Raw genomic sequence first — 67,297 nt, forward strand, 5'->3', positions numbered from 1 at the left:
ATTCTGAATTAGGTGATGAGAAGCAATTAAGAGAGAGTTAAAAAAAAAAAAAAAAGTACATTCAGCAGGGTGCAGTGGCTCACGCCTGTAATCCCAGCACTTTGGGAGGCTGAGGCAAGCGAATCACGAAGTCAGGAGTTCAAGATCAGCCTGGCCAATATGGTGAAACCTCATCCCTACTAAAAATACCAAAAGAAAAAATTAGCTGGGCGTGGTGGCGTACGCCTGTAATCCCAGCTACTCGGGAGGCTGAAGCAGAATCGCTTGAACCCAGGAGGCGGAGGTTGCAGTGAGCAGAGATCATGCCATTACACTCCAGTCCAGATGACAGAGTGAGACTCCATCTCAAAAAAAAAAAGGAAAAAAAAATTTAAAAAGGCACATTCACTGAGAAATTGCCCTGGAGAAATAGAGAGGAAAAAAATATTGCTTTGGCATGTTGTTTTAGTTGTGGCGGTTATGAAGAAAGAAACCATACAGTGAACCATGGCTGGAACATTGGTTCCATGGTGGTACATGGCTCTGTACACCTGACAGACAAGAAAAGCCTTGTATCATGGCTGCCAAGTCCCACTGATACTGACATCCTCACAGCCTCTGTGGGAGGAAAAATGGAACACCAGCCAGGTAGAGAAGACAGTGAGGTGTCATCATCAGTTGAGTAACTTCAAAGGGCATCCAGTTATCCTTGTTTGCATTTTCTACCTTTCATGCAAAATGTATGCCACACAAACAGATTGGTAACTTGCAGGTCCCATTTTGTGTGGCTGATTTTGCTCACTTTTGGAGACTTTGTTGCTGGGGCAGTCCTGGAGAAATAGCTGAGGGAGCAAACCAGCTGAACACTCATTATTTTCTTAAGCAGTAGATAGCTGCAAAAGCTCCCTTTCGTTTCTTAAACAGTTTCTTTCAGTCTCTTTACCTGTAGGTATGCTTGTTTACAAGGACTCCAGATGGCCTGGGGGCTTCAGAACCTTTCGCCAATTATCAGAGGAAGGTAAAGGCTGCTGGAAACCAGAGCAAACCAGAATCAGGGACTCCTTGTTATCTTTAGACCACTAATATGTCATTATAATACTAAAATTCCCACCCATAGAAGAAAATTGCTATTTTCTTTTTTCTTTTTTTTTTTTCTTTTTTTGAGACAGTCTCACTCTGTTGCCCAGGCTGGAGTGCAGTGGTGCAATCTTGGCTCACTGCAACCTCCACCTTCTGGGTTCAAGTGATTCTCCTGTCTCAGCCTCCCGAGTACCTGGGATTACAGGTGTGTGCCGCCACACCTGGCTAATCTTTGTAGAAAATTGTCATTTTCTAAACATGCATCCGGTGAAGAGACCTGTTTATGATTTGCACATCTAAAGTTCCTCCCTGCACAAACATACAAACCTCCCCGCCCCATATCTAACTCCTTAAAATTCTCCAGCTACCCCCAACTTGGGGAGGAGGAGGTGTCTCTGGAGCAAGTGGTCATTCCTTCTCCTTCTCTGGCCAAAGAATAAATCCCCCTTGGTTTCCCCCCGCCCGCCCCCCAATTTGTGTGTTCTTTCTTTGCAACTGATACAAAGTAGGGAAAGGAGTCAGTTTACCCATGACAGTTCTATCACATTTTAAATAGTTACACACCTTTGTAAATCTGTAAAGTTTGAGTACATTTTCCTGTCTCCTCTGACCTCCCCTGAATGAGCAGCCAATTGTTTAAAGATCCTATTTGGAGAAATTTCTTTCTCCCCTGATTTAAATGCTTTTATTACACACTAAGTTCCTACTCTCTTTTTTTTTTTTTCTTTTTTTCCATTATTGCATACAGAGTCTCACTCTGTGGCCCAGGCTGGAGTACAGTAACAATCTTGGCTCAATGCAGCCTTGACCTTCCGGGGTGAAGCGATTCTCCCACTTCAGCCTTTCGACAAGCCGGAACTACAGTTGTACACTCCCACAACTGGCTAATTTTTTTATTTTTTGTAGAGACACGGTTTTGCCATGTTGCCCAGGCTGGTCCCGAACTTCTGGGCTCAAGCAATCATCCTACCTTGGCCTCCCAAAGTGCTGAGACTACAGGTGTGAGCCACCGCACCCGGCCTGCACCTATCTTTGTGTTTAATACTTGACTCCACTCTGTTCCAATAATGTATCTGTCAGTTCCCTTACTAGAGCTGCTTTAATTACACAGCTTTATCATCGCTCTTAATATCTCCTTGGCCACCGGCTTATTTGTGAAGTGTTCATCCTGTGGCCTCTGGGGACTCACTGTCTCCCGGCTTTCCTCTCCTCACTCTGCCTCAGCTTGGTCTCCTTGGTGTTGGTGTCCTTCAGGGATCTGTCTTCGGTCCCCCTCCATATCACTGTGCCCTCTCCCTGGGCAGATCCCTGGCTCCACTCTTGCCCCTTCCGCCCATTTTCCATGGTGCCGCCAGAGTGCTCTGACTGAGCTGCAAATGAGATCATGCCACACCCCGTTTATAAACCCACCTATTGTTCTCAGAGTAAATTCCAGACAGACTCCTTAACACCAGCACATAAGGCTGGGCGAGATTCAGGTGCAAGTAGTTTGTTTCTGAGGTGAGCCAGGAAGAGGAGTGGGGAAGTGAGACCCGGAAGGGAAGGCAGCCAACAGAGGAAGCATTGAAGAGCAGCTCAGCAGGCTGGACACAGTGGCTCACGACTGTAATCCCGGCACTTTGGGAGGCTGAGGCGGGTGGATCACCTGAGGTCGGCAGTTCTAGACCAGCCTGGGCAACATAGTGAAACCCCAGCTCTACTAAAAATACAAAAATTAGCCGGGAGTGGTGGCACTTGCCTGTAGTCCCTGCTACTCGGGAGGCTGAGGCAAGAGAAGCACTTGAACCCAGGAGGCAGAGGTTGCAGTGAGCCATGATTGCACCACTGCACTCCAGCCTGGGCCACAGAGCAAGTCTCTATCTCAAAAAAATAAATAAAATTAATAAATTAATTAAAGAGCCGGTCACGGCTGAGGGCTCAGTCCCCCTCAGGCCCTCTGGAGACGGCCTAGACGTGTATCAGAGTTGTCCCACCTTGGGAAGGAATTGGGGTATTTAACCAGCAGTCCCTCAGCCTTGGAGCCTCTATTCTCTGAGAGTCACATTCTCTCTCTCTCTCTCCTCCCTCTCTCTCTCCCCACCACTCTCCTCTCTCTCTCTCCCAATCACCTTCCTTTTTTTCCTCCCTCCCTTCTCCCCTCATGGACGCTGACCCTTGACGCCATATTTGATTATAGCCCCACCCACAGCTATAGCTGATTGGACCAGGGATAAACAATTAGGCCAATCAGAGTCATTTCTCTTGAGTCCTTGAGTTCTGGAACTGGCTGGGCAGGGGGTCTGGGCTTGCATTTGAACTGCGGAACTTAACTTGGAGAGCATTGCGGAACCACGTGCCCTGGGAGAAACAGAGGAAGTCGGTGTTTAGAGACTCGCAATGGGCACACAGAGAGACAAAGAGAGGCGGGCTTCAGACAAACTGAAAGAGCAACCTCGGCACAGGACGGTTTAGTTTCTGATTCTATTAATAGGTTCTCATAAGGTTGGGCACATTTCCTGCACTGGCAGTCTGTCAGATAAGTGTTTCCTCAAAAAAAAAAAAAAAAAAAAAAAAAAGGCCTCCCTTTCCTGCTGAAGAATGTCACTTGATTTTCTGTAAATTGTAAACACACCCACACACTCACACAACTAAGAAATCCACCATTCAATCCCCAATTTTTTTTTTTTTTTTTTTTTGGTAACTTTACATTGTTTCCATCACGAGGTCAGAACATTTCATTGCTGCTGTGAGACTCTCCAGAGTTCTCATTAAAGAGTTCAAGACAGTGGCCGTTCCGTTAGCCTCGATCTCTGAGTGATTACAAAGAGCAGAGCCTTCTGGGAGACCCATGATGGACATAGAGTGTGAGTGAGAATTAATTCATCACTGCTATAAGCCATGAGATACTGAGAGTGCTTTGTTATTGCAGCATAACCTGTCCTATCGTAATAGAATCATAAAAAGTGCTGAGAAACAATTTGCTGGACATGGGACCCAGGAAAGTCATGGAAACCAAGGGGAAAAAACTAGTCCAAGATGCAGAAAGTGGCCAGTGATGTTGAATGCATCCAAGAGATCAAGTAAAATAAGGAATAAAATATATCCACCGAGTCTGGCAACTGAGAAGTCTTTGGTAACCTCGTTGAGAACAGAATCCGTGGAGTGGTGGAGGTGGCAGTGGTGAAATAGCGGACAAGGGCTGAAGGAGTGGAGAGGGGAGAGCATGAGGGACCAGTGCAAGAGTGCAGCAGAAAGGCAAGAAAACAGGCCGGGTGTAGTGGCTCACGCCTGTAATCCCAACACTTTGGTAGGCTAAGGCAGGCAGATCACTTGTGACCAGGAGTTCGAGACCAACCTAGCCAACATGGTGAAACCCCATCTCTACTAAAAACACAAAAATTAGCCGAGTGTGGCGGTGCATGGCTGTAATTGCAGATACTCAGGAGGCTGAGGCACAAGAATCGCTTGAACCCAGGAGGCAGGGGTTGCAGTGACCCAAAATCTTGCCACTGCACTACAACCTGAGCAACAGAGGGAGACTCCATCTCAAAAAAAAAAAAAAAAAAAAGAAGAAGAAAAGAAAAAAAGAAAAAAGAAGAAAGACAAGAAAATAGATGTCTTTGAGTGGTAGCAAGAGCAACGCTGAAGTGATTTGCCTATTCTGGACATTTCCTATAAATGGAGTCATAAAAGATGTATCCTTTTGTGTCTGGCTTCTTTCACTTAGCGTAATGTTTTCAAGGTTCATCCATATTGGAGCATGGGTCAGTGTTTCATTCCTTTTCATGACTGAATAATATTCGCTTGTATGGACTTTTGTCCTGTTGTGTATCCATCCATCAGTGGATGGACATTTGACTTGTCTGCCTGTTCACTGCTATATCTACTATTCCCGGTGCTCTTGGGAATAAGTGAATGAATGAGTGAATGAATAGCATAAACAGAACTGTCCAAGGTCACAGAGCTGGTAAAATGTGAAGCCAGGATTGGAAGCCAGGCCATTAGTCCCCTAGAGCCTACGTTCTAAGCATCAGGCTTTACCTGCGAATCCCCTCTTTTTACAGATGAAGATGGCTGTATCACTCAGATTCCCGGCGGGAAAGCAATGGCATACTCAGGTGGGGTAACTAATGATGGAACCATCTACAAAGGTGTGGACAGAGTTAAGAAAAAGCAATAGGGGATAGTGAGCTGCCTGGGGCTGGCAAGAGTGGGGAGCCCTTACCACTCTCAGGACTAAAGGAGGGAGTGGTGCCCAGAAGCCCTGCCTATATGCAACTGAGAAGGGCAGGGCCAGGGAGTCATGTCTATCCTCACTGCTCTCCAGTCTCCTGAACTGGAAGCCAGAGGGTGAGGGGAACCCTGATGCAGTTTGTATGGGTGGGAAAGTACAATTAGTTTAGACTGAAAAACTAAAAATCTACCCGGCCACTTAGCAGGCTGGAATAACAGAAATGGATCAAGCCAGCTGTAAAGACAACAGGGAACAATATTTCTCTGTAGCTGTCAAGTGATAATACAACCCAGCATCTTTGAGTGACTGCTGAAACATTGTCCTTTAAAATCAGAGACCTTCAGAAACTTTGCTGTTTGAAATTACAAGACCAAGACTGAAATATTCCAATTTTGCCTGGAGGATCTAAGTCATCTTGACACAGGGAAGCAGCCTCAATTTACAACTCAGGAGCAGAGCTTCAGATAAAGAGTTTCTGGACACATTTGACATTTATCTTAGCTATGTTGCTTCCTAGGAAGCAGGGCCCTGGGTCCTCTTTGCAATCCAGACTTGACGTTGACTGCTTTGTACAAACCTGTTGTGCTCGTAGTCTATCAAAACATGGCTTCATTTAGATTTTATCTAAACTCCACTTTCCTCGGAATCCTATAATAAATCGCTGTCTCCCTTTGTTTGCTGATGTGCTGTAGCTCTTCTGGTGGGTGGTGTCCCTCACTGAATAGGTCAATAAACCTAACTTTGTTGGACTGCCACTGTGTCCCTGGTGATCTTCAGCTGATTCAGGTCTAGGTCATGGGTTGACCTTCTGGGGTGCAGAGCAGGGTGGAGAGTAACTCAGAGGGTCAAGCACAAAAGATCTGGCAGAAAAATAACGCCCCTCCACCCCCACCACGCCTACCCCTGCAAATCTGATGTCCCTCACCAACTGCAGACCAGAGTATTATAAGGGGTGGCGGAAGAAGAGAGGGAGATCTTCATTTACTCAGAGCTCCTATACATCAGGGGCTGAATAAAGGGTTGTAGAAATGAATGAATCAATCTCTGAGTGGGGCTTCAGGCAATGGAAAGATCTCAGCCCTTTTCTGAGGCACAATGGAAGCTCCGGATCTTGTGACATTTGCATGGCTACCCCTTTCTTCCAACAGAAATGAAACCAAAAAAGTGAAAGGAAAGGGGGGAAAGAGAGAATTCTAAAAATGCCCATCCTCTGAACACCATCTTTGTGTAGGCATCTGGGGGAGGCCAGCTGGGGCGAGGTCATCTGCCAGCCAGGCCCGTAGGACTTGGCTCTTCTTGTTTATCGAAGCCGCATCTGGGGCAACTGCCAGGGCCCGCCCCAACTCTGCAGTCATTGGAGGAGCTTGAAGTTGAAGGCTCCTGCTAAAAATCAGTACGTTTCATTTTGCAGTTACTGGGAGGGGGCTTGCTGTGGCCCCATCAGGAAGAGTAGCGCTCTGGTCCAGCTCCGCGCAGGGACGGAGCCTGTCACCATGCCGGCCTGCTGCAGCTGCAGTGATGTTTTCCAGTATGAGACGACCAAAGTCACTCGGATCCAGAGCATGAATTATGGCACCATTAAGTGGTTCTTCCACGTGATCGTCTTTTCCTACGTTAGGTAAGTGGGATGTGAGGAGGATCCAGATCTCTGCAGTGGCCGACAGCACAGAAAGCCCCAGGGGGCAGCTTCAGGTGCACAGTCTGAATCTCATATGGTTTTCGAATCTGAGACGTGCTCTCAGCAAGCTGGGCGGGAGGGAGGAAGCAGCAGCAGCAGGCAAGAGGAATCGGTGCCAGGCTGCAGCAGAAGGAAGCCACGGGACGGGCAGGATTCCTGTCTGCTCTACTCCAGGCCTGCCAGGGCGAGCAGGGCAGGGCACGCCTGGGGAAGGTGGGAAAGCGCAGGGCAACACCCTGGATCCCCAGGGAGGAGGCGAGGATCTCAGGGCACACCTGGTGATCATGCTGGCATCTGAGTCACCGTGCTTGGGAGGAATAGCACCAGGCTTGAAAATGTATTATAACTTTAGGTCTTCACCAATGTCAGGAAGGCCCTGATTTTTGGTTTTTGTTTTTTCTAAAAGAAACTTACTGAGATATAATTTATACACCATACAATTTACCCATTTAAAGTGTACCATTTGATGATTTTCAGATTATTCACAGAGTTGTGCAACCATCCCCACAATCAATTTTCATCGACTCAAAAGGAATCCCACACTCCTTGGCCATAATTTCCAACACTGTTCCTCCTCCTTCCCACCCATCAGTTTACTTTCTGCCTGTATGGATTTGCCGATTCTGGACATTTCATATAAAGGGAATCACACAGCCTTTGTGCCTAGCTGTTTGCACTTCGCATGTTTTCAATGCTCATCTATGTTGTAGCTTGTGTTGATACTTCATTCAATTTTTTTTTAAGAGACGGGGTCTCACTATGTGGTCTAGGCTGGCCTCAAACTCCTGGACTCAAGTGATCTGCCTGCCTCGGCCTCCCAAAGTGTCAGGATTACAGGCGTGAGCCATTGCACCTGGCTGATACTTCATTCCTTTTTATGGCTGAGTAATATTCCATTGCATGGATAGACCACTTTTATCTATCCATTCATCCACTGATGGACATTGGGGTTGTGTCCTTTTTTGGCTATTATGAATAATGCCACGTGAACATTTGTGTACAAGGTTTTACACATATATTCTCCTTTCTCTTGATTATGTACCTAAGAATAAAATTGCTGGGTCATATGTTAACTATGCTTCACCTTTGGGGGAAATGTGGAGCTGAATTTCACAGCAGCTGCAGTTTTTTACATCCCCATCAGCAGAGTATGAGAGGTCCAGTTTCTCCACATCCTCACCAATGCTTGTTATCATCTGTCTTTTTGGGTTTTGTTGCTGTTGTTTTGTTTTTGTTTTTGAGATGAAGTCTTGCTCTGTTGCCCAGGCTGGAGTGCAGTGGCGCAATCTCAGCTCACTGCAACCTCCACCTCCCCGGTTCAAGTGATTCTCCCGCCTCACCCTCCCAAGTAGCTGGGATTACAGGTGTGCGTCACCACTCCTGGCTAATTTTTGTATTTTCAGTAGAGACGTGGTTTCGCCATGTTGGCCAGGCTGGTCTTGAACTCCTGACCTCAAGTGATCCGCCCACCTTGGCCTCCCAAAGTGCTAGGATTACAGGCGTGAGCCACCACGCCTGGCCAGTTGTCTGTCTTTTTTATTATAGCCATGCTAGTGGGTGTGAAGTGGTAGTTCACTGTGGTTGTGATTTGAATTTCCCTGATGGTGAGTGCCTCTTATTTCCTGTGCTGATTGATAATGATGATGGAGGCAACTTTTATCTATAGACAGTGGCAGTGTAGTTTACTAAGAGTTAGGGTAACTTTTTTCATAGTACTGGCTATGTCTTCTGGGCCAAGTCATTAATTTCTCTGAGCCTCAGTTTCTGCATCTGGTCGTAGGGTTGTGACAACCAAAAAAAAAAAAAAAGGCATGAGCAGCCCTTATCATGATGACTGACATAGGATAACAGCTGGTATCTATTTTTAAAAATAATCTTTCTGAGTCCGGGCGCGGTGGCTCACACCTGTAATCCCAACACTTTGGGAGGCTGAGGCGGATGGATCATGAAGTCAGGAGTTTGAGACCAGCCTGGCTAATATGGTGAAACCCCGTCTCTACTAAAAATACAAAAATTAGCGGGGCATGGTAGCGGGCGCCTGTAATCCCAGTTACTCGGGAAGCTGAGGCAGGAGAATCGCTTGAACCCGGAGGCGGAGGTTGAAGTGAGCCGAGGTCGAGCCACTGCACTCCAGTGTGGGTGACAGAGCAAGACTCCATCTCAAAGTAATAATAATAATAATAATAATCTTTTTGATTATATAATATATATGTATATAAAATACACGTATATATTTTTATATACATCCTCTGCTCTGACCCTCAAAGTAATCACGTCCAAGTTCAGCATTTGAGATCTGGAAATGTGGATTCAAAAATCCTTCACTTCTTTGAGCCTTGGTTTCATCATCTGTAAAATAGGGAGCATTGTTGATAGGAATATTAAATGAACTAATAAATGCAAAGCTGTTTGAGAAATATATGGCATTTAGCAATCCCTGATTAAGTGTTAGTTCTTACTATTAATAATGCTATTATTAGGATTATTATTATTTGATTCATATGTTTACTGTTCAACAAATATTGAATGGTAAACATATATGCTGGGTTGGGCACGGTGGCCCATGCCTGTAATTCCAGCACTTGGGGAGGCCAAGGCGGACAGGTCACTTGAGGTCAGGAGTTTGAGACCAGCCTGGCCAACGTGGTGGAAACCCCATCTGTATTAAAAATACAAAAATTAGCCAGGCATGGTGGTGGCCGCCTGTAATCCCAGCTACTTGGGAGACTGAGGCAGGATAATCGCTTGAACCCAGGAAGCGGAGGTTGCAATGAGCTGAGATTGCACCACTGCACTCTAACCTGAGCCACAGAGCAAGACTCTGTCTCAAAAAATATATATGTAATATATATATAAATAGTATTTTTAGTGGAAACATGGTTTTGCCATTTCTACTAATTATATATTTTTTAAATATATATTTATATATATATAGCTATATATTTATTTATATTTTTATATATAGTTATATATTTATTTATATATATTTATTATGTATATATTTATATATATCGATATGTGCTGAAATCTAAAATAAGACATATTACTTAAACCAGCTATCATATGACCAATGGTAAAGAGCATAATTAGTAAATGCCCCCTTCTGCATTAATACATAGATTGCATGTCACACTTTCATGTAGCAGGTGATGGGACTTCCTGACATTCTTGGGCTCAGCATACAGTCTTTTTATTTCTTTCTCTTTTAGAGACAGGGTCTCATTGTGTCGCCCTAGGCTGGAGGGCAGTGGCATGATCACAGCTCACCACAGCCTCAACTTCTCGGGCTCAAGTGACCTCCCGCCTCATCCTCCCAAGTAGCGGGAACCATAGGCACACGCCATGATGTCTAATTTTTTATCTGTTTTGTAGAGATGGGGGTCTCCGTATGTTGCTCAGGCTGGTCTCAAACTCCTGGCCTCAAGTGATCCTCCTGCTTTGGCCTCCCAAAGTGCTGGGATTATAGGCATGAGCCACTGTGTCGGGCCAGCAATTCCTTTTTCCTTTTTTTTTTGAGATGAGGTCTCACTCTGTCACCTAGGCTGTAGTGCAGTGGTATGATCTCAGCTCACTGCAACCTACGCCTCCCAGGCCCAAGCAATCCTCCCACCTCAGCCTCTCGAGTAGCTGGGACTACAGGTGTACACCACCATGCCCAGCTAATTTTTTGTATTTTTGGTAGAGAGAGTTTCACCATAGTTGTCCAGGCTGGTCTTGAACTCCTGAGCTCAAGCAATCCACCCGCCTTGGCCTCCTAAAGTGCTGGGATTACAGGTGTGAGCCACCATGCCCAGCCTTCAATTTCTTAAAAGTAGATTATTGTATAATAAGAAATTTTCTAAAAACAGATTACTATGAGAACACCTTGTAATGATAAATATTTTTCTTTCACATGGTGAAATCATAACTTACATGTATTTAACTCCCTCAGATTCAGTGATACATGTTCCATGGGGACATGGAGAGAGAGAACAATATAAATAATGCAATGATTCAGCAACCAGGTTCCCTGGAGTAGGTGTGAGACGGGATACTGGCATCTGGGGTTCCGTCCATCAATCTCTGTTCCCACATGCTTTTTAGCGAGCATCTTGCTGCTCTACTTATTAATCTGGGTACGTATTTTTCAGCCATGTGACCCCTAAAATAAGTCAACTCCTTCATCTTCACCTGGAGCGAAACTGTCAAAACAGCAACTTGTTCTAGGGCTGGAGGCAAAATTGGCTCCAGCGGACCCACTGGGAAGTGGGAGGCATTTGCTATGCTTTGTGGACAATTTAAGGGTTTAAAAGGCCATTTGGATGAGCCATGATTTTCATCTTAAGTGCCAACTTTAGAAGATAACCTTCACCGGCCAGGTGTGGTGGCTCACGCCTGTAATCCCAGCACTTTAGGAGGCCGAGGCGGGCAGATCACGAGGTCAGGAGATCGAGACCATCCTGGCTAACACGGTGAAACCCCGTCTCTACTAAAAATACAAAAAATTAGCCGGGCGAGGTGGTGGGCACCTGTAGTCCCAGCTACTCGGGAGGCTGAGGCAGGAGAATGGCGTGAACCCGGGAGGCGGAGCTTGCAGTGAGCCGAGATCGCGCCACTGCACTCCAGCCTGGGCGACTGAGTGAGACTCCATCTCAAAAAAAAAAAAAAAAAAAAAAAAAGAAGAAGATAAACTTCACATAAACTACTGTTTGTATTTTAAAATATAAAATGGAAGAAAAAACTATCGCCAGCTTTGCTTTTTCCCTCTTGGTTAATGGACTATCTATTAACATCTCACTAAATGGCCAAATGGAGTCTCACAGTACAGTTTGGGAAATGCTGCCTTAAGTTGCACTGTGAAGCCTTAACTTCATGTAACCATGACTTAGCCATCTGTGAAATGGGTAGACCCATGGGGCATAGGAATTGGGGAATGTAGTTTGCATCAAGTAGGACTGGTGTGGACCATAGGTGGAAATCCAGACAGGCTCGAGCAATGTTCAGGACACAGCAGCAAGTGACGTGTTCTGACCAGGTGTTCCTACTGGGGCTGGAAGGACTAAGAGCCAGGATAAGGAGACAGGGCCTCAGTTATTGAAAATAGGATACAAAGCAGGGACTGGTTATGGGGGAAATTAACCGAGAGGCTGTTCAGCTTCTCTTATTCTCACAACCAAGTTCAGATCTGGAGTCAAAGGCAGGGATGCAGCTACAAGAGGAGTTTGTGTTGGAGGTCTGTGTAGATAGCATGCTAAGCAGGTCTGTGTCGGCCAGGATCGTTTGGGCAGTAAGTGACAGAAACCCAACTTATGTTAACCACAAAGCCTCAAAGGGGAATTTATTGGATCATGTAACTGGGCAGTTGAAGAGATGGTGCTATCCTCGAACATGAATGAAGATAAGAGTTCAAACTATGTCATCAGGGCGGAAAACTATGTCATCAGGGAGGATCCCTCTCCCTACATCCTGGCTCCATTTGCTTCTATTTGGCTTCCTTCTTGAACAGCTCTCTATGTAGCAAGATATCCTCACATTCTCTTCTTTTAACAACCTTAGAGGAGTAAACAAGTCTTTCTTGATAGCTCTGCTAGGAAAGTCCCAGGAAAGACTCTGATTGATCAGATGTGAGTTACACATCCATCCCTGAATCAATCACTGTGGCCATGGCCAAGGTGTCATCCGATTGGCCGGCCTGGGTCACGTGCTGGCTCCCGTGGCAGGAAGTAGGTAGAAGACAAGGGAGCCGTGTGAGCCCTACCTGAACCACATCCAGTGGATTTTCCTTAGGAAGGAAGATTCTGTTACCAGACAAAATGGGAAAAGGAAGTGGGGAGGGTAGGCAGACAAAAATCAGTGATCCATTACAAGGTCTTTCCAAAAACCAGAAATTAGGGATTTCTGAAATCTACTTCTGTAGTCCTGGCTTGTCTCAGCCCTGCAGCTGGGCTGTGGAGACTCTATCTGGGCAATTGCTGAGCTCCTATTCTTACGTCGGCCCCTTCCTCAGTCCCACCAGGAGCCCTGCTCCTCATCTCGGACGTGCTGCTTGGCCTACAGAGGCTGCCAGCTCACCTTGGTACTTTACTACTATTTGGTTTCTTTGACCACCAAGCTGTTGCTTAAACCAAGCCGCCTATGATGGCACCACCTTGGAGAATTCTTTTTTATTTTTATTTTTTATTTTTTGAGACAGGTTATCACTGTTTACTGAGACTGGAATGCAGTGGTATGATCTTGGCTCACTGCAGCCTCGACCTCCCGGGCTCAGGTGATTTTCCCACCTCAGTCTCCCCAGTAGCTGGGACTATGGGTGCATGCCACTACACCCAGCTAATTTTGTATTTTTAGTAGAGATGGGGTTTCAACATGTGGGCCAGGCTGATCTCGAACTCCTGACCTCAGGTGATCTGCCCATCTCGGCCTCTCAAAGTGCTGAAATTACAGGCATGAGCTACCGCACCCGGCTGGAGAATTCTTTCGATTTTATTCTGAGTGTGTTGAGAAGCCATGGGAAGACTTCAAGCAAAGGAATAAACGATGGTTGCATTCTCTTTGGAGGATTTCCCTCTTCCCTGGAGACCAGTCCTCACAGAAGCTTTTCCAATGGCCACAGAAGACTAAGGAAGATTGAGAGAGGCACAGAAAACAATTCCACTCAGAGCTGCTGCTTCTCCACTGCCCAGTCAGCCTCCACTGGCGCCAACAGTGAGCCTGTGCTGTCATTCCTGGTCCTAGGCTGGCTGTCGCCATGGAGATGGTGCTGCTATGCTAGTTTGTGGCTGTTAAAATGGAGCTCCTGGCTGAACACCTGTTTCCCAGCGAGTGGCCACAAACCTGTGAGTCTGGGCCTCCTCCAGCTGAGTCGAAGTGAGCCCAGCACAGAGGCCAGGGAGGCACCAGACGCCAGGAGGAGCAAATCCAAATCCATCCCAAGCATGGCTCCTCTGACCATCTTTTTTTTTTTTTTTTTTTTTTTGAGACAAGAGTCTCCCTCTGTCACCCAGACTGGAGTGCAGTGGCACAATCTTGGCTCTTTGCAACCCCCACCTCCTGAGTTCAAGCAATTCTCCTGCCTCAGCCTCCCTAATAGGGACTATAAGCACATGCCATCACACCCAGATAATTTTTGTATTTTTAGTGAGATGGGGTTCTGCCATGTTGGCTAGGCTGGTCTTGAACTCCTGGCCTCAAGTGAGCCTCCCGCCTTGGCTTCCCAAAATGCTGAGATTACAGGTGTGAGCCACCCTTGCCTGGCCTGCCCTTGACCGTCTTCAGAGAAGTAGAAGCAGGAGGTCTGCCACATTCTCATCCAAACCCTGACACCTGGGTGATGTGCTAGAGCTTGAGGGGGAGGGTCAGAGATAACCCAGTTCGGGAAGTGACCCCGTAGGAGGAGAAGAATCCAACCACGTGACACACAGTATGACGAGAACAGTAAATGCAAAGATCTGGAAACACAAGAGGAACAGCAAGGACGGCATGTCCCTGAACCTGGGGAGAGAGGAGGGAGCGGCCGGAGCTGAGGGCAGGTCGGCTGAAGAGTTGCAGTTTGATTTTCAGTGCCATGGGAAGCCACTGAAAAGTGTTATGCAGAGAAGTGAAAGCATCTGACTCATGTTTCCAGAAGCCTTATGGGTCACTATGCAGAGCATAGAGTGTGGTGGGACAAGAATGATGGCGAGGGACCAGTGAGAAGGTTCCTGGAGTGACCAGATGTGAGGAGACGGAGGCTTGGGCTAAAATGGGATGGCAGAGCTGGAGACAGGTGGACAAAGCCGGGATGTATTTCGGAGGCAGAACCGACAGATTTGCTAGGAGGTGAAAGATGACTCTGGGTTCCTGAGGTACGATGATGCCTTTTACCAACTTGAAGAAGACCAAGGAGAGGCTTGAGGACTAACATGGCGCTGTGAAGGAGGCCAGGCAAAGGTGGAGACTGCCGTGAGCTGTGGCTCGGTGACAGACAGACCCTGTCTTAAAATATTTATGTAATAAAAAATAATAATAAATAAAGGACCAGGCGCGGTGGCTCAAGCCTGTAATCCCAACACTTTGAGAGGCTGAGGCAGGCGGATCATCTGAGGTTCGAAGTTAGAGACCAGCCTGGCCAACATGGCGAAATCCTGTCTCTACTAAAAATACAAAAATTAGCCAGGCATGGCTGGGCGCGGTGGCTCACACTTGTAATCCCGGCACTTTGGGAGGCCAAGGTGGGCGGATCACGAGGTCAGGAGATCGAGACCATCCTGGCTAACACGGTGAAACCCCATCTCTACTAAAAATACAAAAAAAATTAGTCGGTCATGGTGGCAGGGGCCTGTAGTCCCAGCTATACTCGGGAGGCTGAGGCAGGAGAATGGCGTGAACCCGGGAGGCGGAGCTTGCAGTGAGCCGAGATCGCACCACAGCACTCCAGCCTGGGCGACAGAGCGAGACTCCACCTCAAAAAAAAAAAAAAAAAATTAGCCAGGCATGGTGGCACACACCTGTAATCCCAGCTACTTAGGAGGCTGAGGCAGGAGAATCACTTGAACCCGGCAAGCAGAAGTTGCAGTGAGCCTAAATCGCACCACTGCACTGCCGCCTGGGTGACAGAGCAAGACCCTATCTCAAAAATAAATAAATAAATAAAGGATATCAGACAAGCAATTAAAACACCTGCCTACTACTATCTATCCACATCCTTTTTTTCACATCTAACACCAAAACACCAAAATAGCTGGAAGCACATCATCTCAAAAGATAAGCATGGTTCTTTCACATGAATGGCTGTAGCCTTATGAAAAGCTGCCGCCGTGTCTGATTTTCTTGTTTCAAGGGGTAATGATGGAGGCTTCTCTCCTGCACCCACAGGCCTCTGGGGATGCCACCCCAGCCCAGCCTCCCACCCTGGACTGGAGCCTCCCAGCCCCTCTGCGTGGGTAGCACAGTGTTGAGAAGAGGAAGGAACAGTTTGTCTGGCTTTTTCACAGGCCCACAGCTGGCTGGTGCAGTGGCAGAGAAAGCGGGGCTGGGCAAGCCAGCAGGGGCTGGATCATGGAGCGCCTTGAGCTGCATCCCGCAAGCACTAGAAAGCATGGAAAGCTTTCCCCTTAGTCCCCAGCATCTTATTAGAAAATATCCAAACATACAGAAAACAGGAAGGGTTTTATGCTCATATTTTCATTTTAGAGAGATCATTCTGCTTGAAATATAACACCTACTGAGTACTGCTGAGGACTTAGCATGTGCTGGGTCTGTTCTTAGCATGTGAAATGTATTGGCCTATTTGATCCTCCTGCATAATCCTGGAAGACTGGTTGTGGGAGTGGGTGATCATGACCTGAACAGCCTAACCATGTTTAGGGAATGCTCTGTGTTATGAGTTCCACCCTCCCAATCCATGTCACAGCTGAATGTCCCAGCTTCCCTTGCGGCCGGGACACAACAGGAGACCCGAGCTTTCCAAACATATGCCCCAGGCAACATTTTGATACACAAGGAATAACACAGGATGCTGGGCATGCGCAGATTTCAAATTCAGGAATGGAGAGAAGTACTGCTCTTTGACCCATACAATAGGGGATCCCCTTCCTTGGACCCTGCCTTAGAGGGCCCCACTCCCACTGCACACTGTGAGCTGCCCTATGGAATGAGGGGTGTCTGAGGCTGGATTAGTTTCTATTTGTTACACAGCAGTGGAAACTAACATAGTCCCACAAGCCTAAACCAAGGTGCCAGCGGGCTGAGTTCCCGTCTGGAGACTCTGGGGAAAATTCACTTCCAACCCCATTTTTGTTGTTGGCAAAATTCAATGCCTTGAGGCTGCAGGACTGGGCTCTGCTCCTCGCTGGCTGTCAGCCTAGGGCCACTCTCAGATTCTGAAGTCCTCCCATATTCCCCGCCACGTGGTCCCCTCTGTCTCCAAGCCTACTATGACACAATGCATTGTTCTCATGCTTCAAAGCTCTGACTTCTCTCCTGGGACAAGTAGAATACTCTCTGGTTTTAAGGGGCTCATGTGATTGGGTCAGGTCAACTCTACCATACCATGGAGGCTCGCCATCTTGCCCAGGCTGGTCTTGAACACCAGGGCTCACGTGATCCTCCTGCCTCAGCCTCCCAAAGTGCTGGGATTACAGGCGGGAGCTGCTGTGCCCAGCCAAGGCCAGCATCTTTAGACCTCTCTGCCCTGTTTTCATATGGCCTTCTCCTCTTTGTATGTGTCAAATCTCCTTCTGCCTGTCTCTTATAAGGACGTGTGTAATGGCATTTAGGGCGTATGTGGATGACACGAGGTCCTCTCACCATCTCAAAATCGTTAACTTTGGCCGGGTGCAGTGGCTCATGCCTGTAATCTCAGCACTTTGGGAGGCTGAGGCAGGCAGATCACTTGAGGTCAGAAGTTTGAGACCAGCCTGGCCAGCATGGTGAAACCCTATCTCTACTAAAAATACAAAAGTTAGCTGGGCACGTGCCTGTAGTCCCAGCTACTCAGGAGGCTGAGGCAAAAGAATCGCTAGAACCTGGGAGGCAGAGAGTGCAGTGAGCCAAGATTATGCCACTGCACTCCAGCCTGGGGGACAGGTGAAACTCTGTCTCAAAAAAAAAAAAATTAGCCAGGCATGGTGCTGCATGCCTGTAGTCCCAGCTACTGGGAAGGCTGAGGTGGAGGGATTGCTTGATCCTGGGAGGGTGAGGCTGCAGTGAGCTGTGTTTGTGCCACTGTAGTCCAGCCTGGGTGACAGAGCGAGACCCTATCTCAAAAAATAATAATATCGGTCAGGCACAGTGGCTCACATCTGTAATCCCAGAACTCTGGGAGACCGAGGTGGGAGGATCACCTGAGTGAGGTCAGGAGTTTGAGACCAGCCTGACCAACATGGTGAAACCCCGTCTCTACTAAAAATACAAAAATTAGCTGGGTATGGTGGGGGCACCTGTAATCCCAGCTACTCGGGAGGCTGAGGCAGGAGAATTGCTTGAACTCAGGAGGCGGAGGTTGCAGTGAGCCGAGGTCACGCCATTGCACTCCAGCCTGGTGGCAGAGTGAGGCTCCATCTCAAAAAAAAAAAAAAGTCTCTTTTTACAACTTTTTTGAGGTATAACTTACATATCATAAAATCACCTGTTTTAAATATACATTTCAATGACTTTTAGTAAATTTACCAAGTTGTGCAACCATCATCACAATCCAGTTTCAGAACATTTCATCAGCCCAGTAAGAGTCCTCACACCCATTAACAGTCACTCCCCACCGTGATTGCTCAACCCAGGTAACCATGAATCTACTCTCTGTCTCTGGAGATTTGTCTTTTCTGGACAATCTTTCTTCTTAAACTCAGCAGAGTGAATTCTGTTGTTTAGAACTAGAAACCCTGCCCAATAGAATACTAATATCCTCTTGTTTCGCGGGTGAGACGGAGTCTCGCTCTGTCGCCCAGGCTGGAGTGCAGTGGTATGATCACACCTCACTTCAACCTCCACCTCCCAGATTCAAGCGATTCTCCTACCTCAGCTTCCTGAGTAGCTGGGATTACAGATGTGCACCAACACACCTGGCTAATTTTTGTACTTTCAGTAGAGATGGGATCTCACCATGTTGGCCAAGCTGGTTTTGAACTCCTGACCTCCAATGAGCCACCCGCCTTGGCCTCCCAAAGTTCTGGGATTACAGGCGTGAGCCACTGCACCCAGCCCTAATATCCTCTTATTACAGAAGAAGAAACAATGACTCAGAAAGGTTAAGTCACTTGCCCAAGGTCGTGTAGCCAGTAAACGGTAGAGCTGAAATTGAACCTCACTCCAGAGTCATGCTCTCACTAAAGTATTGCAGTGTGGAGAGTGGAGGGGACAGGGTGAGATTGGAGGAACGGAGGCCATTTAGGTGACTATTAGGATGTCCAGATCTGAGAGCTGATGGTGACCTGGACTGAGGAGGTGATAGAGGCAGAAGAGAGAAGTAGATGAATTTGAGCAATATTAGGAAGTGAAACAGTAGGATTTGGCAACTGAACGGGTGGGTGGACAAGAGGGAGAGGAGGAGTCAAGGAATGTGCCATGCTTCTGGCTTGGGCAACTGATGGGTGCTGGAATAGCTTGCTGGGGTAGGAAATGCAGGAGAAACAGCCAATTTGGTGTGGAAGATGAGGTCAGAACTGAAGGCATTGAGTTTGAGGTGTCTATGGAATGTACAAATGGAGATGTTGAATGGGTGGTTGGATATATAAATCTGGAGCTGAGATGTAGGTTTCTATATCACCAGCATATAGATGGCAACCAGAACCCTGGAAGAAGCTGCAACCGACCAGCAAGAGACGTAGATGAGAAAGCAAAAGGGCCTAGAACACGCCCCCGAGGAGTGCTAACCTTTAAGGGGTGGGAGCACAGAAATCCCCAAAAGATTCTAAGAAGGGTAGCCACAGAGATCCAATGAAAGTCAGGCACAAGTGGATTCCTGCAAGCTAAGGGAAGGAGGTGAGGGAAGTGGGGCATGGTCACAGTCAGTGTCAACTGCTGCTGAGAATTCCAGCACGATCAGGTCCGTCGTGTATCTATTGGATTTAGTGACAATGACGTTGTTGTTTACTTGGCAAGAGAGGCTTTAGAGAAGGGATGGGGGTGGGAGCCAGACTGGAATGGGTAGAGGAGTGAGTGAATTGAGATGCGGAAGTGGATGTGATGACTCACCCTTTCTTTTTCTTTTCTTTTTTTTTTAAAGTTATTTGAGACGCAGTCTTTCTCTGTTGCCCAGGCTGGAGTGCAATGGTGTGACCTCCACTCACCGCAACCTCCGCCTCCCGGGTTCAAGCGATTCTCCTGCCTCAGCCCTCCAAGTAACTGGGATTACAGGCATGTGCCACCACACCAGCTAATTTTTTGTATTTTTAGTAGAGACGGGGTTTCACCATGTTGGCCAGGCTGGTCTCAAACTCCTGACCTCGTGATCCACCTGCCTCAGCCTCCCAAAGTGCTGGGATTACAGGTGTGAGTCACCGCACCCGGCCTGGTGACTCATTCTTTCAAGGGACTTGGCTATAAAGAAAGGAGGCATGGAGTGGTGGTAGGAGGAATTAAGCTGGGGAGGGGAGGCATTTTTAAGAGGAGAAATGATGTTTAAATGCAGATGGAAATGGGACAGGAGAGAAAGGGAAGTTGATGGGGTAAATGAAAATTATCTTCATCATCTTCCTCACCATCACCAGCAGCAACCACAAGGAAAGCTTGTTCTGCTCTGGGACTGCCCTGTTAGACATTTCTTCCTTATACTGAACCATAGTCTAGCTCCCTGTAACTTTCGCCTTTGGTTAGAGTTCTGCCTTGCGTCCCTCTTCTACTCTTCAAATGGCTGCACACTGCTACTGTGTCTCTCCTCTTCTTCAAACTCACAGCCCCCATCCTATGGGCCATGTGCTCCCAGCCTGGCTACCAGACCCTCTACTGTCCCAGCCAAGTTCACATGACAGTCCTCTTATTTGTCAAGCCCCTCTTTTTTTTTTTTCTTTTTGAGATGGAGTCTCACTCTGTCGCCCAGGCTGGAGGGCATGGCGCGATCTTGGCTCACTGCAACCTCTGCCTCCTGGTTTCAAGCGATTCTCCTGCCTCAGCCTCCCGAATGCTGGGATTACAGGCATGAACTAAGAGATACAAAGGATACACTTTAGGGGCTCAGCCCTCTGATGTTACCTTTGCTCTGGAAGCCCAGGGGCTGTCAGGCGGAGAGGAACTTTGCTGAAAGGCAGGTCGTCCCTGCAGAGCTTGAAGAACAATCTATCTGTGCTGGCATGGGGCCCATCCCACCTACGATGCCAGTGTAAGTCTGTGACAGTCACTCATGTTCAGAGCATGTGGACTGAGGCTCTGAAGAACGACTTTATGATAGGCACCTTCATCTCCATTTGGTGGGTCCAGAGCAAGCAGCCTGAGGGTCCCATGGGCCCAACCTCACCCTCCATCCTTATTTCCCTGCCACTCCAGGGCTCCTCCTCAGCCAGACGTGCCTGTGAATGCTCCTTGATGGCTGTATTAGTTTGTTCTCATGCTGCCAATAAAGACATATCCAAGACCGGGTAATTTATAAAGAAAAGAGGTTTAATGGGCCCACAGTTCCACATGGCTGGAGAGGCCTCACAATCATGGCAGAGGGCAAAAGGCATGTCTTACATGGTGGCAGGCAAAAAGCGAATGAGAGCCAAGCAAAAGAAGAAACCTCTTATAAAACCATCGGATCCCATGAGATTTATTAACTACCATGAGAACAGTATGGGGGAAACCGCCCCATGATTCAGTGATCTCCCACCAGGCCCCTCCCACAACACATGGAAATTATGGGAGCTACAATTCAAGATGAGATTTGGGTGGGGACACAGCCAAACCAGAGCCAGCCAATGGCCCTGGCTTCCCTCCCATTAGCTCTCTTCTACTTCCCAGGATCTTTCCAGCTTTGTTCTTCATCTTCTTTTTTAGAGACTGAAGTCTCACTGTGTTGCCTAGGTTTGTCTTGAGCTCCCGGGCTCAAGGGATCCTCCTACCTTGGTCTAACAAGTAGCTGCGACTATGTGCGCACACCACCACCCCCCACCCCACAACTTACCCATCCTCCCCAGCCCAGTGAAATCCCTAGGTTCTTCACACTCCTGTTAGCTCCAGGCACCAGCGGCTTTGCCTGCTACAGAATGAATAACATTATAGCCTCTTAGAGCAAAAAGGTCATGGGGATTGGGGAGGCTGGGAGTTCTCTCTTCATTCAGCGATTAAACCGACCACCGGGAGGGGTGACATGGCTTGCCTTAGTCACCAAGCAAGGTTGGGAGAGTATTTCTGGGATGGTCATTAGCACTTTCTTTCCAAAAGGAGGACACCACAAACTCACTTTCATGATCACGGTATCCCCCCAACAGGTAAAGTGTGCAAATTCACTTTCATTCCCTTTCTGTCTTTGATGCAGCTCTGAAGTATTTTAATTCTTAAAATTTACATGTTCATTATGACACAGAGACAGGTTTTCTGTTTAGGAGAGGGCCTGATTCCATTAAGGATGATCGATCATATGTTGCCTGTTCTGGAATGAACATGAGAGACCAGAATTGAGCTTCCCAAATGGTGGGTCACATGACCGAGTGTTGTTCCAGGAGAACACTGCAACATCCAGTATGAGAGCGCTGCACACACCATGTGTGTGTTGGGATGCTGGGCTGAAATGTGTTATTGAGCAAGTGTTATCATATTTGTCTATGGAATTCTATTTAATAGCTCTATCTCATATGTGCTGATTGGGTCTCAAATCTGGATCTCTTACCCCAACATCTTTCTTGAAAATCCTTCTTTTTAAATAAGTGTTGGCTGTGTGCAGTGGCTCATACCTGTAATCCCAACACTTTGGGAGGCCAAGGTGGGTGGATCACCTGAGGTCAGGAGTTCAAGACCACCCTGACCAACATGGGGAAACCCTGTCTCTACTAAAAATACAAAAATTACTGGGCATGATGGTGGGTGCCTGTGATCCCAGATACTTGGGAGGCTGAGGCAGGAGAATCGCTTGAACCTGGGAAGCGGAGGTTGCAGTGAGCCGAGATTGCACCATTGCACTCCAGCCTGGGCAACAGAGTGAGACTCCGTCTCAAATAAGTAATAAATAAACGTTATAGAAATACTAAAATATACTGTGAATAATATAACACCCACATACCACCATCCAAGTTAAGAAATAAAGCAAGGCCGGGCGCGGTGGCTCAAGCCTGTAATCCCAGCACTTTGGGAGGCCGAGACCGGGCGGATCACGAGGTCAGGAGATCGTAGACCATCCTGGCTAACACGGTGAAACCCCGTCTCTACTAAAAAATACAAAAAACTAGCCGGGCGAGGTGGCGGGCGCCTGTAGTCCCAGCTACCCGTGAGGCTGAGGCAGGAGAATGGCGTAAACCCGGGAGGCGGAGCTTGCAGTGAGCTGAGATCTGGCCACTGCACTCCAACCTGGGCGACAGAGCAAGACTCCGTTTCAAAAAAAAAAAAAAAAAAGAAATAAAGCATTACTAATCCAGTTTTGCTCCCTGCAAACTCATCCTTCATCCCATTCTCTTTCCTTTTGTTTTATAAACATCCTACTGGGAGGATCACTTGAGCCCAGGAGTTTGTGGCTGTAGTGTGCTAACTGCACCTGTGAAATGGCCACTGTGTTCCAGCATAGGTAACATAGCAAGACTCCATCTCTAAACAAAATCCTTTTTTTTTTTTTCTTTTTGAGACGGAGTCTCACTCTATCACCCAGGCTGGAGTGCAGTGGTGCCATCTCGGCTCACTGCAACCTCCATCTCCCGGGTTCCTGCCTCAGCCTCCGGAGTAGCTGGGACTACAGGCACATGCCACCACAACTGACTAATTTTTGTATTTTTAGTAGAGATGGGGTTTTGCCATGTTGGCCAGGTTGGTTTCGAACCCAGGGTCTCAGATGATCCACCTGCCTCAGCCTCCCAAAGTGCTGGGATTACAGGCATGAGCCACCATGCCCAGCCTAAAAGAAATCCTGAATTTGACATTTGTGCCACCACACCCAGCAAATTTTTGTTCTTTGTTTTTTGTTTTGTTTTGTTTTGTTTTTTGAGACGGAGCTTTGCTCTTGTCGCCCAGGCTGGAGTGCAGTGGCATGATCTCAGCTCACTGGAACCTCCATCTCCCAGGTTCAAGCGATTCTCCTGCCTCAGCCTCCCGAGTAGGTGGGATTACAGGCTCATGCCACCGTACCCAGCTAATTTTTATTTTTAGTAGAGACGAGTTTTCACCATATTGGCCAGGATGGCCTTGAACTCCTGACCTCAGGTGATCCACCCACCTCGGCCTCCCAAAGTTCTGGGATTACAGGCGTGAGCCACTGTGCCTGGCCCAAAGCATCTCATTGTATGAATCCAACAATTTATTTATCCATTCGTTGTTTGAGTACATTTAGGTTATTTCCTGCTTTCCCTCTTACAAGCAACGCTGCAGAAACATTCTGGCCCATAGCTCCTCCGGCACTGTACAAGAGTTTCCCTAGGGCACATACATGAGAGTTGTATTGCTGGGTCATGGGGAATGCTCTTCTTCAAATGTACTTGCTATTGTCAAACCTGAGCTGTCTTTTCAGGAGCCTACTAGTGGTTCTCAGCCCTGGCTATGCATTAGAATCACTTGGGAACTTTTAAAAAATATGTGGGTATCTGGATAACTCCCCTGACCCATGGAATCATAATCTCCAGGGATGGGACTGGGGACCTGCAATTTTGAAAGCTCCCTGGGTGGTTACACAGCCAAGGTGGAGAACAGCTGGGACTGAGTCTTGGCCCACTCTGTCTCAGCTTCCCAAGGTCAGCTTATCTTAGACTTGCTAATATCACTCAGCAGCTGGGCAGAGAGAAGGGACTAAATAAGTAAAGTCTGAATGAGTAAACAAAACATTTAAAACGAACCCTTTAGGGCTGGGTGCGGTGGCTCATGCCTGTAATCCCAGCACTTTGGGAGGCCAAGGCGGGTGTATCACTTGAGGTTAGACATTCAAGACCAGCCTGACCAACATGGTGAAACCTTGTCTCTACTAAAAATAGAAAAATTAGCCAGACGTGGTGGTTCACACCTGTAATCCCAGCACTTTGGGAGGCTGAGGTGGGTGGATTACTTGAGGTTGGGCGTTCAAGACCAGCCTGACCAACATGGCAAAACCTTGTCTCTACTAAAAATACAAAAATTAGCCAAGTGTGGTGGTATGCGCCTGTAATCCCAGCTACTCAGGAGGCTGAGGCAGGAGAATCACTTGAGCCTGGGAGGCAGAGGTTGCAGTGAGCTGAGATGGTGCCACTGCACTCCAGCCTGGGCTACAGAGCAAGACTCCATCTCAAAAAAACAATAAAACAAACCCTTTAGGCTGGGTGCGGTGGCAAATGCCGGTAATCCCGGTAACTATCTCCTACTGTTGTGAGAGTTAAAGGAGATGGTGCATGTAGAGCACTTGGCACTTATGAAGTGCTCAAGAAAGAGCAGCTCCTGCAGCCTGGTGCAGTGGCCCACACCTGTAACCACAACGTGTTGGGAGGCTGAGGCAGGAGAATTACTTGAGGCCAAGAGTTCGAGACCAGCCTGGGCAACATAAAGAGACCCCCCCGCCCCGCCGCCCATCTGTATAAAAAATAATAAAAACTAGCTGAATGTGGTGGTACATACCTGTAGTTCCAGCTACTCAGGAGGCTGAGGTGGGAGGATCAACTTGAGCTCGGGAGTTGGAGGCTGCAGTGAGCTCCATGCCACTGCACGCCAGCCTGGGTGACAGAGCAAGGCCCTTTCTCTGGAATAATAAAAAAAAAAGAGAGGCTGGGCGCAGTGTCTCACGCCTGTAATCCCAGCTATTTGGGAGGCTGAGGCAGGAGAATTACTTGAACCTGGGAGGTGGAAGTTGCAGTGAGCCGAGATCCTACCATCGCACTCCAGTCTGGGCAACAAGAGCAAAACTCTGTCTCAAAAAAAAAAAAAAAAAAAAAGAGAGAGAGAGTAGTTGCCATGTTTAATGTTATTGATAAAGCAGGTAGGTGTTTCTGAAAATGCACCAGACACTGTCTTGGACTGGAAGGTGCTGATGTGTTACTGAACCTCCAGACAAAGCTGGCGAACCTACCAGGGCGGGACTTTCTGACTTGAGAAGCTGTCCTATCTATGAGGATCCATGTTAGAGAATATGAAAGAGTAGTATTGGGGGCAGTAGCTTTCCTGTGGCAAGTACTCACTAGGTGCCAGATACTGGGCAAAGGAGTTTGCAGACATCTCTCATTTCACCCTCGTAATCCATGAGGCAGATATGACTATTCTTCCCATCGTCCAGAGAGGGAAAACAAGTCACATGGAAGCAAGTCATGCAGCAGAGCTAGGATTGGAACGGAAGTGCCTGCATCCTCCAGCACCTGCATCCCAACCCACTGTGCTATGCCTCCCATTGAAGCTTTCCCATGTCTGCCATTTAGCTTTGCTCTGGTGAGTGACAAGTTGTACCAGCGGAAAGAGCCTGTCATCAGTTCTGTGCACACCAAGGTGAAGGGGATAGCAGAGGTGAAAGAGGAGATCGTGGAGAATGGAGTGAAGAAGTTGGTGCACAGTGTCTTTGACACTGCAGACTACACCTTCCCTTTGCAGGTAAGCACCTCGTAGCATTCTCTCAGGCTCATCACTGGTCACCATCGCCAGGGCCTTGCTCCCTCCCCCTAGGATCTAGAGCCTCACTCCAGAAAAAACGTTGGCCCTATTTTAAAAGCTCTATGAACATCTCAACTGAGAAAACCTAAAAATTGCAAACCTGGGTGAGATCCAGGAGATGATCCTTTGCTTTATCAAGTCCTACAGGGTTTCTCAAAATAGCCGCATGTCCTGGTACATTGAAAACAGGATTTGATTCACTCACACTTGATGTATATGCAGCTTTTTAGAGGCACAGCCACCAAGCCAGCAAGGTCTGCCTAGATTTAGAAGGACAGAGAACTTTCTACCGAAGAGTACCAGCCCTTCTAGATTGTGTGGCGTTTTACCAACAAAAACGACTCCAGGAGACCATTCTTGGGTACATTTTTCCACCAGGAAAGGATGTAAATGACAAAAAGAAGAAAGGCATCGGTCACTGAGAGAAGGCGTGTGACTTCTAAATTTGCAAGCAGGGAAAATGAAAGCAGAATTGCCAAAAAGGAGAAATTAAAGTAGGGTTGAGGAGGCCAAAAAACAGAGAAGGGGGCGGGAGGGACGAAGGGGCAAGTTTGTGGCCTGGGGAGCTAAAATGCTTTGCAAAACCCTGTAAAGCCCAAGTTGCTATCTATTTGTTTCTAACAGCCGGTCATTAAAATCCTGTGATTGCTCGGGTGGTGGGATGCCCTAGTGCCTTTCATTAAAGTCCGGGAAAATCTGAACAGCGTTCCAGTGAAGCCTGCTCCCCTACCCTCGCCTCCTCAGGTCTCTTGAGTTTCAATTTAATGAGATTTTACTGTGTTAAAAAAAAAAAAAAAAAAACACGAAAAGGCTGCTTTTGAGACTGCAGTGGTAAATGACTCCTCAACCCATGCAAATGCTCCTTCACTCTCCCTCAGCTCAGCAGGGCTGCCCGTCCAGCTTTGATATTAAGCCCTCGGCATATTCCAAGTTGCCCACAGACCCTGATTTCTAGAAGCTTAGAAAAGTGGAGAGGTTTGCCCAGCAAGCTGGATTATTATAATTAAGTAGTTCTCTTTTCAAAGGCTTTGCATTTCTTTAGCCTCTCCTTCTCCACAGGGGAACTCTTTCTTCGTGATGACAAACTTTCTCAAAACAGAAGGCCAAGAGCAGCGGTTATGTCCTGAGGTAAGGAGGGGACCTGGAGTGGTGGGTCAGGTCGTAAGAGTTCCTGGGGGAGACGCACGTCAGAAGAAGCAGAAATTAGGACCCTGGGTGTATTTCAGCCCACAAATATTTACCTGCCTCTTTTCTGGGGTAGGGCTGGGCTGAGTGGAGGAAGGGAGAGAACACATGGCAGTGTCTCTCCATGGCCACCGGATCTTTGTCTGTCTGCCTCAGTCTCTGGTTCTAGCACTAGGGACCCGTGCAGACGTCAACCCTGCTCTTTCTATCTCTGGCTCTCTTCGCAGCTTATGACAATGGTGATTCTTGGCATTTGCACAACATTTCACATTTGATTTGAGGCTCACAATGACTTTAGGAGAAAAATGGCATTTTACAAACCAGAACACAGATTCAGAGAGGTTGTGACTTCCCCAGGGTCACACAGCTTGCTGCAGGCACAGCCAGGGTTAGGACCTGAGTGTCCTCACTCACAGCTTCTCTTACCATGGTTCACAGTGAACTGTCTGCAGGGCCAGTTTTGGAAAACCCTGGCACACAGCTCTCTTGCTCATTCACCCACTTCTTAGAGTCTCAGCCTCTCCATCAGGTGCATGGGCCCCCATAGTTCCCTGCCACCAACCCAGACAATCTTTCCCAACTTGGCTCTGCCCTCTCCACAATGCTGCCTCTTTCTGGAAGAGCTTCTTCCCTATCAAATCATATTTGTTTTATTCTGGGCCAGGCACGGTGGCTCACACCTATAAGCCCAGCACTTTGGGAGCCCAAGGCAGGAGGATCACTGGAGCCCAGGAGTTCAAGACCAGCCTGGGCAACATAGTGAGACCTTGTCTCTAAAAACAAAACAAAACAAAAACTGTATTTGTCCTATTCTGTACCTCACCATCCTGCTCTCTGCTCTTCAAGATGAAAACCAGCTATTCTTCTAAGTTTATCTATACCAGCGTGTTACTGCTAGGCATTACCGGTAACTCCCAACCTCCCAGCCTCCCCTCTCAGGTAACGTAACTGTGCTGTACCAAGGACCATTCCCAGCACTGACAATTGCAGCAGCGCTGGTGGTACCCAGCCAGATCCTCCACTGATGAGTAGGCCCAGCCCTGCCGGTGGGGTTTTGCTCACGGGCCCACTCTGGCAACAAGGTCTAGCTTCCTGAGTGTCCAGGAACTCTGGGCAAAAGTGCTGTCTTAGAGTACAGTCTTTGCCATCATTTGTACCCAAACTCAGAACCAGCATAACATTCCCTTGGTGTCTATCTTGATAACACTCCCCCTAAAAGGAGAGCTTTCTTTGTTTGTTTTGTCCTCATCGCCCCTTAACTCTCCCTGCCATTCAGGTGAAATCTCTGACAGCCAGGCCAGCCAAGCCCTCCCTTCTGTCTCCCTTCCCAGCAGTGTTCTGTCTCCAATCCAGTTTGGGGGCCCTGGTTCTCTTTTGTCCCATCCTTTGGTCATCTCTACACCACACTCCACACCCGTGTACACATAAAGACACTTTTGGAGTTATTGAGACTTGGAAGAAAGAGAGTTAGGATAGCCCAGAGATTAAGAGCCTGGGCTCAGAAGCTAGACTGCTAAAGGTTCAAAACTTAAAATTCTTAGCTCTGTGACCTCAGGCAGGTGACTCTTCACCTCTCTGTGCCAAGTTGTGTGCATCTAAAAAATGGGGCTGAGAACAAAACCTAGCTGTTCAGATCATTGAAACAAATGAGTGAATACCTGTGACATGCTTAAAACAAGGCATGGTACCTTATAAGCACTTAGTGAATGTCAGCTGTTATGATTCAAATGACATGTTACTCCTCAGATGGGATGTCACTCAGAGTGGCTGGAACCCAACAGGCTCCGTGGTGGCACTGCCAGCCCAGAGAGCACATGTGACTCTTTGGGATTTTAACTTGTGCTCCAGGCTGGTTTGGGCTGGTCTAATTGGACATTCACCTCCTCTCTGCCCATCAACACCCTTCTATCTCTGGTTGTCTCGGTAAATATGACCAAGTTCCAGTTACACACCAACCTGAATAGATATTTGCTCCAGTTACCTGTGGCTTCAAAACAAACTACCCTGATCATGGTGGGCTTAACACAAGCATTTTATTAACTTTCACAGTTCAGTGGTTGACTGAGTTCAGCTGGGTGGTTCTTCTACTGGTGTCACTAGGGATCTCTCAAGGAGCTGCAGTCGGATGGCAGCTGGGGTTGGCATCCCTTGGAGCTTCAATTGGCACCCAGGGATAGCTAGACATCTCTTCCTCTCCCTAAAAGTTTCCCTCTCTTCAAGGTCTCTCTGCATTGTCTCTCCAGCAGGGTAGTCAAACTTTCCAATAGTGGCTCGGGTTCCTCAAAACAAAACAAAACAAAACAAAAAAATAGAAGCTTCCTGGCCTTCTTAAGGCTTAGGCCTGGAACTGGCAACAGCATTCCTTCTGCTGCTTCTATTGGTTTTGCAGTCACAGCACAGGTTCAGCTTCAGAAAGTAGAGGAAACACTCCACCTCTCAATGGGGAAAGTGACCAAGAATTTGTGGCCATCTTTAATCCATGCAACAATCACAAAAGAGAAGATTACAACAAAACTAACGCTGTTGTTTTTTTTTTTTTTTTTAATTTTAGAATTCCTTTTGGAGAGCAAAATAAAATTGATTTCTATTCTCTCCTGAGATTCATCTCCAGTTGATAATGAAAATGTAACTTTCCATGAGCCACAGTGAATGATCACACATTCATTCCTTCCATGACTATCAAGACCTACTATTTGCCAGGCACTTGGGCTACAAAGATATGACCTTTGCTCTGTATTCAAAGGGTTCATAGTCTAATCTGGGGAGTCACAAGGAGAGGAGACCAACGGCATGCCATGTGACTAAGGCAGCCTGGGAAATAAAGAGATCATGAGAGAATTTGAAAACTACAAGAAACATTCATTGAGCATGTACTATGTGCTAAACCCTTTCTTTTCATAACTCATTTAATCTTCACAACAACCATGCAAGACAAATCTGTTGGCTGGACACGGTGGCTCATGCCTGTAATCCCAGCACTTTGGGAGGCCGAGGCAGGCAGATCACGAGGTCAGGAGTTCAAGACCAGCCTGGCCAAGATGGTAAAACATCATCTCTACTAAAAATACAAAAATTAGCCAGACATGGTGGTGTGTGCCTGTAATCCCAGCTACTTGGGAGGCTGAGGCAGGAGAATTGCTTGAACCCAGGAGGTGGAGGTTACAGTGAGCCAAGATTACACCACTGCACTCTAACCTGGTCAACAGAGCAAGACTGTCTCAAAAAAAAAAAAAAAAAAAAAAAAGGCAAATCTGTTCACCCTGCTTTTACAGATGAGGAAACTGAGGCTCAGAGAAGTGAGTGAGTTGGCTGAGGTCTCTCAGCTAGAAAATGGTGCAGCTACTGCTGAACCAGGTATACCTGGGTCCAAGACCTAGGTCCTTGGCCTGAATCACTGTAGAAGCCACAAATTGCACAGATGACAAGGAGCAGAGGCTATTTTCACACCTATGTCATATTCTGGCTTCCTCAAGACTGGCCATGAAGCCTGCTCCCCAGAAAACAGGAAGAGAAATATGCATAAACCAGGGCAGCTCATTTCTCTCTTCCACGTTCTGTCTTTCAGCCCTGAGACCCAGCTGGTCTCGTTTTCTTAGGCCAGGCGAGTGTCCTGGCCAATGTCTCTCAGTTCCATGTGTCCTGCTGAGTCTCCGCACCTGTTTGCCCTGCTTAGTCCTTTCAGCCACAGGGCCACTTGGACCAAACCACCTGTCCTCCACCCCAGCCAGCATCCCTGAAAGTGATTCCTAGCTGCCCAGACCTCTGCTTTACCCATTTTTATTCATTTTTATTGGGATATAATTCACATACCATAAACCCGACTATTTTAAAGCGTACAATTCAGTGGTTTTTAGTATATTCACAGAGTTGTGCAACTATCACCACCATCTAATTCCAGAACATTTTCTTTTCTTTTCTGTTTTTTCCTTCCTTCCTTCCTTCCCTCCCTTCCCTCCTCCCTCCCTCCCTCCTTCCTTCCTTCCTTCCTTCCTTCCTTCCTTCCTTCTTTCCTTCCTTCCTTCCTTCCCTCCCTTCCCTCCTCCCTCCCTCCCTCCTTCCTTCCTTCCTTCCTTCCTTCTTTCCTTCCTTCCTTCCTTGTGGAGTTTTGCTCTTGTCACCCAGGCTGGAGTGCAGTGACACCATCTCAGCTCACTGCAACCTCCGCCTCCTGGGTTCAAGCGATTCTCCTGCCTCAGCCTCCCTAGTAGCTGGGATTACAGGCACACACCACCATGCCTGATAATTTTTGTATTTTTAGTAGAGATGGGGTTTCACCACATTGGGCAGGCTGGTCTCAGACTCCTGACCTCAGGTGATTGACCTCCTAAAGTGCTGGGATTACAGGCTTGATGAGCCATGGCACCCAGCCTCCAGAACATTTTCATCACCCACAAAGGAAACCCCAAATCCATTAGCAATCACTCCCCATTCTCCCCTTCCCCTGGTCCCTGGCCACCACCAATCTGCTTTCTGTCTCTATAGATGCCTATTCTGGACATTTCCTATAAATAGAATCGTACATGGTGTGGCCTTTTGTGTCTGGCTTCTTTCACTCAGCATCATGTTCTCAAGGTTCATCCATGTTGTACACTGCGTCAACGCTTCATCCTTCTTATGGCTAAATAAGATTCTGTGTATGAATGTACCATATTTTATTTGTCCATTCATCTGTCAGTGGACACTTGCATGGTTTCCACTTTTTGGTAATTCTGAGTAGTGCTGCTCTAAGCATTCGTGTGCACATCCTGGTGGATATCGAATCTCTTCTCCGCGTCTTAGTAACACACGTCACTTACTCCCCACTCTCTCATCCTTCTATCTGCAGTATCCCACCCGCAGGACGCTCTGTTCCTCTGACCGGGGTTGTAAAAAGGGATGGATGGACCCACAGAGCAAAGGTACCTTCTGTTTCTTTTCCCGAGACCCTAGGGTTGGATGGTCAGGCATCTTGGTGACATTTGTGATGCCCAGTTCAGGTCTTCAGCCTCTGCTCTCAGCTGTCCTCTTCCACCATCACCAAGCCATAGGCGAGTCTGCCCATGCTTCGGCTCTGTCCCCAGCAGACCAGCTGCTGACTGTAAACATGACTCCAGTTTTCCAGTGAGAGAAGCTCCTAAAAATCTAGCAGGTTCAGGTTCTAATTGGTAGAAAAATCACATGGCCTATAGTATCATCTGAATATTCTAAACTTCCCCCTGAATCAAAGGTTAAGGACCATGAACTTATACCCCCAGGGAACCTGGCAGTTATACCCATATTAACCTGCAAATTTTTAATTTTATTTTAATTTTCACTTTTCAAAAATTTTTTGTACTGTTTTATTTTACTTTTGATTTTATTTATATCTAAGAACAGTGCTATTGTGATATCTGCAGAATTTCTTTATCTCATGTTTTAACTTAGAAAGGCACAGGGCACCGAGTGCAGAGGCTCGTGCCTGTAATCCCAGCACTTTGGGAGGGTGAGGCAGATGGATGCTTGAGGTCAGGGGTTCGAGACTAGCCTGGAAAACATGGTGAAACCCCATCTCTACTAAAAATACAAAAATTAGCCAGGCATGGTGGCGCGTGCTTATAATCCAGCTACGCCCAGGAGGCTGAGACATGAGAATCCACTTGAACCTGGAAGGCGGAGGTTGCAGTGAGCCGAATCGTTGCCACTGCACGCTCCAGCATGGGTGACAAAGCTAGACTCCATTAAAAAAAAAAAAAGCACAGGGCAATTTTAAAATGCAAAAAAAAAAAAAAAAAATCCAGTGGTTATGGTCACAAGCGCTACCTAAAAAGGCACATGGCCATTACTGCATTCTACTCCATACTATACGTGTATTCGAGTTGGTATAAAGATTATTTTAACATTGCTCACTATTTAATTAATTCTCCCTTGGAAACTGGTTAATCATCCTGACACCTCAGGAAGATGCGCCATGCTTATTTCATGGCTTGGCGCATCCTGGACAGGCTGTGTACCCCTTGAGGGACTTGTGCCCTTCGGAGAGGCCATGTTCTAGTCCATTTATACTAAGTGAGAGCATACACCTGTTCCGCTCCCCTCATGGGCACCTTTTCTTGTAAAGAAACAAAAGAGCCAGCAGAATCCACAGTCTTTCTGGTTCTGTCTGATCTCTATTATGTTTTGCTCGTTTGCCTTTCCTTGTGTTCGTTGTGGTTAGGACGGGCTTGATGGAAGCTGAAGCTGCGTGGGTTGGAAAGCCTGGTCAAAGCCTAGTCTTTTGCCTGGGTTGAGTTAATGATGTCCCTCCTGGAGAACTTTCTCTCCGCAGTTCTTTCACATCTGTGGTTCTACGATGCTTTGGCCCCTATAGGAATTCAGACCGGAAGGTGTGTAGTGTATGAAGGGAACCGGAAGACCTGTGAAGTCTCTGCCTGGTGCCCCATCGAGGCAGTGGGAGAGGCCCCCCGGTGAGTCACATGGGGAGACAGACACAGTGGCCCTCAGTAGCGACCAGATGAGGCCTTGCCGAGGCTGCTTGGGCCTTCCCCTCTCAGCACAGCCCTGCAAAGTCCTGGGTCCTACTGGCTTGAGGACCCCTGCGCTCTGGATGCACTGCTTGGCACAAACTAGTGTCTCTGGGAGGGCCCTGGTGGTTGGTAAACTATTGTAACAATTCTGTACCAACTGGTAAATAGCTACTACCCTGAGCATCCTTGGGTGTCCCTGGCCCCCTTCCCTCCCCCAGATCTTCCAGGGTACCCCTAGACCCCCTCCTCTAGTGCCACAGCAGGATCCCTTCTGACTTGTCAGTGTCCATACTGAGTGATTAAGGATAGGAAGGAAGGAGTGAGATGGAAGGGAAGGATGAAGCAAGGAAAGAGAAGAGGAAGGGGAGGAAAAAGGAGAAGAGGGAGGGTAAAAGAGGGGAGGGAAAGCAAGTTTTCTCAAATTAAATGCTCACAATGACATACAGATTTGGTGGTCCCTTGTATTGATGCTTCGCTTCAATACACAAAATCATGATGTTATATCTCAGAAGCCACAAGGGCTGATGTATTTCAGCAGAGAAAGAAAGACCTGGATTCAATTCCTAGCTCTAACACTTTTTGCTGTGTGTCCTTGGGCAAGTGGCTTAACCTCTCTGAGTTTCAGTGGCCTCACCTGTAAAAGCAAAATAATAATTTCACCAACCTCATAGGGCTGTTGTAAGGACTAAATGAAATGATACTTGTACAGTTATTGTAAGGTAAGCCCCAAACCTGGCTTACACATACATACACACACACACACACACACACACAAAATCTGCCCCTGAAAGTGTGGTGGTTCTAGACTAGCACTGTCCAATAGAACTTTATGCAGTGATGGAAATGTTCTATATCTGTGCTGTCCAATAGGGCAGCTGCTAGGTACATGTGGCTATTGAGTACATGAAGTGTGACTACTGAATTTTTGAAAGATAGATAGATGATAGATGATAGATAGATAGATAATAGATAGACAGAGTCTTGCTATGTTGCCCAGGCTGGTTTTGAACTCCTGGGCTCAAGCAATCCTCCTCCTGCCTTGGCCTCCCAAAGTTTTGGGATTACAGGTGTGAGCCATTGCTCCCAGCCTGAGTTTTTCATTTAATTTAAATTTAAATCGCCACACATGTCTAGTGGCTACCCTATTGGACAGCGCAGTTCTAGACCAACATGATTCAGGATCATTCCCGCAGCATCGTGGAGCAAAGAGAAAACTGCCCCAAGCTGGCTCATAGAAGGCTCAGGCGAAGGTTTCCCAATGCCGGGACAGGGGGTGCGCTCAGCGCATCACCCCTTATGGTTCTCAATCGCCAGTAGCTCCACTCAGGTTCATTTCTAGGTCAGGGGCATTTCTTTGTCACAGAAGGAATCACCCAGTTCTGGGAGATACAGCAGCCTCCACTCAGGTAGTCCTTGGTTCAAGACAAGTGGCCCTTGACTGACTGTGGTTTCAGTTCCAGCTCCGCCATCAACTCACTCATTAAATAAACTGCATCTCCAGTGTGCCTGCCACTGGGCTGGATTTTGATGTGACCTGGGCAAGCAACTCCCTGAACTTCAGTTTCTCATATATTATATGAATTAGCTAAGATGGTTCATTTAATCATTCATTCAACACATCCATCACCATGTAGTAGGTGTTAGATATTTATCTCATACGTGACTATGCATAAGAGACTTTGCTAAGGTTTAGGTAAAATACAAGTCCCAGATATAGAGCAAGTCCCAACCACTGTACATACCTGAATGTGTAATTATGTCAGTGTGAGAGGTGCCACAGTAAATGCCATTGGGTCTTGTATTAGTCCATTCTCACACAAAGAACTACCTAGCCAGGTGCGGTGGCTCACACCTGTAATCCCAGCACTTTGGGAGGTTAAGGCAGGTGGATCACTTGAGGTCAGGAGTTCGATACCAGCCTGGCCAACATGGTGAAACCCTGTCTCTACCAAAAATACAGAAATTAGCCAGGTGTGGTGGCACACACCTGTAATCCCAGCACTTTGGGAGGTTAAGGCAGGCGGATCACTTGAGGTCAGGAGTTCGATACCAGCCTGGCCAACATGGTGAAACCCTGTCTCTACTAAAAAATACAGAAATTAGCCAGGTGTGGTGGCACACACCTGTAATCCCGGCTACTCGGGAGGCTGAGGCAGGAGAATCCCATGAACCCAGGAGGTGGAGGTTGAAGTGGCCAGGTGCCTGCACTCCAGCCTGGGTGACAGTGAACTCCATCTCAAAAAAAAAAAAAAAAAGACCTACCTTTTTTTTCGGTAAGAGACCGAGTACTTTATGAAAAAAAGAGGTTTAATTGACTCACAGTTCCACAGGCTTAACAGGAAGCCTCAGGAGACTCACAATCATGGCAGAAGGCGAAAGGGAAGCAAACACATCTTACCATGATGGAGCAGGAGGGGGGCCGCGGGGGATGTGCAGCGCACTTCAGATCCACTCACTATCAGGAGAACAGCAAGGGGGAAGTCCGGCCCCATGATTCAATCACTTCCCACCAGGCCCCTCCTCCGGCACACGGGGATTACAATTCGAGATGAGATTTGGGTGGGGACACAGAGAAAAACCATATCAGATCTCAAGAAGGGAGAACCTCTTCTTGGAGGAGCTGGAGGGGCTTTGTGGAGAGTTTCAGAATGCTTTGCCCACTAGGTTTGCTGTATCCATTTCTCTTCACGCATCCCAAAGACCAAACCAAGAAACCAGAAACCTCTGGTCCCACTGGCCCATGGGCTCCCTCGGTCCCCACCGTCACTAATGGCCATTTTGCATGTCTCTCTCCCAGGCCTGCTCTCTTGAACAGTGCAGAAAACTTCACCGTGCTCATCAAAAACAATATCGACTTCCCCGGCCACAACTACACCACGTAAGTGCCCAGGCTGCCTCGCTGTCTTAGTTATCTACTGCTGCGTAATAAATTATCCCAAACCTCAGAAGCCTGAAACAAGAAATGCCTATTGTCTCCCATGGTTTCTGTGGGTCAGGAATCTGGGAATGACTTTGCTGTGTGGTTCTCGCTCAAGGTCTGTCAGGTTGTAGCCAAGCTGTCAACCAGGGCTGCAGTCATTTCTAGGCTTGACTGGAGCTGGAGAACCCTTTTCCAAGCTCTCACACAGTTGCTGGTGGGAGGGCTCAGTTCCTCGCCCTAGGACCACTTGAGTATCCTTGGTATACGGCGGCTGGCTTCTCCCAGAGCAAGTGACCCAAGAGAGATAGAGCAAGCAACCGAGAGTATAACCGAGATGTAACCAAGAGTCTAACCAAGAAGGAACCAGGAGTATAACCAAGATGGAAGCCACAGTCTTTGGGAGCGACACTTCTGCCATATGCCATTGGTGACACAGATCAACCCTGGTCCAATGTGAGAGGCCACTGCCCAGGGGTCCCAGGAGGCAGGGATCGTTTGGGGCTTTCATGGAACCTCTCCACCACACTGGCTCACTCCTGGGAAAGAGACAGATCTGTTTTCACTCGAGATGTTTGTTTGTTTGCTTTTAATTTTGCACAGGAGAAACATCTTGCCTGGTTTAAACATCACTTGTACCTTCCACAAGACTCAGAATCCACAGTGTCCCATTTTCCGACTAGGAGACATCTTCCGAGAAACAGGCGATAATTTTTCAGATGTGGCAATTCAGGTTGGTGGTGCTTTGTACACTGGGATGTGGGGCTATGTGTCTGGGGATGGAGGATGTCAAACGGCCAAGAGGCCGGGCCACTGGGTCTTCATAATGTGGCTCACATTTACTGAGCATTTAGTAAATTCACCCTCTGTGCTAAGGGCTTTACCTACGCTACCTCATCAAATCCCAAAACAATCTTATGAGTGAGAGCTACTTGGTGTGGCTCTCACTTTCCTGTGGCTGACATAACAAGTTAGCAAAGCTTAGTGGCTTAAAACAACACATATTTGCTTATGTTGCCAGAGATCAGAAGTTGGGGACGATTTTCCCTGAGCCAGGGCCATGCTCCCCCCAGGTCTTTAGGGGAAAATCCAGTTCCTCGGCTTTTCCACCTTCTGGAGCTGCATTCCTTGCATTTCTTCAACGCCAGCAGCATGGAATCTTGCCTCAGTGGCCACTTTCACTCCCTATCCTGTGTCCAATCTCTCTCTGCCTCTGTCTTATAAAGAGAGGGAGCATTTACAAGAGGGGGCATTTAAGGACCAGCTGGATAATCCAGGATAATCCAGATCCTCCCATCTCAAGATCCTTCATTTAGGATGAGCGCGGTGGCTCATGCCTGTAATCCCAGCACTTTGGGAGGCTGAGGTGGGCAGATCACATGAGGTCAGGAGTTCAACACCAGCCTGGCCAACATGGTGAAACCCCATCTCTACTAAAGATACAAAAAAAATAGCCAGGCATGGTGGTGGGCACCTGTAATCCCAGCTACTCGGGAGGTTGAGACAGGAGAATCACTTGAACTTGGGAGGCGGAGGTTGCAGTGAGCTGAGATCATGCCATTGCCATCCAGCCTGGGTGACTAAAGCGAGACTCCATCTCAAAAAAAAAAAAAAAAAAAATCCTTCATGTAATCGCATCTGCAAAGAGCTTTCCCTAGGGGAGTACTAGGAGGTAAAGCAGAAAATATATTTGATAGAGTGCCCTGAATTCCAGTCTAATAAGTTTGGACTCGATCTTTAATGGGGGTGTGGGGGGCATTAAAGGTGTCTGAGTACAGGAGTGGTCTGTTGAAATTTGTATTTTAGGACACTGAATTTAACGGTGGTGTGTCCCAGACGGGGGTAGGGAGAGTGAGGAGATGCATTTGTGGCCGCCACAATAACACTTGTGCGAGTTAGATGGGGTTGTACACATGGTTCTTCAATCAGCATTTTTCCTCTAAAAATCTTAAGCAATCATAGCTATGCAGGGAGATGTCTGGCGGTTGCATAACTCACACCCAGCAGCCACAGAGACTGTCTCTTGTTGATCCTTCAGGGCGGAATAATGGGCATTGAGATCTACTGGGACTGCAACCTAGACCGTTGGTTCCATCACTGCCGTCCCAAATACAGTTTCCGTCGCCTTGACGACAAGACTACCAACGTGTCCTTGTACCCTGGCTACAACTTCAGGTAACTCCAAGGCCCCAGGTCAAACTCACCCAGTGGCTAAATCTCATTCCCAGCAATTGGTGAGACTAATTTTGGTTTCCAAGGCAACAAGATGAATGAAAAAAGACTTTCTCTAAGAACTAGGTGATAACTGAATTTTTTCCATAATTTTTTAAAATTCTCAAAGAGATGCACACTGTTTATTTTTTATTTAGTTATTTTTTTTTTAATGAAGTCTTGCTCTGTCACCCAGGCTGGAGTGCAATGGCGCCATCTCGGTCACTGCAAACTTCCACCTCCCAGGTTCAAGCGACTCTCCTGCATCAGCCTCCCAAGTAGCTGAGATTACAGGCGGATGCACACTCTTTATAAAACAAACTACTGGGAAACAGAAAAGCATAGAGGGGGATCAAAATCACCCATAATTCCCCTACCCTGAAATAATCAATGATAACCCTCAGGGGAATTTTCCTCATCTGCACCAATTATTTCATATAGCTCCTATGAAATCATAGCATGCATATGTATGTATGTATGTATGTATGTATGTATGTATGTATGTATGTATAGTGGTATTCTGTGGGGTTTTTCATACCCCAGTCACTCAAAATTCTTTGTAACCATCACATTAATGATCATAACATTCCATTTTGTAGGTGAACAAATAACAAAATAACAACTGCTACAATTCAGGGAGTGTTTTCTTTTTTTGTTTTTTGTTTTTGTTGTTTGTTTTTTTAGATGGAGTCACACTGTTTGCCCAGGCCGGAGTGCAGTAGCACGATCTCAGCTTACTGCAACCTCTGCCTCCTGGGTTCAAGCGATCCTCCCGCCTCCCAAGTATCTGGGACCACAGGCATGTGCCACCACACCCAGCTAATTTTTGTATATTCAGTAGAGGCGGGGTTTCACTATGTTGGCCAGTCTGGTCTCAAACTCTTGACCTCAAGTCATCTGCCCGCCTCGGCTTCCCAAAGTGCTAGGATTACAGGCATGAGCCACCGTGCCTGGCCCAAGGAGGGTTTTCCATATACCAAGCACTCCCTGTCACCATCCCTAAAATCTCCCAACAACCCTGGAAGAAAGATATTATTGTTTCTGGAAGATGATTTGCCCAAGACCCACAGCTGATAATACATGCTGCATAATTCTAACCCTCGTCACTCTGACCCCACACTCACACTCCATCCCTTCCTTCCCATCTCATGATTTTCTCGCCCATGCCTCCATGATTGAATATTTGAGTTGCTTCCAGTTTTTCTATTACAAATAACCACAGTGTGCATCTTTGCACATAAACTTTTGTTTGAATTCCAGGTTACTTCCTTAGGATAAATTTCTAGACTTATTAAATCAAAGGTTGTGAACATTTTATCATATGCTTTCAGATGTTTAAAAATATCTATGGTTATAATGTTTCGTTTTGTTTTGTTTCTGAGACAGAGTCTCACTCTGTCACTCAGGTTGGAGTGGACTTGGTGTGATTATAGCTCACTGCAACCTCTGCCTCCCAGGCTCAAGCGATCCTCCCACCTCAGCCTTCTGAGTAGCTAGGACTACAGGTGCACGCCACCATGCCCAGCTAATTTTTAAAATTTTTTTGTAGAGACGGAGTCTCATTATATTGCCCAGGCTGGTCTCAAACTCCTAGCTCAAGCAATCCACCTGCCTCGGCCTCCTAAAGTGTTAGGATTGTAGGTGTGAGCCACTGCACCTGGTCTATACTTTTCATTTCTAGGATTTTTATTTGGTTCTTTTTCAAAGTCATCTATTATTGTTCCAGTGAGTCCCATTCTTACCTTAAGGATCCTACTACTTCTGTCCATTCTATTATATCATTCCTTTCATACCGATCTATTATCCAAAGTAACTTGAGTGGGAGTTCTCCTCATGGGCTTTGAAATACTGTCTTCAGTAGAAAAGATCTTATGCAAAGTTCTGCATGTGCTGTGTGTTATGGAGGTATTCCTTATATATTACTCAAAGCAGCCTCATAAACTGGCAGGCAGCCCCTTAAATGTGTTTCTGTTTCTGTTTCTGTTTCTGTTTTGTTTTGTTTTTTGGCCTGCATGATATTTTAAAACTTGAGACAGGCCAGGTGCAGTGGCTTATGCCTGTAATCCCAGCACGTTGGGAGGCCAAGGTGGGAGGATCACTTAGACGCAGGAGTTTGAGGCTAGCCTGGGCAACATAGGGAGACCCCATCTCTACAAATAATAATTTTTAAAACATCAGCCAGGTGTGGGCACATGCACCTCTGGTCCCAGCTGCTCAGGAGGCTGAGGCGGGAGGATTGTTTGTACCTGGGAGGTTGAGGCTGCAGTGAGCCGTGGCTGTGCCACTGCACTCCAGCCTGGGTGACACAGTGAGACCCTGTCTCAAAAATAAATAAATAAATAAAAAATAAAATTTGAGACATTCTATGTAAAACCTTGGACTTCCTGCTTTTCTTGAAAAATGAAACTATTTGACACCCCAAGGTCCATATCTTACATGGTGGCTGCGGGCTGGAGCTGAGTATCAGTGGTCCTATTTAGAAAGGGTCTGGGCTTTCTGGTTCATCACTGTCACTGCCACTCCTTAGTGCTTATACCTGGCCCGCATCCTCGTTTCTGTCATCTGCCTGGCCCCTGTAGGCATTTGAGTTTGAAACCCTTGACATAAAGGTGGGCTGATGCTTTTTGCTTCCTTTGGGTCAATGGAATTTCATCCAGGGCACTGAAACCAGCTCCCAGTTGAGATAACTTTTTGATCATCCCCTGCTGCTCTGCTGAATAGGCCCATGGCCATTATTAAGAAGAGAGGACAGGATGAGTGGTCCCCTGACTGCCGTTCCAGGGTATTTTTTTAGCTGTCAGCAGAAGCACGCGGGGCAGTGAACAATCAGGTGTCAGCAAATGTCCTTCCAGTGGCTGAGTTGAGCCCAAGAACATCTGCTCCTGGAGAGATCTGAGCCCTCTGAAGGCCTGAGCCAGTTACGATGTTAATATTCTTTTAGAACAAAGTGGTAGAGCATTTCTTGTCTGGAATGAGCACCAGAAGAAATCTTTGGCCAAAAATAAATTGTTGAGGGCCGGGAGCGGTGGCTTATGCCTGTAATCCCAACACTTTGGGAGGCCGAAGCTGGAGGATTACCTGAGGTCAGGAGTTTGAGACCAGCCTGGCCAACATGGCGAAACCCTGTCTCTCCTAAAAATACAAAAATTAGCTGGACGTGGTGACAGGTGCCTATAATACAGCTACTTGGGAGGCTGAGGCAGGGAGAACTGCTTGAACCTGGAAGGTGGAGGTTGCAGTGAGCCGGGGTCATGCCACTTCACTCCAGCCTGGGCGACAGAGCGAGACTCTGTCTCAAAAAAAAAAAAAACTTAAATAAATAAATAAATTAATTAATTAATTGTTGAGGTCTGTTGAGTAAGTGGACAAGTTATTTTCCAGCAGACACACAAGAGAAGGAAATTATAGGTTATAGGAGGTATTTCAGAAAATATAACTTTCTAAAACATAGGAAGCTGAAGAAGTTGATCACATTACAGAATTCTGTCCCTTACAAAACGATCCATGGCGAAATGTCCTTACTTAGTGAAGAGGTGATTCCGCTCATGCACGACCTGTGTGAAGTGGATCAGGCCACATAGAACGCACGACGTGCTTCTCAGGCCCAGCAGGAGTACGTGTCTGTGTTAATTTCCTGTGGCTGCTATGACCAATTGCCACAAATGTGGCCACTTCAAACAACAGAAATTAATCCTCTTCTAGTTCTGGAAGCCAGAAGTTTGGAATTAAGATATCAGCAGGGCCACACTTGCTCTGATGCTCTACGGGAGGGTCTGTTCTTGCCTCTTCCAGCGTCTGGTGGCTCCAGGCCTTTCATAACTTTATGGCGGCATCACTCAAATCTCTGCCTCCATCCTCACAGGACCTTCTCCCCTGTGTCTCTATGTCTTTAATCTCTCCCTTTTTTTTGTTTTGTTTTGTTTTGTTTTGTTTTTTGAGACAGGGTTTCACTCTAGTCTCCTAGACTGAAGTGCAATGGCATAATTTCGGCTCACTGCAACCTCTGCCTCCTGGGCTCAAGCAATTTGATCTCTCCTTTATCTTATAAAGATACTAGTCATTGGATTTCGGGCTTACCCTAAATCCAGGATAATCTCATCTTGAGATGTTTAACTTAATTATATCTATCTGCAAACACTGTATTTCTAAATAAGGTCATATCACAGCCACTAGGGACTAGGTACTTGAACATATCTTATTTGGGGGGCTCAACCCATTCCAGTGTGCAAAACACATTCTTCTTCAAGGCCCGATGTTTCCCAGGGCATTGCCCACTGACTACCTGCATCAGAATAATTACTTGGTACCTTTACTGGAAATACAGACTCCTAGAAACATCTCAGAGCTTCTGCAACCACTCTTTGGGGGAGGGGCTTAGGAGTCTGCCTTTGAACACACTCACTCCAAGTGATCCTATTTTTTTTTTTTTTGAGACAGAGTCTTGCTTTGTCACCCAGGCTAGAGTGTAGTGGCACGATCTTGGTTCACTGCAAGCTCCGCCTCTCAGGTTCACGCCATTCTCCTGCCTCAGCCTCCCCAGTAGCTGGGACTACAGGCGCCTACCACCACACCTGGCTAATTTTTTGTATTTTTAGTAGAGATAGGGTTTCACCATGTTAGCCAGGATGGTCTCGATCTGCTGACCTTGTGATCACCTGCCTCGGCCTCCCAAAGTGCTGGGATTACAGGCGTGAGCCACCGCGCCCGGCCGTCACCTTAAGTGATTCTTGCCTTCAGTTTAACAGCCACCATAACAAGACACTGGAAGCAGAAATTCACACGCTTACTACACAATGTTAACCTTCCCAGGCAAACCAACTCACATAGGGAGATAATGCCAAGCCCAGGGCAGGCAGTGGCGACGCATGGTTGCTTGTGTATTAAAAAACAAATCACTGGCTGGGCACGTTGGCTCAGACCTATAATCCTAACACTCTGGGAGGCTGAGGTGGGTGCATCACTTGAGCTCAGGAGTTCAAGCCAGCCTGGGCAACACAGTGAGACCCTCATCTCTATAACAATTTTTTAAAATTAGTTGGGTGTAATGGTTTGCACCTGTAGTCCCAGCTGCCCGGGGGCTGAGGTGGGAGGATGACTTGAACCCCAGAGGCGGAGGCTGCAGTGAGCTGTGTTCGAGCCACTGCACTCCAGCCTGGGTGACAGAGCCAGATCCTGTCTCAATAAACAAAAACAAACAACAACAAGAACAACAACAAAGATAAATCACTCAATATAGCATCAGGAGAAAAAGCTCTCTTGAAATAGTCACATGCAAAGAAATTAATTCCCTCCAGTCAGAAAGAGGCACTAAAGTGCCTGAGAATATCTGATCGATTTCAATGTCAGGTTTTGAGAGGTTTTTTAAAAACAGTTTCAGATGTTTCTTACTATTTTTTGGCAGAACATCTGCCATCTGCTTTCTTCTCTCCCCTCATCTTGTAACTAGATGGTGAATTAATAACTCAGAAAAAACGTATATCTATATGTAACCTTATCTAAAAGCAATCATCAAAATGTGGTGAGAAGAAGGGGCAGATTTAAAAGTTTTATGAAGCATTTGTTTTAAGCCTCTTTAGTCATTCTTGAAAAACAAAACACACCACTTTTCCTGACCGCAGCACTGGGGAGGGTTGCGTATTACGGGTGACTGATGAGTTGTGCCTGGGGCTTAATTTTTAAAGTTAGCACTGGGTGATGACAGAGAAAGGTCAATGCCACTAAAAGAATAATTTTTTTTTTTTTTTTTTTTTTTTGAGATGGGGTCTCACTCTGTCACCCAGGGCGGAGTGCAGTGGCGTGATCTTGGCTCACTGCAACCTCTGCCTCCTGGGTTCAAGTGATACTCCTGCCTCAGCTTCCCGAGTAGCTGGGATTACAGACGTCTGCCATCATACCCAGCTAATTTTTGTATTTTTAGTAGAGACAGGGTTTCACCATGTTGGCCAGGCTGGTCTCAAAGTCCTGACCTGAGGTGATCTGTCTACCTTGGCCTCCCAAAGTGCTGGGATTACAGACGTGAGCCATTGCACCTGGCCAAGAAGAATTTATTACATACTATTCCCAAGAGAGAGGGCCACACCACACTATGCCAGGCCACACCAGGCCATGCCACACTAGACAGGGCCACAGGAGGAAGTACCAGATTCAGTCAAGAGGCAGAATAAAGGGGAAAGAATGGTCCAGAGCTTTATTGTATTTCCCAATGGAAGGGCAAGGCAGGACTGGGGAAACAGCTTAGGGTGAACTACTTTGAATAATGCCAGTGGGTTCTGAGTTACAGGAATGGTCTCTAAATGTCTGGCCCTCACCCTACCTGTCCCTAAGGAGAAATACTGGAGAGTTAGAAAAGGAAGTGGTTGAGGGATTGGTTGGAGGGTTTGTAATATTATTTTCACACCCTCACAAAAGCTGGATTGCAGGGGAGATGTAAACAACTTCAGCCTTGGGAGGCCAAGATGAAAGGATGGCTTGAAGCCAGGAGTTCAGGGCTGCAACAAGCTATGAGCACAACACTGCACTCCAGCCTGGTTGAAAGAATGAGATCCTGACTCTACAAAACATTTTTGAAAAAATTTTTTTTCTTTTTTCTTTCTTTTTTTTGAAACAGTCTTGTTCTGTCACCCAGGCTGAAGTGCAGTGGTACGATCCTGGCTCACTGCAACCTCCGTCTCCTGGGTTCAAGTGATTCTTGTGCCTCAGCATCCTGAGTAGCTGGGATTACAGGCATGTGCCACCATGCCTGGCTAATTTTTGTATTTTTAGTAGAGATGGGGTTTCACCATGATGTCCAGGCTGGTCTCGAACTCCTGACCTCAAGTGATCCACCCGCCTTGGCCTCCCAAAGTGCTGGGATTACAGATGTAAGCCACCTTGCCCGGTTGAAAATTTTAAAAATAAAAATTAGCCACGTATGGTGGTGCACGCTTGTAGTCCCACCCAGCCACTTGGGAGGCTGAAGTGGGAGTATCACTTGGGCCCAGGAGATGGAGGCTGCAGTGAGCTCTGATCATCTGATCATGCCAGTGCTCTCCAACCTGGGTGACAGAACAAGACCCCACCTCAAAACAAACAAACAAAACAAAAAACACAACTTCAGCCTTTAGTTTGGCCCTGCGATTAATGATTGCCAAATAGACATATACAGAATCTAAGAAAATACAGTTTGCTGAGGTGTGCCTGTCCCCAGTCCAGTAATTAGTATCTAAGATTTACCACCATCCACTCCCGCTTTGTTCTAGATGCCAAACCTCTTCTTCCCCCTTAAGGAATAGTCATATTGCTTGAAGTTATTTTTTTTAAAATTTATCTGCTTGTTGTTAATCCTGTATTGTTTTAAGATGTGCATTTTAATCTTAAGCGACAAGCTGATTTTCCGTCACTCTGAGATGATGCAAGTACAGGCGGTGACACGGGGAGGGGGATGCTCTTTGGTTCCAGGTGGTTGGAGAGAGTCACCCAGGGCTTTGGATTGTGTTCCTTCCCCTGCCACCTGTCACAGAGCCAGGGGACAGACCAGGAGGACTAGATGGGCCACTGTTTTGGCTTTTCCTTCCATAAAATACCAGCATTTTTTGCCAGATGCAGTGGCTTATGCCTGTAACCCCAGCACTTTGGGAACCTGAGGCAGGCAAATCACTTGAGCTCAGGGGTTCAAGACCAGCCTGGGCAACACGGCAAAAGCCCATCTCTACAAAAAATACAAAAAATTAGCCGAGCATGGTGCTGCATGCCTGTAGTCCCACCTGCCTGGGAGACTGAGGTGGGAGAATCTCCTGAGCCTAGGAAGTCAAGGCTGCAGTGAGCGGTAATCCCGGTGCTGCACTCCAGCCTGGGCAACAGAGTGAAACCCTGTCTCAAAAAAAACCCCAAAAGCCCAACACCTTCAAAGAGATCTTATAAATACAGATCCTTTTCTTCCTACAGATATGCCAAGTACTACAAGGAAAACAATGTTGAGAAACGGACTCTGATAAAAGTCTTTGGGATCCGTTTTGATATCCTGGTTTTTGGCACCGTAAGTCTCCTTTCCCAGCTCCGGGCACCGGTATCGTATGACTGTGTCCTAATTACTGCTGTGGGGCCTCCATGGAGGAAAGGGTTTTGGTCACAGCCATTAGCTAGCACTGGGCATTTCGCACATGGCATAAAAGAGGAAGAAGATGTCCTCGGGGTGCTGTCCCTGAATGAGTCATCTGACGAGTACAGGAGTGGGCCTGGAAAGCAATTCTAACATTCGGCTTTAAAAATACTCTGACACTTAACAAGAGGGAGAAAGAAATCTCCTGTAAAATAATTTGTAAGTAACAGAATCCAATTCAAATTGGCTTAAGGGGAAAAAAAAAAAAAATGTTTTCAGTGGGCTTTTTTGGGTTCACATAACTGAAAAAATTCCAGGGGTTATTTTTAAGCTACAAGCATGGTTGGATCAATCCAGGTGTTAAAACAACAACATCATCATCAAGAACTTGCCACCCTCTGTGTCTTATATACGTCCTGCTCGGTCTTGGCATCATCCCCAGACCAGCCATCTCTCTATGAAGGTATCAAGCAGCACCTTCGATCTGACCGGTTTAGCAACCTCAGTGAAAAGAAAATGCCTCTTTGCCAGAAGGTTCAGCAAAGGTCTCAGACAAATGTCATCGGCTCTGATTGGCCCACTATGGATGACATGCCCACCGCTGAACTAATCACTGTGACCAGGGTCATGCCATACTCCCAATGGTTGGTCTCGAACCAACCCTAACCCAGCTCAGGGGCCAGCGGAGAGGCCAACACCTCAGCCCCTTCAACACACACACACACACACACACACACACACACACACACACACACACACACACACTACATGGACTGAAAAGAAAATTGGAGTGTTGCCCTCTGAAGACAGAAGGAAAAGATGCCAGGTATGCAAAAATCAACATATCCCACGACATGGTATCCAAGAGCATGTTATCTATGTAAGATGGTGATAAGCAGGACGAGAAGCAATGACATATACCTGAAAGAATGCAAAGACCACCAGGAATAAAAACCACGAGGCTGGGCCGGGCACAGTGGCTCACGCCTGTAATCCAAGCTCTTTGGAAGGCTGAGGCGGGTGGATCACGAGGTCAGGAGTTCAAGACCAGCCTGGCCAACATGGTGAAACCCTGTCTCTACTAAAAATGCAAAAAATTAGGTGGGTGTGGTAGTGGGTGCCTGTCATCCCAGCTACTTGGGAGGCTGAGGCAGGAGAATCACTTGAACCCAGGAGGTGGAGCTTGCAGTGAGCTGAGATCACGCCACTGCACTCCAGCCAGGGCAATAGTGCAAGACTCTGTCTCAAAAAAAAAAAAAAAAATCACGAGGCCACCCAGACATTCCTTCCCTCTGTTTCTGAAGTAATGTCAAACCTTTTGGAGAAGAAGCTTGTCTGAAATCCTCACCTTGTATGAAGAAATGACAGCCCTTCGGTGGGTCTCTCTTTAACGTGTGGGCCCCAGTGCTTGTTCATGTAAAACCTTTATGGGTCTAAGCACACCCTGCACGGCTGAAGCAGGATGCCTGCGTAGTCTCTGCCTCTGCCAGCACTTGAATGCGTCTATCCAAGTCACAGTAGGAGGCTCCGCTCCCTGATAGAACCAAGCATTGCACGCTGAAGCAAAAGAGCGCTGCTCTGAATTTCACCTGAGTAAACTCTCCCACTCTGTTTTTAGGGAGGAAAATTTGACATTATCCAGCTGGTTGTGTACATCGGCTCAACCCTCTCCTACTTCGGTCTGGTAAGAGATTCTCTTTTCCGCGCATTAGGAAAATGGTTTAGAGAAGGAAGTTACTAACGTGGCGCTTGTCTGCGTTTTCCACAGGCCACTGTGTTCATTGACTTCCTCATCAACACTTACTCCAGTAACTACTGTCGCTCCCATGTTTATCCCTGGTGCAAGTGCTGTCAGCCCTGTGTGGTCAACGAATACTACTACAGGAAGAAGTGCGAGTCCGTTGTGGAGCCAAAGCCGGTGAGGCCGCTGTGTTCACAGGACACCAAGACACGGAGAGATTCCGTGAAATCACTGAGCAATGAACGAAAGTTAGGCCCAAATCACAGGCTTCATCCTGTAGTGGATACGTCTCTGGGCTCTACCCCGATCAACCAACTCTCAGATAAATTCTTGGGTCTTAGAGAAGAACAGAAACAAAAAATGGAGGGGCAAGATAGAGGGAAGGCAATTTTATACATCCAGGACTTGCCAATTTTGTCATTTATTTATTTATTTATTTTCAGATGGAGTCTTGCTCTATCACCCAGGCTGGAGTGCCTCCCAGGTTTAAGTGATTCTCCTGCCTCAACCTCCCAAGTAGCTGGGACCACAAGTACACACCACCACACCCAGCTACTTTTTATATTTTTAGTAGAGACAGTGTTTAGCTATGTTGGCCAGGCTGGTCTCAAACTCCTGACTTCAAATGATCCACCCACTCTGCCAGCCACAGTGCTGAGATTACAAGTGTAAGCCCCTGAGCCCAGTCTGATTTGTCATTTATTAAACTGGTATAGCCAAAAAAAAAAGAAAAGAATAACGACTTTAGAGAACAATTTGGCAGTGACTAATGTTTAAATGGGACATACTTTACAGCCTGGCACTTTCAGTTCTCCATACCTGCCCTAGAAAAATACTCACATGAGTACCCAAGCAATACACGAGTGCAAGATGTACAAAGCAGGATTGTTTATTAAATTAAATTACCAATCATATATGATTATTAACAGTGAAGAAATAGCATCTAACCAAATATCCAACAGGTGAATGGTGAAAGAAACTATGGTAAATTCATAGAAAGGAATACCAGGCACCAGTTAAAAAAAATGAGATAGATAATAATAATGGCAAACACTTACACAGCACTTCTAAATGCTTTATACATTAACTCACTGAATCTTCACAACAACCTGATGTAGACAGATGCTACTATTATCTCTTTCTGTGGATGAGGAAATTGAGCTACAGGAAGGTTAAATAATTGGCCCAAGGCTGGGCACAGTGGCTCATGCTTGTAATCCCAACACTTTGGGAGGCTGAGGCAGGCAGATCACTTGAGGTCAAGAGTTCGAGACCAGCCTTGCCAACATGGTGAAACCCCATCTCTACTAAAAATACAAAAATTAGCCAGGCATGGTGGTGCACGCCTGAAGTCTCAGCTGCTTGGGAGGCTGAGGCAGGAGAATTGCTTGAACCTAGTTGGCAGAGGTTGCAGTGAGCCAAGATTATACCATTGCACTCCAGCCTGGGTGACAGAGGGAAACTCTGTCTCAAAAAAAAAATTATAGGGCTTGACAAGAGCAGATCTCCAAGACATTTGTTAAAAGAAAAAAAAAATCACTTGGACTCAGGAAGGGGAACATCACACACCGGGGCCTATCATGGGGAGGGGGGAGGGGGGAGGGATTGCATTGGGAGTTACACCTGATGTAAATGACGAGTTGATGGGTGCTGACGAGTTGATGGGTGCAGCACAGCAACATGGCACAAGTATACATATGTAACAAACCTGCACGTTATGCACATGTACCCTAGAACTTAAAGTATAATAATAATAATAAATAAATTTAAAAAAAGAAAAAAAAGAAAACTGTAGAGCAATATATATTATATGATATATAGGATAAAAAACCACTAGACACAGAAGCTAATCTATATATTTTCTGCATGTATATTCTATATATACAGAAGTGTACACACACACACATATACATATGTGTGGTTGTATATATGTACACAAAATTGTACCAGTGGCTGCTTCTGGAAAGGAGCTTAGGTGGAGGAGTAGTCAAAGAGATTTCAGCATCATCTGTACTGTTTTGATTTGATTAATCCATTGGACTTTATTAAGCAGGTCCTCTGCATTCAACTCCATGATTTTCCCCAAAAAGAAATCTCTGGTACCTAAAAACAAAGGTGATTCGCTGGACGCGGTGGCTCACGCCTGTAATCCCAGCACTTTGGGAGGCCAAGGTGGGCGGATCACCTGAGGTCAGGAGTTCAAAACCAGCCTGGCCAACATGGAGAAACCCCGTCTCTACTAAAAATACAAAAAAGTAGTGGGGTGTGGTGGCACATGCCTGTAATCCCAGCTTCTCCAGAGGCTGAGGCAGGAGAATCACTTGAACCCAGAAGGTGGAGGTTGCAGTGAGTCAGGATCGCGCCATTGCACTCCAGCCTGGGCAACAAGAGCCAGCAACATGATTGTCCTGTTCCAGCAGCTGAATGCACAATTCACTGTCCATTGTATATGCATTCACAATTTGAAATAAAAGTTCATCTTTACAGCTAAAACTAATCACTACTTAATGGCCCAAGATGAGATGAAATTTAACAAACATATAAATAATTTAAGTTGCAATAGTACAACTTTCTGGAGATACTGAATCTAGAGTTACTGAAATTGAGATAATACCACAAAGAAATTGTACGCAGCAATTGGGGGATCCAATGTAAAAACATTAAGCAGTAAGCTGTGGCTATGTTGAATTTACAAATTAAGATGCATGGGGTTCTGCCCAGCGCGGTGGCTCATGCCTGTAATTCCAGCACTTTGGGAGGCCAAAGTGGGGGGATCACCTGAAGTCGGGAGTTCAAGACCAGCCTGCCCAACATGGAGAAACCCCATCTCCACTAAAAATACAAAATTAACTGGGCGTGGAGGTGCATGCCTGTAATCCCAGCTACTCAGGAGGCTGAGGCAGCAGAATCACTTGAACCTGGGAGGCGGAGGTTGCAGTGAGCCAAGATCGCGCCACTGCACTCCAGCCTGGGCAACAAGAGCAAACTCCGTCTCAAAAAAAGAAAAAAAAAGCATGGGGTTCCATTTCTGATTTACCTTTAGACTCAGAAATCATTTATTCTTGGTCAATGAGAGGTTTGAGCCAGTTTGTTCAATAGTCTATCATTTGGCAAATAGGAATTACAATTGCCTTTAGATAGGCAATTCTTGATAATTCTGTACAAAAATGGGTAAACTTTTAAACCGTCTTTTCCTAGACATTAAAGTATGTGTCCTTTGTGGATGAATCCCACATTAGGATGGTGAACCAGAAGCTACTAGGGAGAAGTCTGCAACATGTCAAGGGCCAAGAAGTCCCAGTAAGTTAAACCATTTTGTCTTTATTTTTTAAAGAAAATTTACTATTAAATATAAACCCATCTAGAAACATGTACAAATCAAAACTGATGGATTTGAACAAAGTAAACATACTCATGTAACCAGCACTCAGATTAAACAACTGAAAATTACTAGCAGGAGTCCCTTTTATGCCCTGCTCCAATCACTACCCTTTCTGTTTTTTTTAATTTTTAAAATTTGGCTGGGCATGGTGGCTCACACCTGCAATCCCAGCACTTTGGGAGGCCAAGGCAGGTGGATCACTTGAGGTCAGGAGTTCAAGACCAACCTGGCCAACATGGTGAAACCCTGTCTCTACTAAAAATACAAAAATCAGCCAGGTGGTGTGGTGGCATACATGTAATCCCAGCTACTCAGGAGGCTGAGGCAGGAGAATCGCTTGAACCCAGGAGGTGGAGGTTGCAGTGAGCCGAGATTGTGCCACTGCACTCCAGCCTGGGTGACAGAGCAAGACTCCATCTCAAAAAAAATAGAGAAAAAAATGTATATTTTTAAATTACAAACGAGGTGTCACTACGTTACCCAGGATGGTCTCAAGCAATCCTCCCGCCTCAGCTCTACCAAGTCCACCCAACTGCCCTCTCTTAAAAGTAGTCATTATCCTGTATCCAAAGATTAATTTTACTTTCTGCTAGAATTTTCTAAAAGTTGAATCATGTAGTGTGTAAGTGGTACATACTCGGTTGAGTGTCTGGCTTCCTTTACTTAACATTATTTTTGCGAGAGTCGTTCATGACGCTGTGTATAGTTCATTCCCATTGTATAATTCCGTTTTATAAGCATCCAACTTACTCAGCCATCCTACTGTTGATGGACATTTGGGTAGTGTCCAGTTTGGGGCTAATGCCAATAACGCTGCTATGCTCAACATACGGTACTCTACTGGGCAGTTACCTAAGAGTGGAATTGCTGAGTCATAAGGCAGACATATATTCAGTTTTAGGAGATACTAACAAACAGTGCTACAAAATGGTTGTTCTTATTCGCACTCTCCCCAACAGTTCTGGCTGCTGGGCATCTTCAATTTCCTAGGGCTGAATTACCATACACTAAGCGGCTTAAACAACAGAAATGGCTGGTGGCTCACGCCTGTAATCCCAGCACTTTGGGAGGCCGAGGTGGGCAGATCACCTGAGGTCGGGAGTTTGAGACCAGCCTGACCAACATGGAGAAACCCCATCTCTACTAAAAATACCAAAATTAGCCAGGCATGGTAGCACATGCCTGTAATCCCAGCTGCTCGGGAGGCTGAGGCAGGATAATTGCTTGAACCTGGGAGGCAGATGTTGTGGTGAGCTGAGATCGCACCATTGCACTCCAGCCTAGGCAACAAGAGCAAAACTCCATCTCAAAAACAACAACAACAACAACAGAAACATTCTGTCACAGTTCTGGAGCCTAGAAGTCTGAAATTAAGGTGTTGGTAGGGCCCCTCTCTATCTGAAGGCTCTAGGGAGGAATCTTTCCTTGCCTCTTCCTGGCATCTAATGTTTTATGACATTGACCAGGACCTCCAGTACAATACTGAACAGAAATGGTAATAGCAGCCATCTCTGCCTCATTCCCTATCTTAGGGAGAAAGGCTTTTATACTTCACTATTCATTATACTATTTGCAGTAAGTTTTTGTTTGTTTGTTTGTTTGTTTTGAGATGCAGTCTCACTCTGACGCCCAGGCTAGAGTGCAGTAGTGCGATCTTGGCTCACCAAGACCTCTGCCTCCTGGGTTCAAGCAATCCTGCTGCCTCAGCCTCCCAAGTAGCTGAGATTACAGGTGTGTACTACCATGCCTGGCTAATTTTTGTGTTTTCAGTAGAGACAGAGTTTTGCCATGTTGGCCAGGCTGGTCTCCAACTCCTGACCACAGGTGACCTGCCCACCTCAGCCTCCCAAAGTGCTGGGATTACAGGAGTGAGCCACTGCATCCAGCCTGCAGTATGTTTTTAAGAATGTGCTATTAGGTCAGAAAATTCCCTTCTGTTTCTAGTTTGCTAAGCACTTTTACCATTAATGGATATTGATTTCTGAAATAATGTCTTATTTGTTTTCTTGCCGGGTACAGTGGCTCATGCCTGCAATCCCAACACTTTGAGAGGCCAAGGTGGGCAGATCACCTGAGGTCATAAGCTCGAGAACAGCCTGGCCAACATGGCGAAACCCTGTCTCTTTTAAAAGTACAAAAATTAGCCGGGCATGGTGGTGCACACCTGTAATCCCAGCTACTCAGGACTGAGGTGGGAGAATTGATTGAACCTGGGAGGTGGAGGCTGCAGTTAGCTGAGATCATGCCACTGCACTCTAGCCTGGGCAACAGAACAAGACTCCATCTCAAAAAAAAAAAAAAGTTTTTCTGCTCCTTTTGAAATACCAATGAGTTTTCTTCTTTTTTTCTGTTAGGTGGTGAATTGTACTGATTGATTTTCAAATATTAAGCCAACCTTGCATTCCTGAAGTAAACTCAATTTGAATGTGTTGTACTATTCTTTGTATTTATTGCTGAATTCCATTCACTAATATTTAGGATTTTTACATCTCTTCTTGAGAAAGACTGACCAAAGTGTTTCCATTCTAATGTTCTTATTGGATTTGTGTATGAAGTGAACTACAGTCATGTGTCACTTAATGATGGGGATATGTTCTGAAAAATGCATCAGTAGCTGATTCTGTGGTTGTCTGAATATCATAGACTCTATTTACACAAACCTAAATGGAATAGCCTATTATACACTTAGGTTACATGGTGTAGTCTATAGCTCCTAGGCTGCAAACCTGTACAGCATGTTACTGTACTGAATACTGTAAGCAACTATAACAGAATGGTAAGATTTGTATATCTAAATATAGAAAAGGTACAGTGAAAATATGATATATAAAGCTAAAAAATGGTACATCTGCATAGGGCACTTACCATGAATGGAGCTTGCAGGACTGAAAGTTGCTCTAGGTGAGTCGGTCAGTGAGTGAGTGGTGAGTGAATGTGAAAGCCTAGGTTGTTACTGTGCACTACAGTAGACTTCATAAACACTGTATGCTTAGGCTACACTAAATTTATTTCAAAATATTTCTCTTTCTTCAATAAATCAATCTTAGCTTACTGTGACTTTTTTACTTTATAAATTTTTAAATTTTTTAAACTTTGTACAGTGGTATAAAAATATTTTCTTTCTCAGCGGGTGTGGTAGCTCACGCTTACAATCCCAGCACTTTGGGAGGTCAAGGTGGGTGGATCACAAGGTCAGGAGATCGAGACCATCCTGGCCAACATGGTGAAACCCCGTCTCTACTAAAAATACAAAAAAATAGCCAGGCGTGGTGGTAGGCACCTGTTGTCCTAGCTACTTGGGAGGCTGAGGTAGGAGAATGGCATGAACCAAGGAGGCAGAGCTTGCAGTGAGCCAAGATCGTGCCACTGCACTCCAGCCTGGGTGACACAGCAAGACTCTATCTCAAAATAATAATAATAATAATAATAATTCTTTCTCTATATCTTTATTCTATATACTGTTTTCTATTTTTAACATTTTTTATTTTTATTTTTACTTTTTAAACATTTTTGTTAAAAACCAAGTCATGGCTGGGTGTGGTGGCTCACGCTTGTAATCCCAGCACTTTGGGAGGCTGAGGTGGGTGGATCACTCGAGGTCAGGAGTTCAACACCAGCCTGGCCAATGTGGTGAAACTCTGTCTCTACTAAAAATATAAAAATTAGCTGGGTGTGGTGGTGCACACCTGTAGTCCCGGCTACTCAGGAGGCTGAGGCAGAAGAATCGCTTGAATCCGGGAGGTGGAGGTTGCACTGAGCCGAGATCATGCCACTGCACTCCAGCCTGGGAAACAGAGCAAGACTCTGTCTAAAAAAAAAAAAAAAAAAAAAAAATTTCCGATAGTGCTAAGTCCTGGGAAGAATGTGGAATACCACAGTGTGATAAGGGAATCATGTGGGAGAAAAGCTGCTAGATAGGGTAGTCAGGACAGGAGGTGACATCTCAACAGAGGCCTAGCTTTTCTGAATTTCATTTTCCAAAATCTGTAAAATAGGCCGGGTGCAGTGGCTCATGCCTGTAATCCCAGCACTTTGGGAGGCTGAGGAGGGCAAATCACCTGAGGTCAGGAGTTCCAAACGAGCCTGGCCAATATGTTGAAATACCATTTCTACTAGAAATACAAAAGAATTAGCTGGACATGGTGGCGTACACCTGTAATCCAAGCTACTTAAGAGGCTAAGGCATGAAAATTGCCTGAACCTGGGAGGTGGAGGTTAGAGTGAGCTGAGAGGTCACACGACTGTGCTCCAGCCTAAGCGAGAGTGAGACCCTCTTTCAAAAAAAAATCTGTAAAATAGAGACAAGGATATATTACCTCACAAGCATCTTCAAAGGCTTGAATGCGGCAATGCTTACAGAACACATGCATGGTCCTGATATCTACACCTAATAAATGACGGCTACTATAACTCATGTAATATTAAATGTAACTTTGTAAGTTAATAAAATTAAAGAACCTAGAACCTGAGGGCTTGTCATTGCTAATAGGTTTGGAAACTTGCTTTTTCAGAGACCTGCAATGGACTTCACAGATTTGTCCAAGCTGCCCCTGGCCCTCCATGACCCACCCCCGATTCCTGGACAACCAGGGGAGATGCAGCCGCTTAGAGAGGAGGCGACTCCTAGATCCAGGGACAGCCCCGTCTGGTGCCAGTGTGGAAGCTGCCTTCCGTCCCAACTCCCCAAGAGCCACAGGTGCCTGGAGGAGCTGTGCTGCCGGAAAAAGCCAGGGGCCTGCATCACCACCTCAGAGCTGTTCAGGAAGCTGGTCCTGTCCAGACACGTCCTGCAGTTCCTCCTGCTCTACCAGGAGCCCTTGCTGGCGCTGGATGTGGATTCCACCAACAGCCGGCTGCGGCACTGTGCCTACAGGTGCTACGCCACCTGGCGCTTCGGCTCCCAGGACATGGCTGACTTTGCCATCCTGCCCAGCTGCTGCCGCTGGAGGATCCGAAAAGAGTTTCCCAAGAGTGAAGGGCAGTACAGTGGCTTCAAGAGTCCTTACTGAAGCCAGGCACCATGGCTCACGTCTGTAATCCCAGCCCTTTGGGAGGCCGAGGCAGGCAGATCACCTGAGGTTGGGAGTTGGAGACCAGCCTGGCTAACAAGGCAAAATCCCGTTTGTACTAAAAATACAAAAATCAGCCAGACATAGTGGTGTGCACCTGTAATCCCAGCTACTCGGGAGGCTGAGGCACGAGAATCACTTGAACCTGGGAGGCGGAGGTTGTAGTGAGCCGAGATTGTGCCACTGCACTCCAGCCTGGGAGGCACAGCAAACTGTCTCAAAAAAAAAAAAAGAGTCCTTACCGATAGCAGGGGCTGCAGTAGCCATATTAACATGACCTTTACTAGCAACTTGAACTTCACTTGCAAAGCTCTGTGGCCACAGTTTTAGCCAAAGGGAAATGTGCTTTCATCTTCTATAGCTCTCTGTGTCTGACAGCAAAGTGACCTGGTTAAACAAACCAGAATCCCTCTGCATAGACTGAGAGCAAACAGATTGAGATGTCAGTTTCAACTCTGTCCCTAGGAAGTTGTGTGACCCTAGGCCTCTCACCTCTGTGCCTCTGTCTCCTCGTTGCCCAACTACTATCTCAGAGATATTGTGAGGACAGATTGAGACAGACATTGCACATTAACTGTCTTGTTAATGTGTAAAGATCTACGTGAATGCAAAACATTTCATTATGAGGTCAGACTAGGATAATGTCCAACTAAAAACAAACCCTTTTCGTCCTGGTTGGAGAATGTAGAGGATTAAAGGTGGCCACCGATTCTTTGACACTCAAGTCCCCCAAGACTTAAGGGTTTATCTCCTCCCCTTGAGTATGGGTGGCTCTGATTGTTTTATCCAAAAGTGGAAGTGACATTGTGTCAGTTTCAGATCCTGGTCTTAAGAAGCTGACAGCTTCTACTTCCTGTCCCTTGGAACTCTTGCTATCCGGGAAGCCAGACTCCATTTAAAAGTCTGCCTATCCTGGCCAGACGTGGTGGCTCACATCTGTAATCCCAGCACTTCGGGAGACCAAGGCAGGCAGATCACTTAAAGTCAGGAGTCCGAGACCAGACTCGCCAACATGGTGAAACCATATCTCTAATAAAAATACAAAAATTATCTGGGCATGGTGGCGGGCACCTGTAGTCCTAGCTATCAGGAGGCTGAGACAGGAGAAACACTTGAACCTGGGAGGTGGAGTTGTATTGAGCTGAAATCGTGCCACTGCACTCCAGGTTGGGTGACAGAGTGAGACTCCATCTCAAAAAAAAAAAAGTCTGCCTATCCTGAGACCACCCTGCTGTGAGGAAGCCCAAGCAGCCATATGGACAGTGCCTGACCAGCCCCAGCTTTCAAGCCATCCAAGCCCAGTCACCAAACATGAGAGAGAAGAGGCCTTCAGGTGATTCTACTAACATATGACTGATACCACATGATACATCCCAAATGAGAACTGCCCCATAAATCCAGAAAACCAAATTGTTATCTTAAGTCACTAAGTTGTGGGCTTGTCTGTTCCACAGCAACAGATAACTGGAACAGAGAGCAAGCCTGACGAATGGGCACACAGACTCAGCCCATACCTTCCCTGGTTCTAATGTTCTTAGGGAGCCCAGACTAACCCTGGAACTCTCAGGAACTTAGGTTTCCACTGGACAGTTCTAGAAGGGCTATGGACCAAATCAGGTAACTCACCAGACCAGCCTTGGAATCTATCAAATCTAACTGCTGAGCTACACAATGCATTCCAATCCTCATCACAATTCTATGACTGAAGGCTGGATGCAGTGGCTCAAGCCTGTAATCCCAGCACTTTGGTAGGCCGAGGCGGGTGGATCACCTGAAGTCAGGAGTTCGAGACCAGCCTGGCCAACATGGTGAAACCCTGTCTCTACTAAGAATACAAAAATTAGATGGGCGTGGTGGTGGGCGCCTGTAATCCCAGCTACTTGGGAGGCTGAGTCAGGAGAATCTCTTGAACCTGGAAGGTGGAGGTTGCAATGAACCAAGATAGTGCCACTGCACTCCAGCCTGGACGACAGAGCAAGACTCTGTCTCGAAAACAAAAAACAAAACAAAACAAAACAATTCCATGACTGAAAGTGACTAAAAAGCTGCCTTTATGCCATTAACACCCTGCACTTTGCAGCCAATCAGAACTGACGCAGTCTGGGTGCTAGCTACTTCAACCCACACCTTTACCATTTCCACACATCAACTGCCGAGAATATGAAAATGCAGTGACAGGTTTTAGGATCCTGCTTCAGATTTTCCTTTTCCTGGTTTGGTCACTAGAGTTGGCTATTTATCTGTTTCTAAACAACTGCCATTTTATCGAATAGTTTAGAGACCACTATTAAATATTGTGACTGATCAAAGATCTGTGAATTTTTTTATACATATTCTAAGAGTTACCATTTTGATACCTTTTAAAAACCAGCAGCTTTCTACTATATTCATGTAAGACAGCATGAATAAAAATGTTTTTTGATACAGGGTTTTATCTGGCTTTAAACTCAGGAACCAAGTTAATTATGCCAGATTGAACTTTGATTTTTACTACCTTTTCAAAGACATTTTAAAAAGTGGATAATTATACGTACATAATATGCATAATAGTTCTTTGGAGCTGACATTTCTTTACTCCACGAATTCTATGCTACTGTTACATCTTTCCGTTCTGATGGCCTCTGGGCCTTTGTACCTTTGTCTTTGGTGCCTTATTCCTAGTATGTTTCTATCACCTTAATGAGGCCGCAGACGGAGTCAGAATGTGAAATTACAAATAATCACTGGATCCATCTACTGTTTTCCATCACCTGCCCCACTGATGCTCTGGGTAAGACAGTGATGTGTCACTTCAACTGTGTGTAATATGTCAGACACGTCCTATAATAACAGGCGTCATATTTGTATTCTTATTTTTAGTTTACTGTAGAAAATAATGGCATCACCAAAGGTAATGAGAGTTTTTGTAGGATCTGTTTTCTTATACTTAAAGACAGTCTTCTGTTATGGTAATTGCCAGTATTCATGGCTTCCTCTCTGCGTCAGAAGAGAAGGGATCTGCTTTCTCTTGGCTGATTTCACATAGTATTGGTAATAGACTTGCATTTCTCTTTCTAAAGGGGAATAACTTTTTAAACCCTTCCTGATTTTAGCCTGGCAATGTAAGTGTCCTTAATGTGACTGTTTTGATAATTAAAAAAAAAAAAAAAAGTATAATTTGTTTATTTAAATCTTTCCTTTCTTTTCAGAAGGTCCCCAAATCACAGTTAACTCATTCATGGACGCATTCATTCAACAACTATTCAATGAGGCACCCTCTAGAGACTAAGGATAAATAAGGTTGCCAGTCTCATGGAGATATGAGGAGATGGAAATTAATCAAATAATTCAAGCAAATGGAATCTTGCAACTTGTGCTGAGTATCATGGTGAAGAGGCAAATGATGGCATGAGAGCTTATAGTAGGGGAATTTGGCCTATTTGGGAAGATCAGCCTACCTGAGGAAGGAATATTTTAGCTAAAATCTGAAGGATGAGTACTACTTAACTAGTGAGTGGGGGAGGAAAGAGCATTCTAGCAGAGAGAACAGTATGTGCAAAGGTCCTGAGGCAGGAAAAGCAGAGCAGGTTTTTAGAACTTAAAGGAGACCTATATGACTGTGCCATAAACAGTACAGGGAAGTAAAGCATGAGTCACAGTTGGACAAGCAGGCAGGGGCTAGGAGCCTGTGGGCCATGGTAGAGTTTGTCTTTATCCTAAGACTTAAGCCAGGTAAGGGTTCTAATCAGGAGCCTGTTAAGATCACATTTAATTTTTATTTTTATTTATTTATTTTTATTTTATTTTATTTTTTTTGAGATGGAGTCTTGCTCTGTTGCCCAGGCTGGAGTGCAGTGGCTCAACCTTAGCTCACTGCAACCTCTGCCTCCTGGGTTCAAGTGATTCTCCTGCCTCAGCCTCTTGAGTGTCTGGGATTACAGGCGCCTGCCACCACGCCCAGCTAATTTTTGTATTTTTAATAGAGATGGGGTTTCACCATGTTGGCCAGGCTGGTCTCGAATGCCTGACCTCGAGTGATCTGCTGGCCTCAGCCTCCCACAATGCTGGGATTACAAGCATGAGCCACCATACCCAGCCTTATTTTTTATTCTATTCTATTTTGAGATGGAGTTTCACTCTTGTTTCCCAGGCTGGAGTGCAATGGCACTATCTCAGCTCACTGCAACCTCTACTTCCTGGGTTCAATCAATTCTCCTGCCTCAGCCTCCTGAGTAGCCAGGATTATAGGCACCTGCCATCATGCCCGGCTAATTTTTATATTTTTAGTAGAGACGGAGTTTCTCCATGTTGGCCAGGCTGGTCCTGAATGCCTGACCTTAAGTGATCCACTGGCCTTGGCCTCCCAAAGTGCTGGGATTACAGGCGTGAGCCACCGTGCCCAGCCACCATATTAATGTTTAAAAGATCACTGTGATCGCTGTGTGGAAAATGAGCTGGGAGTGGTGGTGGATATAGTTTTTGTTTCAGTCTTTCGCTACTCCATGAAACATTTGCCCCACATATGCAGCCACATCGAATGTTTTTCTTTTCTCCCCTCCTCTTCCTCTTGGGAAGTCACCAAAAAAAAAAAGAAAGGAAAAAAAAATCAGCAGCAAGAGAAAAGGAGGAAAAGTTGTGGTGTGCCTTGAATTTTGGAATGGCTCCTGTCCCAGGCTGGCAGGGATGAGTCTGCATGTTGAGCTACAGATCACAGGAAGGAGTGCACCAAATCAGGAGACGAAGGGCAGTCAGCAGGACCCACTGGCTACCCACCCTGCGGTGTAAGGCCTAAAATCAAGCTCTAATATGAGGTGCTGCCTTGACATCAGTGAAATCAGGAGTGCCTGGAATAGCCTCACCCCAAGTTTCTCTCCCAGTCCTCCCTTGGCAAAGGGTGCCCAGTGAAACAGCCTTCCTTATCAAACAGATCAGATGCAGTTCCTGCTAATCCCTAAGCGGCAGGTGTGAGTCTCTGTCCAACCCCTGGAATTGTCCAAATGAGCCAGTCACATCCTCCAGGGAACCAGGGCCTCCTCACCCTCTTGGTGCTACAACGCCTGCCCCCCACTGGCCCTGGCTGTTCACTCTGTTTCTGTGTGGCCCTGCACGGCATGTGGGGTCTTCCTCCCTGAGCTGTGTGACCAAAAACTGCTGCCAATCTCATCTGCCCAGTGTTGGGTGTCATGTGTTCAGCCACCCCCATTACCCTGGGGTGGGAACTGGGAATCCCTCCCTCACCACTGAGGTAAAGAGGAGATTATTAAAACATCCCTAATTCAGCCGGGTGCGGTGGCTCACGCCTATAATCCCAGCACTTTGGGAGGCTGAGGCGGGTGGATCACCTGAGGTCAGGAGTTAGAGACCAGCCTGGCCAACATGGGGAAACCCTGTTTCTATTAAAAATACAAAAAATTAGTCAGGTATGGTGGCAGGCACCTGTAATCTCAGCTGCTTGGGAGGCTGAGGCAGGAGAATTGCTTGAACCCGAGAGGCTGAGGTTGCGGTGACCCACAATTGCACCACTGCTCTCCAGCCTGGACAACAAGAGCGAAACTCCGTCTCAAAAAAAAAAAAAAAAAAAAAAAAAAAATCCCTAATTCCAGGCCAACCAGCAGCCCTAAAAAATTAATCTTGGTTTGGCTTCTGCCCAAAGTCATGGTCTACACAAAGCCCTGCCTACTAGAGGCAATAAAGAACCATGACCACCACTCCCATTTATTCGGATTACCCACTGGAATGCACCGAGTGGGGTTTTGCCCTCTGCTGCTTGTATGTTTCTCAACCCATGTTCTAATCCCATGCAGTCATCATTCAGGGATCCCCTGACTCAACTTTTCCTTTTTGAATAGATTAGAAATTCCTATCTTCTTTCACTTTTATTGTGACTTTTCAGCTTCCTGTTTTCCATTCCTGAGGGCTATGAATCATATTTCCAAAATAAATGATGATCTATGGAGACGATTTTGCATTTCCAACATCCTTAGCTAACTTTAATGAATTATCATGGTCACATGATCCTAAGGCTTCAGGAATCAGAGGAAGTGGCTGACACTGACTTACCATTTTAACCAAATAATCACCGCACTTAAGCTTGGATAAGGGTTAACTGAAAGTAACAGGGCTCTTATGCAAGCCCTTCGAGTCTGGTAAGTTATGAGTATTTATGTTTTATCTCCCCCCAAAAACAATAAGACCCTCAGAGGCAAGGAACTCATCTTGGTTTTTGTCCCTTACACACCTATCTCAGCCCAGTGGCATGGTGGGCACTGGAAACAGACCACCTGGGTTCAAATCCTGGCTTGGTCACTTATTGGCCAAGTGGCCTGATATGGTTTGGCTGTGTCCCCACCCAAATCTCATCTTGAATTGTAGCTCTCATAATTCCCATGTGTTGTGGGAGGGACCCGGTGGGTGATAATTGAATTATGGGGCCAGTTTCCGCCATACTGTTCTCATGGTGGTGAATACATCTCACGAGATCTGAGGGTTTTATAAGGGGTTCCCCCTTTCGCTTGGCTCTCATTCTCGTTTTGCCTGCCACCATGTAAGACGTGGCTTTGCTCCTCCTTGCCTTTGCCATGATTGTGAGGCTTCCCCAGCCCTGTGGAACTGTGAGTCAATTAAACCTTTCCTTTATAAATTACCCGGTCTTGGGTGTGTCTTTCTTAGCAGCGTGAGAACAGACTAATACATGGCTTCGGGCAGCTTCTCATGTCTAGCCATGGTAGCTATTCTTATTATTTGGATGGTACCCAAGCATCACTCTTGAGCTCCAGGCCCATATATTAAATCACCTCCAGAAATTATATACTTAAATGGTTTAGAGGGAACTCAAACAGGTACAAAAGACAAATCATGATCTCAGTTCACCACACCCACATATGAGTCCCAGAGCTCCCAAGATCAGCCAGTAGCACCACCTGCCATCAGTTCAACTTCCCAAACCAGAAATTCAAAGGATACCTACTGGGGGAATGAGCCCCCAATATTTCAATGTACGTTCTTTTCTATTTTCCCTAAGTGTCAGCCAGTCTGAGAAATAGAGAAAGAGTACAAAGAGAGAAATTTTACAGCTGGGCCTCCGGGGGTGACATCACATATTGGCAGGTTCTGGGATGTCTACCTGAGCTGCAAAACCAGCAAGTTTTTATTAGGGATTTCAAAAGGGGAGGGGTATACGAATAGGGAGTAGGTCACAGGGATCACATGCTTCAGAGGGCAATAAAAGATCACAAGGCAGAGGCAGAGAGCGAAATTAGAATTACTGATGAGGTTCCATGTCCCACTGGGCATGCATTGTCTTGATAAACATCTTAACAGGAAACAGGGTTCGAGAGCAGATAACCTGGTCTGACTAGAATTCACCAGGCTGGAATTTCCCAATCCTGGTAAGCCTGAGGGCACTGCAGGAGACCAGGGCGTATTTCATCCCTTATCTTCAACCGCATAAGACAGGCACTCCCAGAGCAGTCGTCTATAGGCCTACCCCTGGGAATGCATTCCTTCCCCAGGGTTATTCCTTGCTGGGAAAAGAATTCAGCAATATTTCTCCTATTTGCTTTCTGCAAGAAGGAAAATATGACTCTATTCTGCCCAACCCCACAGGCAGTGAGACCTTAAGGTTATCTTCCCTTGTTCCCTGAAGATTGCTGTTGTTCTGTTCTTTTTTAGGGTGCCCTGATTTCATATCATTCAAACACACATTTTACAAACAATTTGTACAGTTAATGCAATCATCACAGGGTCCTGAGGTGACATACACCCTCAGCTTACAAAGATGACGGGATTAAGAGATTAAAGTAAAGACAGGCATAGGAAATTATAAGAGTATTGATTGGGGAAGTGACAAATGTACAGGAAGTCTTCACAATTTATATTCAGAGACTGCAGTAAAGACAGGCGTAAGAAATTATAAAAGTATTAATTTGGGGAACTGATAAATGTCCATGAAATCTTCACAATTTATGTTCTTCTGCCACAGCTTCAGCTGGTCCCTGCATTCGGGGTCCCTGACTTCCTGCAACAGACACCTTGATGTCTCCCTTCTCCTTCCCCATTCTGTCCAATCTCATCTGTTTATTCAGCGAACACTTACTGAGCACCCCGGCACTGTAAAGGAGCTAGGGATGAGCAGGTGAATAAGACAGGCTGTTTGGGAGGTTAGGTGCAGTGAGGAAGACAGGCAATCACAGTGAAAATAAATGGGGTGAGGACAGCTTGGGATACAGAGTTTGAAAGAAACAAGCAGGATGCTGTGATAGGAGCAAGGGAGTTACTTCCGACAGGGGGCAGGGATGGTGTCTTCAAGGAAGTGACATTTACGCTAGATCTGAATATCGAGAAGGAGCCAGCTGTGATGAGTTGAAAGAAGGGCATTCCAGGAAGAGGGAAGGAAAACACAAAGCTGAGGGGTGAGACAGAAATAAGAGTGTTCCAGAGCCTGGTGCAGGGGCACATACCTATAGTCCCAGCGACAAGAGATCATCCCTTAAGCCCAGGAGTTTGAGGCCAGCCTGGGTAACACAGTAATAATCTATCTCAAAAAGAAAAAGAAAAAAGAAAGAAAGAAAAAAAAGAAATGAGTGTGTTCCAGGAACTGTCAGATGGCCAGTGCAACTATGCTATGAGATACACAGGCTTGCTTGTTTTCTTACTGCCTCCTAAACTGGGTGGCTCCATCTCACTGAAACAGACGCTCAAAGAAAGGTGAAATTCATACAGGCAAGCACAGCCTTTGGAGGGTTATGAAGCTCGTGAGATGTAAGCGGGCCCTCACTGGAGGAAGGGGCTGGAAACAGTGGGATGAGAGGAAGCATTCCCAACAGGACCAGCTGCACAAGCCAGGTCCAGAAACAAGTGACTATGATAGTGGGGGGAGATTAAACGGGACTGATTTGGGGAAATCTTCAAAAAGAAAAAAAGGCTGAGATGTTTGAACCAGTTGCAAAGTTAAGATGGAGCCATTCTTGTGGCTGACGGAGGACACGAGAAAAGCAATGATTTAAGAACATCCCAGCTGGGCGCGGGGGCTCACAACCCCTGGCTGAGGCAGGAGAATCACTTGAACACAGGAGGTGGAGGTTGCAGTGAGCCGAGATCGCGCCACTGCACTCCAGCCTGGGCGACAGAGCGAGACTCCTTCTCAAAATTTAAAAAAAAAAAAATCCCTCAGACAGACATGAGGACGTGGGATGGGAGGGGAAGCCTGGGGAAGTGACATCATTTATAAGTCAGCTGGGATTATATAGGAGTGACTCAATAAGCCACCGGTCCTACTGAATTGGTGGTGGTGATAGAAAGAAAAGGAAGATAGATAGATAGATATATGTTTTTGTTTTGTTTTCTTTTTGTTTTGTAGAGATAGGGTTTCCCTATATTGCCCAGGCTGGCCTCAAACTCCTGCCCTCAAACAATCCTCCCACCTGGGCCTCTCAAAGCTCTGGGATTATAGGTGTGAGCCACCAAGCCCAGCCTGGTTAAATGAATTTTTAAAAATTCCTTTAAGTCCAACAGGAGGAGACTGGTTACATAAATTATGGCACATTCATATAACAGAAGGATATGCAGCTATTTTAAATGATGCCATAGAAAGATAGTTAATGGGCTGGGTGTGGGGGCTCACGCCTGTAATCCCAGCACTTTGGGAGGCTGAGGCAGGTGGACCACAAGGTCATGAGTTCAAAACCAGCCTGGCCGATATGGTGAAACCCCGTCTCTACTAAAAATACACAAATCAGCTGGGTGTGGTGGCAGGCACCTCTAGTTCCAGCTGCTAAGGAGGCTGAGGCAGGAGAATCGCTTGAAGCCGGGAGGTGGAGGTTGCAGTGAGCCGAGATCATGCCACTTACTGCACACCAGCCTGGGTGACAGAGCAAGACTCCGTCTCAAAAAAAGAAAGAAAATACGATTGATAAAAATCTACATTTACAAAAAATGTAAATGGGAGGGGCGAGAGTAATTTTTACTTTACAAAGGGGTTCATAAGACAACAAGATTCCTTCAAGAACATCTGAATGAAATTGTAAGAACTGGGTCCTCCTTTTCAGGAGCTTGTCTATTGAGGAGACAGAGGGATGCACAGACCCTGGCTGTGAGAACGCTTTAGAACTCTTCTTGATTTCCTTACTTGCAAAAGAA

General features: G+C 46.4%; 1 protein-coding gene across 2 annotated transcripts; it reads left to right on the top strand.

Annotated features, from left to right (window-relative positions):
- The first annotated feature begins 6,616 nt into the window (after positions 1–6,616).
- On the top strand, positions 6,617–60,337 carry P2RX7 (purinergic receptor P2X 7). Of its 2 annotated transcripts, XM_031650826.1 has the most exons (13): positions 6,617–6,890; positions 25,889–26,057; positions 27,177–27,245; positions 32,128–32,200; positions 33,628–33,724; positions 36,582–36,662; positions 37,305–37,434; positions 38,740–38,876; positions 46,836–46,926; positions 48,608–48,673; positions 48,758–48,907; positions 51,929–52,030; positions 56,624–60,337. In XM_031650826.1, exons 1-13 carry the CDS (start codon positions 6,766–6,768, stop codon positions 57,119–57,121), a joined length of 1,788 nt encoding a protein of 595 aa, XP_031506686.1. In that variant the 5' UTR covers positions 6,617–6,765; the 3' UTR covers positions 57,122–60,337. The 2 variants fall into 2 exon arrangements, with proteins under 2 accessions (XP_031506686.1, XP_031506685.1); XM_031650825.1 differs by lacking the exons at positions 6,617–6,890; positions 25,889–26,057 and adding an exon at positions 26,067–26,478 and having other exon boundaries at positions 56,624–58,987.
- The last annotated feature ends 6,960 nt before the right edge of the window (positions 60,338–67,297 follow it).

Source organism: Papio anubis, chromosome 9 (assembly GCF_008728515.1).
Source record: "Papio anubis isolate 15944 chromosome 9, Panubis1.0, whole genome shotgun sequence".
In the NCBI taxonomy this organism is placed as follows: Eukaryota; Metazoa; Chordata; class Mammalia; order Primates; family Cercopithecidae; genus Papio; species Papio anubis.

What these genes read in the sequence shown, in the direction of transcription:
- P2RX7 (XM_031650826.1), top strand. Translation starts at nt 6,766, where the DNA reads ATGCCGGCCTGCTGCAGCTGCAGTGATGTTTTCCAGTATGAGACGACC. An exon ending in CCCGGCCACAACTACACCAC is followed by an intron (nt 36,663 to 37,304) that starts GTAAGTGCCCAG and finishes AATTTTGCACAG; the next exon opens with GAGAAACATCTTGCCTGGTT. An exon ending in ATATCCTGGTTTTTGGCACC is followed by an intron (nt 46,927 to 48,607) that starts GTAAGTCTCCTT and finishes CTCTGTTTTTAG; the next exon opens with GGAGGAAAATTTGACATTAT.